The sequence below is a fragment of the Drosophila innubila genome, assembly GCF_004354385.1.
Source record: "Drosophila innubila isolate TH190305 chromosome 3R unlocalized genomic scaffold, UK_Dinn_1.0 2_E_3R, whole genome shotgun sequence".
Classification (NCBI taxonomy): domain Eukaryota; kingdom Metazoa; phylum Arthropoda; class Insecta; order Diptera; family Drosophilidae; genus Drosophila; species Drosophila innubila.
The window spans coordinates 15045506-15116418 of record NW_022995380.1 but is presented as its reverse complement, the minus strand read 5'-3'; the positions used below and the strand labels follow the sequence as shown (position 1 = coordinate 15116418).

At 38.6% G+C, this 70913-nt stretch overlaps 9 protein-coding genes across 9 annotated transcripts; 5 read left to right on the top strand and 4 right to left on the bottom strand.

The window, feature by feature from the left end:
* The first annotated feature begins 17974 nt into the window (after positions 1-17974).
* LOC117790527 lies at positions 17975-19012 on the top strand. The gene is made up of 2 exons (XM_034630003.1): positions 17975-18000; positions 18057-19012. The coding sequence occupies exons 1-2, from the start codon at positions 17990-17992 to the stop codon at positions 18928-18930; spliced, it is 885 nt and encodes a 294-aa protein (XP_034485894.1). The 5' UTR covers positions 17975-17989; the 3' UTR covers positions 18931-19012.
* An 8351-nt stretch (positions 19013-27363) lies between these two features.
* LOC117792674 (UDP-glucuronosyltransferase 2B15) lies at positions 27364-29009 on the bottom strand. The gene is made up of 2 exons (XM_034632892.1): positions 28763-29009; positions 27364-28703 (listed from the first exon to the last, which is right to left on the bottom strand). The coding sequence occupies exons 1-2, from the start codon at positions 29007-29009 to the stop codon at positions 27394-27396; spliced, it is 1557 nt and encodes a 518-aa protein (XP_034488783.1). The 3' UTR covers positions 27364-27393.
* Positions 29010-36434: 7425 nt separating this feature from the next.
* On the top strand, positions 36435-39000 carry LOC117792052 (probable aconitate hydratase, mitochondrial). Its single transcript, XM_034632007.1, has one exon. The coding sequence runs from the start codon at positions 36519-36521 to the stop codon at positions 38886-38888; it is 2370 nt and encodes a 789-aa protein (XP_034487898.1). The 5' UTR covers positions 36435-36518; the 3' UTR covers positions 38889-39000.
* A 9067-nt stretch (positions 39001-48067) lies between these two features.
* On the top strand, positions 48068-49945 carry LOC117792069 (UDP-glucuronosyltransferase 2B20-like). The gene is made up of 2 exons (XM_034632028.1): positions 48068-48340; positions 48473-49945. The coding sequence occupies exons 1-2, from the start codon at positions 48103-48105 to the stop codon at positions 49798-49800; spliced, it is 1566 nt and encodes a 521-aa protein (XP_034487919.1). The 5' UTR covers positions 48068-48102; the 3' UTR covers positions 49801-49945.
* Positions 49946-50530: 585 nt separating this feature from the next.
* On the top strand, positions 50531-52983 carry LOC117792701 (UDP-glucuronosyltransferase-like). Its single transcript, XM_034632930.1, has 4 exons — positions 50531-50922; positions 51363-51434; positions 51500-51687; positions 51746-52983. The coding sequence occupies exons 1-4, from the start codon at positions 50676-50678 to the stop codon at positions 52811-52813; spliced, it is 1575 nt and encodes a 524-aa protein (XP_034488821.1). The 5' UTR covers positions 50531-50675; the 3' UTR covers positions 52814-52983.
* A 2355-nt stretch (positions 52984-55338) lies between these two features.
* On the bottom strand, positions 55339-57127 carry LOC117792702 (UDP-glucuronosyltransferase 2A3-like). The gene is made up of 2 exons (XM_034632931.1): positions 56836-57127; positions 55339-56774 (listed from the first exon to the last, which is right to left on the bottom strand). The coding sequence occupies exons 1-2, from the start codon at positions 57077-57079 to the stop codon at positions 55444-55446; spliced, it is 1575 nt and encodes a 524-aa protein (XP_034488822.1). The 5' UTR covers positions 57080-57127; the 3' UTR covers positions 55339-55443.
* Positions 57128-57732: 605 nt separating this feature from the next.
* Positions 57733-59929, bottom strand: LOC117792698 (UDP-glucuronosyltransferase 2A2). Its single transcript, XM_034632928.1, has 2 exons — positions 59394-59929; positions 57733-59325 (listed from the first exon to the last, which is right to left on the bottom strand). Exons 1-2 carry the CDS (start codon positions 59653-59655, stop codon positions 57998-58000), a joined length of 1590 nt encoding a protein of 529 aa, XP_034488819.1. The 5' UTR covers positions 59656-59929; the 3' UTR covers positions 57733-57997.
* Positions 59930-60689: 760 nt separating this feature from the next.
* Positions 60690-63071, bottom strand: LOC117792699 (UDP-glucuronosyltransferase 2C1). The gene is made up of 3 exons (XM_034632929.1): positions 62776-63071; positions 62211-62651; positions 60690-61751 (listed from the first exon to the last, which is right to left on the bottom strand). The coding sequence occupies exons 1-3, from the start codon at positions 63023-63025 to the stop codon at positions 60853-60855; spliced, it is 1590 nt and encodes a 529-aa protein (XP_034488820.1). The 5' UTR covers positions 63026-63071; the 3' UTR covers positions 60690-60852.
* A 144-nt stretch (positions 63072-63215) lies between these two features.
* On the top strand, positions 63216-65030 carry LOC117792703 (UDP-glucuronosyltransferase 2B15). The gene is made up of 2 exons (XM_034632932.1): positions 63216-63488; positions 63548-65030. The coding sequence occupies exons 1-2, from the start codon at positions 63245-63247 to the stop codon at positions 64867-64869; spliced, it is 1566 nt and encodes a 521-aa protein (XP_034488823.1). The 5' UTR covers positions 63216-63244; the 3' UTR covers positions 64870-65030.
* The last annotated feature ends 5883 nt before the right edge of the window (positions 65031-70913 follow it).

The following is a 70913-nucleotide window of genomic DNA, read 5'->3' as shown; positions in this document are numbered from 1 at the left end:
GTGTGATTGCAAAAGTATGCTAACATAAAAGTCAACAACAAAAAGGAAAAAAAGAAAAGCAAAATATGAAACATGAAAGTATAACCCAACACATACAAAGCAAAAAGAAAACAAAATCTGTTGCTACAAATGTGGCAAGAGACGAAAAACAGCTTCGGCAGGGGAGTGGATCTGTAGGGGATGTGGGAATAAAAGTAAAAACGAAAATCTTGGCACTACACTACAAACTTACTTGACCCAAAACTACAAGAACAAATAACAAGGCAACAAATTCGACAGCAACAACATTTACAGCGGTCAGCTTCTAACTTCTAGGATATGTGTAAAAGGACTTTCATAGTATAGTATAGTATGTAGAGGCAATGCAAGCCTTCGGAGATAGGGAATGGGCATGGGCATGAGAGGGGAAGCTGTTCATATTTTATGCGCATAGCGGCACATGTTTAAATTAACATAAAGCGAAATTGAGCTGCCTGGGCGTTCCTTACGTTGACATTAGGCAGCATAAAATTCACACTCACACACACACACACACACTCACAGAGACACATCCATATTAAAAGATAGACTCAAAAATTCAGCACAAATGTTGAATTTTATATGACAGTGGCAGAAGAGAGGCAACAGCGTAGATTGCCCGATTTGCCAGACCAAAAAGGATTTTTACGCGGCCTTTTTACATATTTTTTGGGTCAGGCACATAACTGTGCATGGCATAATAATGATGCGTGCTCCATTTTGGCGGGAGTGGCAAAAGACCAAATGCCAGCCGGCGCTGCCGACCACAGCACAGGCGGTCAAATAAAAAAATAACTCTAAATAAAGTCGTAAGGTCAAATCAAAGCCCAAAATACAAACAGAAAAAAGAAAGTTAAAGGAAATCCGATTGGAAATGCATATATGTATGTATAACCAATAAATACTAACCACGGATTACAGCAGAATTTTTTAGAGGGATTCACTATTATATATTGTAATATATTTGAAAAACTTTTGAGAATAATGGTTGTATACCAAAAAGATCGTTGTTTTAAATTAAATTAATATTATTAGTAATTTTCGGAGAATTTTGCTAATAGTTTTAAAAATAGCTAAATTATTGAAACGTTAAATATACTTTATTGTACAATATATGCTATTGATATGGCTTAGATTCCACAGAACCTCTGATCGGCTTTAGTTTTATATAATTTATTTGAAGGCTATAGTGTAACTAGCCATACTTATAAGTCAAAGTCTTTGAAAATGTATCTTCTGATTAGGTGCGCTTGAGCGACGCACAAATTGTGTGCCCGACAATTTCCTAGATGGGGTAAAAAGGACAGCACATCAAATTTATGTGCGTCGCCCTTTGGCCTCAATAATGAGCACAAATTTTTGTCGATAATTCGGTTTTTCAGCATTTTCTGCTGAGGCTCCCATTTTGTGGCTGCGCTTCGCTGAACAGTCCCACTCATCTGTAATTCACTTGAACTGTCCTTCTCTCATTATATACTTGTATATTTATATATAAATATATGTATAGCTACGATTTATTATGAATCGCAAGAGAAATGAAATGCCAGCTCATTGGATTACCGTGCTGACTTTGATTTGCTTTAAGCTGTGTTCCAAATGCTGGCCAAAAGAAAGGAGAAAAACAAATGGCCATAAATGTTAATTGCATGCCAGCACCACACCACAGCTTAGCCTAACCGCCCTCGGGCTGACAGCTGTGCAGAATGAGTTTGACAATTATGTGACATACACACACACACACACACACTCGCACATGACAATAACTGCCCCGAAGCCAAGGCCAAAGAATTTTTGTGGCCATCATATTCATTAGAACCGCTTCAAAGTGCCAACGTGCAGAATATGTTCTGGACAACTCCTCAACATCTCCTCCTGACTGGCCACTGTTGATGCCGATGCCGATGCCGATGCTGCTCCTGCATGCAAAACGATGTTTTAATATGAAATTAGTTGAGTCCTTTGGTTTTTGGCTTCGTTGCGTGCCGATGCTCTACACTATGCAACTCTACACTCGTCGACTGTCGTTTGCTTCGCAAAAGTAAAACAAATACAAATTGCTTGCCATGTACTTATTTGGTCAACAAATGACAGGATATTCAAGCTTATACACATATTCACACACACACACACACACAGATACAAATATATACATATATACACATATATTTTTACTTATGTGGAAGCATTGCTGCAGACATACACACTGAAACTCTCACAGGGCCATAGAGAAAACATATAGCCAACATTAACACAACATTGCGACTGTTGACTTACGCAACAAGAAACAGTTACTGCCACAGACTGCCAACCAAATACCGTTACTCTAACCACTAACTCGTGCTTCTAACGACACAGGCAGATTCGGAACTCCTTTTCAGCTCAGCGCACTTAAGACAAAGTGCAAATAATGCGTACTCCATTGACTTTTGAACAAAACACTTACCACACAAATACGTTTCCAAAGTCAAGGAGGGGCAACCTAACAGGTTCGAAACCAAAACTAATTGCTGTGCTTCAAGCTTAAAACTGTTTTAACAGCGGAGATAATGAATTGGAGATTTGGCATGTGACTATAATATGTTACATTTATTTTAAGAATCAATGTAGAAATTAAATTATTTTTTAAAAATATATGTTGAATAACTTTGGTGGCTATCTTTGTTTTTGTTAATGTTTAAGTTATAAATCACGCATCTGAACCAAGTATCTTTACCACTTTTTCTTATATCTACTCCCATTAAGGGGGAAAAATAAAAAGACCTTTTATTTTTGAATGTATAACATAGAAAATTTAATTACTATCTGTCCAAAAAATTAAGATCTGTAATCATTTTATAACTAAAATATATGCACTGTTTCTCCCTCTCTTTGATTTAGTCCCTCGTTCTCAATCGACATGTTTGTAACCAAGCTTCTCACGTTTATTCATACTCTCTCTCTCTCGACCCCACATATACAAACACAAATACACACCACATGTCAAATGCCAGGCTGCTGAAAACTAATTAAACTTTCCAAAAGAGCCGAGACGTGTAATTAATCGACACAGAGAGAGCGAGAGCGAGTGGGAGTGGGAGTGGGAGAAAGTGTTCAAAGTGCTGGAATGAAATGTAACGAAAGCTTAAAGTTTAATTAAACTTTCGCATAAACAAAAAATACGTTGGCGATGACGATGACAACAATTATTAATCAATTTGTTATTGAATTAAATAAAACGCGTAAGAGTTTCTAGAAACAGAAAAAACCGATTTAATCATAGAACACGCCGTGTACCACCTGGCTTGGTTATACATATGTATGTGTGTATGTAGGTATGCATGTATGTGTGTATGTGTGTGCACAACCAAATGATGTGCCATTTGTTAACTTATTTGTGGGATTTCACAGCACTGCGCAGCAGATGAGCCAATCGCATTGTCATCGTCAGATCGGTTGGGGGAATGGGCGGCCGCATCGTCAGTAAATGACAAAAGCACTAAAAACAATATGGCGTCACTTCCGGCACGCATTAGCGGCATGGCGTACGCCATTGTTTTGGTAACGTTTCTGGCGTTGCCAACGTTGCAATCTCATGCTGTATACGACAGCTTAACGTGTCATTGTCATTGTTCTCATCGTTGTTTATTGTTGCTGTTTGCGGTTGTTTTCGTTGTTGTTGTTGTTGTTGTGTTTGGCAGTTAGGCAGTTAGACATCATCATCATTAACAGACGACGAGCGGTGTTGGGCGTTGGCATTGGCATTGGCTACAAAATGATTTGATCGATGTACTTACACCTTGCAGTGATATACACATCCATTTTAAATTCGATTGGTCCGAGTTTGGGGCCACAAATTAGATTAATGACCTGGGCGTTGTCGATGAGCTTGAGTCCGAGCCCCAGAAATGCCGAACACTCATTATGCGGTGCACGAGTTCGATTTGATGCTCATTTAGTTGTTTGTCTGCCACTGATTCTCTTTGGCTTTCTTTTGGTCACTTTGATTTCTCCGTTTCTGCCTCTGTCTCCGTCTCCGTCTCTCTATCTCTCTCACTCACTCGGCGCACCGCAATAATTGGAAAAGTTTTCATTTGAACGCCATCAACGACACCAACAAGAACAATGGGGCGTGTTACTACAACAACAGCAACAACAAAATTGCGGCTTTCGGAGCCAACAACAACAACAGCAATGAGAAAAGAGCAACGCTATCGTTGTCGACGTCGTCGTTGTCGTTGGCTAAAAGTCATCAAAAGGCTACTAAAGGTTGACGCAGCTCGTCCGGACAACTTTTTGCGGCCATCGCACGCTCATGGATTTGGCACGCAACGGAGCACGAAAATGAAAAGAAACGAAATCACTTTACAGCTCAGAGACAGACCCCCAAAAGGGACAGAGTCTGTGGCCAAAAAGAGGGAGAGAGAGAGAGAGAGAGAGAGAGTAGAAGAGCGGAGACATTTAGCCAGTCAGCAGCTGCTCAGTTGCATTTCTATGCACTATCTGCAAGAGGATAGTATGCATGTTATGACAGCAGGTGTAACATAAGTTCTTAATTCCACTCTATTATCTATGTTTATCTATGTTTATATATGTTTATATATGTTTATAATTATCTTTACATAAGATCTAAGCACAAGACTCAGAAGCTCATTCTCTACTATTTCTACTTTATCTAGTTCTAGATGTTTGGATAACTTTTAGTATAGCGTAAAATGCAGTTGGGAATACCCAATGCCATGCATTTTGCTGGTGTTCCTCAGGCAAGCAGTTTGCCTACAATGATTTAAGTTTTCATTATCGGGCCCCACTTCCCTCTACTCCCAGACTCTCCATCCATCTCACACTCCTCTATGAGCCAGACAATTGTCTGTTTTCGTGGCCATTGCATGTGTGCAGTTAAATGTGAAAAGTTCCATTTCAACTGGATTACATCGTTTATCCTAGAAAACAGGCACGCATGCTGAAAAGTGTGTGGGACAGAGATAAAAACGAAGAGGAGAGTGAGACAGAGCGAGATAATGAAACAGGCTTTCGATCGCTGACGACGCCATCAACCGCGTTGCAAATGCATTTTCGACGCGCTTCAAATCCGACTTCACCAAGCGACCAAGCGACCTACAACCAAGGAAACCAATGAAAATGTTTGCCCATATCCCACGAACGTTGGCCAGGTTGCACTTGCAACTTGGTAGTTGCCATACAGTATTTGGCATTGGGTGTGGGTGCAACTGGTTGGTCATATGGGTGGCTTTCTGTGGTATTTGTTATAGCAAATGCTAATGAAAACTTGCCCATTGCCAGTTGCCAGTTTCCAGTTTCCAGTTGCCCGTTGCCAAGCTGGGACTCGTCGACATTTCATGGTGAACAGAAAAAACCAAAATAAAGTTTGTCATTTGAATTTTTGTCTCTGTTGCCACATGCAGTGCACCATTTGTTGACCCGCACCATTGGTCCATAGCTAATTTGAGCAAAAGCCATGCCCAAATGATTCCATGCCGGCCACCAGCTGCTGATTAGCAACTTGGCCAACTTCTGACTTTGGATGCCTCTAGCAACGAGCTTTTGTATGTGAACATATCAGCAATGATCAAAAGTCGAGTCAGTTCGAAAATGCTCCTCTATCCATCTGCATATCTGCATAAGCACTTATGTAGATTCCAGAGGCCAAAAATGACAGAATCATCATCAAGAAATAATTGTCTACGTCAAAATATTTAGAGTAAATGAAAACAGCAGGTCTGTCGTTATCTTGCACAGCTATATTTAAAAAACATATTTACATAAATGTGTATGTATGTGAGTTGAAAATGTTCTTAAAATTAAAGAAAATAAGATTAAATGTCATGTGAAGCTAAAATTAATGAGAAATACAAAGGAAGCGAAATAGAGATCGACAAAATAAAAAATGGAGAGAAAAAGATATTTCAAACAATAAGAGAAAAAATTGTGATCAATACGTGTGCAAATATATATCTAAAATAACTATCTTTTGTGACCTAAATTAGGTTTTTTCTAGGACTGTACTTTCCATTTTTTTAACAATTAACTTTCCTCACAATTTTCACGTCTTATTTGCTTAATTTCTGCAGCATAAACAGTAAAAATGTGCTAAGTATGTTGCAGGTCATTTAATCTTATTTTGGTTTTTCCAGACAGTGAAGCAAGTCATAAGTGTTGCACCCACAAAACTCTTCTTCTTTGCTCTATGTTCAAGGTGCACATTTTGTGGCAATAAAGCAGCTCAACTGCTGAACTTCAGGGAGCTGCTGGATATTTGCTTATGCAACTTCAGCTCAAATGGTCATGGCAACGGCAAGGGGAGAGAACCTGCAATTTAGTTGAATTACCAAGTGAAACAATGGCGACTGTTAATTGGTTTCCTTTGTCCTCCGACATGTACCGGACCGGATTCCGAAGCTGGTGATGTTACTGTTACTATTACAGTTACTGCAGCTGGCAATAGCTGGCCAGGGGCCCCAAGCTACAACTGTGGCAGTCGCAATGTGGCACTGTGGCAGTTGCTGCTGTTTGCCAATTGCTGGAAGAATTTGAAATTGTCTTTGCCAAGGCAAATTTATTAAACAAACAAAGCCAAAGCCAAGACTTAAATAGCAGCAACAAAGATTGCAAGCAAGCCTTGAAACTAGTGAAGTGCAGTTACATCTACAGCTACAACAATTTGCATACTGCACACCAACTAAGCACAACTATCAGCTAAAAGCTTGTCCACTGCTAATGAATGACAGACCAGACCAAAGCAGACCAACTCTCATATCTTTATGACGTCGCCTAACTAAATGGCCAATCAGTGAATCTTAAGCTGACAAATGAATTGCTTGTCTCCATCCTGCACGCTCCTGAATCCCCTGCACAACACCAAGTAAATTCCCAGCTTCAACTTGTGATATCCAAGTTCATCAAAACAATCCAGCACTTTCAATCTAATAGCATGTAGAAATCGCAAGTTGTTTCATTTAAGGTTATCATTTAATACACTTTATTAAAGAATTAAAGACTTTCATATAAATTTTGGAAGTATATTGATTACACTTGGTAGCAACCACATTATAACAGTTCTACTACTGCTGCATCTCCTGTAATGAAAAAACCCGAATATAGCTAAAAACTTGTCATTATATTTAAAAAAAAAAATTTTTTATAAAATAAGGACATTAAGGGTATTAAAAGAGTAATAAAGTTTAAAATTCTTACTGTGCCAATCATTTAAATAGTTCGCCACTGCAAGAATATTTTTATAGCTTTACTCCTAATTGTGCTTTTATTTCAATTTCGTTTCACTTCTCTATACTGTTACTCATTTTCCCGCATTCGCTTTACGTATTCCCTTTTTCATTGACTATTGCCTGAAATATCACTTCCTCTTGAAGCATATTTTGCTAAGCAACTCTTACCATCAATTGCTTTGCTCTCTTTTGTTTTAATTTTTTTATTTTCAACTGTCTCACTTCTCGCGACACATTTGTTTTGCTTAAGTGTTTGATTTTGCATCGCACGATCTTTCTTTACTTTTCGCTTAAATTTTTGTAATCTAAATTCTTCTCTGTTCTGCTTTGAATTAATTTTCTCGCTATTCTCATTGTAAATTCTTTAGCTTTTCTACTTTCCCTGTTTTCTTATCCGACTATCCGACTTCGACAGCTACTTTCCTTGTAACTCTATTTCTCGTTTCTTACAGCAGGTTTATTATCACGTTAAGCTCCTAAAGCATATTTATCGTATTGATCTTCCTTGTCGCTTTAATTTTCCTTCTTTCTCAACACATGTACATAAATCGTTAAATTTAGTTTGTTTGTAACCTTCCTAAACTTTATTTATCCAGCGGATTCGCTTTTGTCATTGCCAACTTGCAGAGAGTCCATCTAAGACATATCAATAATGCAATTGATTTTAAACTGTTGTTAAATGCAGAAGACGACAAGTGGCAACAGGCTCGAATAAGTTGCAATTGTTAAAAGTTTTTGGCCGTTGAAAATATTTGCATATTATGGCGCTAGTCCTTAGGTCCAAAAACTTTTGGCTTTGTGCGAAAGCCATTTGTTCTATGCTGACTGCCAGCCATGGCTATAAGTCAATAAACGACGAGTGTTGAGCTGCAAAAGGGCAAAAGTTTTTTCGTTGGCTGGATTCAGGGCAGGAAGATCTAGGGAGCTGTATGAAAAATGAACTCAGCCGTCAAGGCTCCGCGGAGGCATAATTTGTCTGAGGAGGTTTATTGCAGCGCATAAATCGGCTGTGCGAGTTAACTGATGGATATTGTGATTGGAATTGGAGCTTTTGAATGAATGGCATTAATGACAGACCTCGATGCAGGCAGACATTGTAAATCAATTATGATTAAAGCTCATTATTGTTACAATGCACGCGCCCCAATACTTAATGCAAAATACAAACTTATTGGCAGGCAGAAGCCACAAACTTGTGCGGAAATTGCTTTGCTCTCTCGTCCTCAAACTCGCACTATGGTTTGTACAGATGTGTGTGTGTGTGTGTGTGTGTCTGTATATATGTGTGTACATATGCGTGAGGTTACGCCCACGTAATGACAATGATTTGCTTTACCATCGATTGTAAACGCTTACAGTTCAGTTTGTAATGATGCTGCCAGCTGCCTGTTTGCAATTTCAATGCGTTGTAACTACACACACATTTACACACACCAGCAGATACACACATAACATATAAGTAGTACACACACAACAGCATACAAACAACACTTGGAGCTTTGGGGCGTTTAGCCACAGAATGATGGATTGAGGGGGCAATGGAGTACAGATACGAGGATTTATAATTGAGAGAATAATTAGATGAGTGTACTGAGTACGTGTGTATCTATATGTGTGAATGTGTGTGAGAGTGCTTAGAGTTATTTGTATGCGTTTGCAGAATGTAATTGGGTTGTACTTAATGAAGAACTAAAGTCTTCAGAGTTGCAAATAAATTGTCTTAATACTGTGCGGCAACAGCTGCAAATGCTTAAGTGGTTTAAATTTAAAGCATTAAATTCGTTTAATATAGTATGACATTTACAGAAAAATATATAATATATTATATTCCATAGTAACAATCTGAACCGTATTTCTATATATCTAGAGTTTTATCTTTTTTGAGTACTAGAAGAAGCAACTCAATGAGTTTTTATAAAATAGTAGCATAGGGGTCATATGTATATCATAATCATATAGTATTTTGCAAATTGAATTATTATATTTACAGCTGTACGAAGTTAAACTCTTGTCTGACAACAATATTCGAAATATTTGTTGAATAAGAGTTAAAAGTGAACTTAAGTTGTGGGTGTGAAGGTTCTATTGAACATAATGACAACGTCAGCTTTCCTTAGGATTAGCGTGTATCTGTGAGAACGTCTGTGTATGTGTGTATGTGTCACGCACAACTTCTTTATTTCTGTTGTATTATTTAGCTTGCGTTTATTTCTTTTTCAATATTTGTTTTGTGTGGCAAAAGACAAACTCCAGCACAAACAAAACGCAACTGAGACTGACTTGCTGACAGTCGAAAGTCGGATGGCAAATGAATATGTGGCAGATACTCATAGCACAGTTTGTATTGTATACGTGTGTGTGAGTATGTGTGCGTGTATTAGTGCACTGTCTTGCGTTGTATATAAATGCCTACTTATAACGACATTTAATTTCAAGGCACGCGCGAACTGTACGAACTAGGGCCGAGGCAGTTGTGTCTGTAATATTGAATATTGTATCACACATACACATACACTCGCACTCACACACACACCCGTACTTGCTCAGAGGGCACCATTTGCACCTACACAAGTCTGCTTATTTAGTGTCAGCTCCTGCGCCGCATTGTTTGCTCATCGCCCGTCTCCACAGGCAGTGAATTTATTTGCAACACATGCAGCACAGTCGACGTCAACGACAACGACAACGGCAACGACGATGAAAACGCCATCAACCGAAAATTCGTGTCCTGTCTTTTCACCTTAATCCTGGCCCAGATTGGCTAACTACGCTGGTCGCTGGCTGCGCATAAATCTCGCACGCACCACATAATTATCCAGTCAACAGTCAACAGTCGCTAAATGGAATTGGCCTAGAACGCTTATGGTCAGTGCTTAGCGGTCGTATCAAGTCAAGTTACTTCACAGACTTTAATAAGTCCACATACACTTCATATATAATTGACGTTGTGGTTTCAATCTTTATTTAACTAATTATATCACATATACTTATAGGAAAATTACAGATTTCTATACCCTTCTTCTTCGCATGAAAAGCCTTTACACCTTAGTTATTAGAGCAGAAAATCATATAAACGCAAATGAAGTAAGTTTCATGCTTGCCAAATGCTTAAAAGCCTGCAAAAAGCAGGCAAACAAGGATGAAACAACAAACAAACAGTTAAAGAGCAATGGTTGAGTTTGACCGACGAGAATATACCCTGCAATAAGTTTTTAATATTCACAAAACTACTTATTGAAAAACTACCCTAACTTCTAAAACAGTTTTTAATTTATAAAATAAAACAAAGTCTTAAATACATTGGAAAAATTTTGTGCTAATTGGTCAAATATCCGTTATTTTAGAAAGATTAGCTGCCTTCTTTTTTGTTATTTGCGATTGATTAACAATTGTTTTTTAGCAATGCCCCTAATTAAGAGTTCCATTGCGCATTAAAGTAAAACACAATATATAAGTATGAAATACTCTTTAACATCGATAAGTTAACATTCTCGTTTCTAACTTTTATAAAATACAGAGTATAAAAACAACAACGATATAATGAAACAATGCAACTAAGGACTCTAAAAAAAACCACTACAATAACAACAATAAAAAAACACAAAAAACTACAAGAAAAAAAATGAAAAGCGTTGCGCGCAAGGTGAAGGTGGCAGAGTTGTTGCCATTTCCAATGCAAATATGCAAATTGTTGATTACAAAGTTTAGTTGCTGCTTTGCTATTGTTGTCGTTGCTGCTGATGCTGCAGCTCTTCATATAAAAATTTAAGTATCTTAGCATTTTAGCTGCAACTTTTCGCAACAAAATGGTAGTTGCCAGAAAAGCGAGTGAAATCCTTTAGTACAATGGGTAACTGTCCAAATTAGACTTTGAATATTTTGCATATTTAATTGAAATTGCGTTTCTTAAATAACTCACTGTCATTTGCACAACCTACTGACAGAAGCAGACAGACGGGACGAGACACAGAGAGAGAGAGAGAGAGAGAGAGAGAGAATTATAAAAAGACACACCTACCGTCAGCATTTGCCTTTTATTTGTGCATTTAACAACAGTTAGTCTTTGTGTGTCTGCATATTTATTTAGTTTTATAAGAGTTTATGCAAGTGCAGGTCTTACCCAAGGCTTTGTTTGTTTATCTTGGCCAACACACACAATTCAGCACAGCAACAACAATAGCTACTACAAAAAACCGAAACTCATTTGCAATTTGTTTAATCAACACTCAGCTTGTACGTTGCTGGCACAAATATACAAACACATATATGTGTACATATATATATAGAAATTACACATACGCCTTGTGCGCCATTGGCACAGCGCTTCAGATGCTGAGCCAGTCCCAAAAACTTTGTGCTCACTCGTACAGGCAAAGTCAAATAAACATGCTAATTAAAAGGCAGGCAATCCCCGAAATATCTAAGTTAAAACATTTGACCCAATTTTATACACACAGTCTAGTAAATTTAACCATATATATATCCCTCATTTATTCATCAGTTTCCGAGAATTATTTAAAAATTCAAATTTTATTTCTGCATTAAAAATAAATGAACTTATGACAATCAGAAACTACTCAAATAGATGGATTTGTCAATTTAAATCGTGACCAATTCGTTAAAAATGAGTTAGACTCTCAGCGTAGAGTTGAAGTTGAACTTCAATTGCTAATAACCATGTACAAACTTAAATGCTAGCTGAAGGCAATTTAAGTATGGTTCTTGTTTTCGTCTTTATTTTTAGGTTGTCTGATTGCCATCTAAATGCGGCTAATGAATGTCATTAATTCGCTGGGAAATGCAATGTTCCACCTGGGACTTGCAAGTCGATTGAAATCGGATTAATAAATGAGCGAGGTGCTGAAAAATTCAATTAGACACGACAGTGGCAGCAGTCAGCTGGCAGCTTAACTGCCAGCAATTTTTCAGGCTTTAATGCAATTACTTATTTGACCCCTTTACTCCGGCGGATACAGCCCGCTGACAAAACGGACACTTGGCTTAATGGGCAACGGAAGCAGCTGCAACGGCTCATTTTTAAGGCTGACATGTTGCGGTTATGCAGCTGCTGTGGCCAGTTTCGAAAGCTATTGATTTATGTCTGCTGCAGATCAATTGACATCTCAAGGGCCAAAGTGGACCACTTGTCGAATTGGCCAAGTGACACTCAAAAGAAGCACATCGTTTGTAAGTTCTTGAATTCACTGAAAATTGGTTACTTCGATGACAGATGCAGCAGCCATCTACTAAAAGACCCTCTGCTACTCAAAAGATACATTAAGTTTGAGTTCAAGTCCTCAGCATTTCACAGAAAGTCAGGCTATACTATGAAACTGTGCATTTATTGTTACAAGTGAGCAATCAATATACAAAACGAACACTTGTATTACAAGCTAATTACATTTTAACTCAGTTGTAGGAGTTTTTATAAAATATTTATGTGGATTATAGCTATAAAATGGCTTGTTCTTCTTGTTTTATTATAATAATATTCTAATCAAGTGCAAGTACTTAAAATGTAAAACTTTCTCAATCATATGTCATTACTGATACCAGCTGGATAATAAAACTACCCTCGGTCCCTCTCTGCTGAAGTTCAAAAAGTACTCGTCTAGGCACAGCTGCCTTCTGGCTGAACTACAATCAAGTGGGTTCAGTATTAAGAAATTATCAGGCCAAAAAGTTGGCCCGGCACACCAGGCAAAAAGGTAATTAGAGGCCATGCTAACTTGTTCAGCTCCCAAACGCCCCCTTGGAGTCTTAGCCGCAATGTGCAGAGGTAAAAATATGAAATACATTTTGTGCCATGCAAATACGAACTTTAATATATATATGTAGACACGTCTGTGAATATATTTTCTACTTTTCTGTGTCTGTGCGTGCAACAATTGCGGCTGCAACTTGGTCATACTGCAATCCACCGCCACACGCAATGCAACCACGGCAATAGCTTCTGGTTGGAATAAGTTCAAGGCGTCTTTCGATCTTTTTTCTGGCTTTAATTACAAAACACTTAGAACCAGTCAAGTGTGCGGCTATTGTTGTGCCAATTGTTGAAAATGTTGCTCTTGTTGCCATAAACCGTCAAGTTTAAGTGGTTCAAACTTTTGCCTGCCGCCACAAAACATGGCTTGAGCTATTTGAGTTAATGCATACCGTGGTATGAGGAAAGCGGTAAAAGCCAATAGACAAAAGGTCTAACGTATTGCCACAAAGCTGAAAATCTATTCCAGACAGGCCCATTATGCAGCAAATGCGTGTTAATGGCCTAGTTCAAACTTTTCCAGCTAATTATCGACAGTTTGCCGAAGCAGGTGAGCAGCTGAGCAGCTCTGGCTTCAGGTCTTCTTGTTGATTTGGTTATTTGGCTTAGTTTTCCCTCATGTGTCTGCAGTGCTCCAGTTACAAATTTCGTAAATACACAAAAAGTTACATGTCGATTTGGCTTCGAGTTCAGTCAAATAAATGCCAACCTTCAATAACACTTAAACATACATATTACACATACTTGTGACGCTTAAGGTATTTTAGCACCACACCATGCGGCATGCAGCTAATGCGGCTGAAACGTACAAACGGTAAAAGTTTTGTTTTAAATATACCCTAAAAATTACAAAAAAAAATAAATTTGTGTAAATATGATTTTGAAATTGCATGTGCTTAATAATGGATATTATTTGAATGCTATAAATATTAAATATATATATTAAATATTATTCCATTAAAAATATATTAAGTAAACAACTTCAAATGATCATCTATTTTGATTCTCACAGCTTAGAGATTATTAGCAAATATTTATTTGCATCTCATTAGTTTTTGTGATAATATCTTCATAAGTAAAAACTCCATTAGCAAACCACATCTATGAACCTTTCAATTCCGCTTCATTGCATTTCTCACATTTGGAGTTTCATCTTTTTTTTAATTTAAAACAATTTTAATTAAATTTCTTAATATCTTGCGTTGATTAGCTTGATTACCTTTAGAAGAACTAACAGTAATGTCGATATAACTGCTCATCATGCTCATCTTGAACGTGCTTCTTTCCACCGATGGCAATTGGCATCTACGAAACCACTAAATTTTTATAAAAGCCGCCAAAGTGCTGAGCAAATAGCCTGTCAGATATTTTAATTGAAAAATATTTACCCACACTAAAGTTTAGCGCGTGTTTGACAATTTGACGCGTCTCCTTTGCGACACAGGGACGGGTACACTGTCAGGAATTCAGAGGGCGATTGTCAAAGGGAACTCTATTTAATTAGTGACCAGGCAGCCTACTTTTGTCGCTGTGTAGACTACAATTAATATGCGAATGAAATCCGCTTAGACAAATACCAGCAGCAGCATCAATAGAGAGCAAGCTGAAAGAACGGCAATCAGGGCAACGGCGATAGCAAAGGGGCCAAAACTGCCAATCAAGTGAAAGAGACCATGAGTAGTACCCGCCCTGTACCCCCGCCCCCTCCCACCATTTCAGAGCCGCCTCTTACTGATTTGCGACATTTTGTTATTTTCGCTGATGTTGATGCTTGCGATGATGTTGCTGTTGTTTCTGTTGCTGTTGCTGCTGCTTTTTCTGTTTCTGTTTCTGGTGCTGGTGCTGATGCAAAGCTGACACTCGATTGAATGAACGAGGACATTCAAGTACACTAATTATGATCAAACGTTTCGCTGTTAAATGAGATTCTAACGGCTGCCGGCATTGTTGTGTATATACTCATATTAAAATCACATAATGAAGTGTCAGCGAAACTGACGACCCACTCTCTAATCAAAGATTAACGTCAAAACTTAAGATGCGAGTGTTCAATCAAAACCCTCGACTCTCAATCGGAGTATACCAAATCCCCTAACCTGCCACCACAGTCCCATTGTTGTTTGTGCTTTGTAAATTACTTGACACCGGGGGCCATCAAAAGGTAAGAAGCGTCTTAAAGTGGTCGCTGGTTGCCTTGACAGCTCGGTAATTAATGAAATGTAGGCACGTTTTTCTTTTCTCTTCGCTTGCTGTACGTGGGCAGCTCTTGTTGTTGTGCATAAACTAATTAAAGCCTCTTAATAAACTTAATGGAATTCCCGCACTCTGGCCCATGAGGAATAACGAGTCCTTCAATGTCTGCGAAGTCGATTGAGTTGTAATGCAACCTCAAGGATTATGCACTATAAATATCTTTCGACATTTCATTGATTCATTATAACAAACGGATTTCGAGATTTGTGTTCTTTGTGTGATTAAATTAAATGACAAAGACAACTTTGAGTTCTTTAAAGTATCACCTCAAATGTGCACTCACAAGTAGTAAGAACGTAATAACAAGACTTGTAAGTTTCAAGAATGTATTAGATTATGGGTTTCAGGAAAGTAATTAACACATTTTAAAGCAACATAACCAAGGTATTAGGTTGTACACGACTCACAAAGTATTAAGAATTTAATGAATTTTCGACTCTATTAATATTTATATTGTGCAAAAAATTCAAGTCAAACCCAATATAGTGTAATCCTTTGGGCGACTTTCGCATGCTCTGTCACTAGAAACATATCGTTTATTCTTTCTTTTAATTAAAATTTTAAAAACCAATTAAACGGAAGACAAGATTTAATAACCGCTACCAACGCCCGAGTTCGCAAAAAATGGGTTGAAATTTCATAAATTTTGCAGAATGTATGAAGCATTGTTGTACAAGCCAAAAATACAAAAAAAAAAAAAAGCAGAGCGTCCAAAATGGGAAACGAGGCGACATGGTTGCATTTTGTGGATGTGGAGCAGAAGACAAGGCAGCATTTTACCCAGAAATGTATGAGGAATGAAATTGTTGCGGCGACGTTAACACACACACTCACACACACTCAACAGACTCACACACAGCTACACACGCATGCAGAGCAACATCAATGTCAGGACAAACAAGAAGGCAGACAGGTTTCAGGGAATGAGGTGACTGGGAACCGGAAACTGGGAATAGGGGTTGTCAGTAACGTCGCTGAGTTGGCACCAGTTGAGCTTTCGCTTTGCCTTTTCCTGCAGTCACTCGACTGATTTAAAATGTTACCGTTATTTATACACGTAGCCAGGCTATATAAACAGCAGGAGCTTCTTCCTTATGCGTTATTCTATCTGTGTGTGTGTGTGTGTGCGTCGCCTTTCGCTCATATTCTCTCCTTCTGTATGTGTACAATTTTTTGCACATTTTTCATCGTTTACTGTGGACAGCGATGTTGTAGCTGCAGCTCGACAGAATCATGCAAGTGACTGACTACGACTTGGCAGCAGCAGCAGCAGCAGCATAACAGCAACAATAACAAAAACAGCAGCAACTGTAAGAACAACAACAGCGCAGCTGCGCCTTTTAAAATGGCTCGCTCCCTTCACATCTTCCCGAGCTTCCGAACACCCACCGCGCACTGTCAAAAGAGATTTTTTCAAATTAACTTTTCATATATTTCTGCTCAACCTTTTTTTGTCAGTTTGCAGCAACACATCATATAAACATACAGATATATATGAATTTTCTTATATACATATACATATACTTATAAGCATTTTATATACTTTACTATATTCGGATATATACTTATGGTGTTGACTTTTCTGGTGAATCATTCAGGTGTCGGAATAAATGTTTCATGAACGTTTGAGCTGAAAAAAATTATATATATTTTCATCTACAATACAATATATTCAAATAAAAGTAAACACCTGAAAATTACCAAATCGAAAATGCTCAACTAAAAGATACTCTCACTCTGTTAATAAGGCTCATATCGCAAAATCATATCATAAAATGGTCTCAAAACTCAATGTATCTCATTTTTGGAAACCAATTTGATAAATTGATTGATTGATCAATTAAAGGCTGTCGACTTTCTAAGAATTATATCAACTCAATACTCTTCCTGTCAATTTAATGAAAATACCTCACATCCATTCATTATAACTTTCCCTGTATAAAAAAAATATAGGATCATAATAGTTTTACCAAATGGCTCTCAAATATTCTAAGAGAGTTATAGCTATCTTTATACGAGAGCTGTTCTGTTTATCGTATTATGTTACAGAACAACTGCCAACTGACGATGCCAATGTCCTACCAAGTATCCTTCTTATCATATCACCCTCAAAGGATAACGAAACGAAGAATAAATACCGAAATGCAAAGTAAAAAAATCCATTTTTTCATATGATTCAACAAGCTTTGGTACTCAGTGGAAAATATGTAGGGAAAAACTAAAATAAAGCTGACATTTGTGTGTTGCGAGAAGTCAACATTGTGCTTTTGCAGTTAGTGTTGGAATTTTTGTTGCTGTCCCTCATGCATTTTGAAGCGCTTAACAAAATTCCTGCCATAAATATTTGATAATGCGCTTGGCATGCGGAAAAGTTTGGACCTTAGATTGTCTGGATGTTTCTGCCAAGTTGGTAAGTTATAGCAAATTATGAAAATTTATAAACTGCAAAATCCGTTCCAATTATCTAACTGTCTAACTGAATGAGATGCCTGTCAGAAATTTTATGTAAACTGAAGTTACAGTGACTGCTGCACTATAACTTTAAAGCAATGCATGTGTGAAATGTTTAATAAATAGTGATACGAGCATAGCGAGTCTTTAAATATATGGAGCTAAGATATTGACGTCTTAAAGATTATAATATAAAAACACATCACAATATCCATGAGTTTACATATTTAGTTGAATATAATCTTTTTTACATTTTACACATTTTATTTATATTGTAAGAATGTACTCCATGTAAGTTGTTCTCGGGCCTTTTAATAATTAAATAAACTCACTCAGATTCATCATAGAAACCGCTACTTTAAAACACCCCTGCAGCGAAGTGCTCAACTTATTCTGCATGGAAATCAACGTGTTTTGACCACTCCTTTGATACAACAGACAATTCACTACTCAAAATTTAAAGACAATGATGACGAAGGAAAATTCACTAAAATATCAGGCAGTGGTAATAAGAAAAAATTCGATGAAATAGACAATTTGCGTGATGAAGACGGCCACGGTGGAAGTGATGGCAAAAGAGGACGTGATAAGAAGGAAATGAAGAAACTCAAAGGTCCCGCTGGTCCGCCCAAAATTGAGCTGCGTATCATGCCCGCCCTCTATTCAAATATGGGTTATGATGAGAGGAACATGAAACTGGGCCGTGAGCTGTCACCACATCTGAGAATTTATAAGAAACAGCTGACTTCAGTGATGTCGATATTTCTGAGAATGAGTGGATTCGTATTGGCGTTAGGCATTTGGATAATTGGAGTGTCAGGCTTATGCTGCGATATCAGTGTCGATGCCTTGGCAGAGAAGATCGAAAAATGTGAATTCAGCAGGACATTATTTAATATTCTTAAGTTCTTTGTAGTTCTTCCATTTGCCTATCATATGGTGGCTGGAACTCGCCATTTGATCTGGTATTTAAATGTTTTTCTCAGCAAGCCACAGATTTATGCTACCGGCTATGTGGCTATTGCCTTGACCTTTTTATTAGCTGGCGGTTTGACAATCATTAGACCTGCAGAAAACGATGAGAAGCGGCCTTCCAAAGTTGATTATAACGCACAAATTGAAACGAATATCGAAAATCTGGTGAATGAAAAAGTTGAGCAGAATGATGACGAAGACATTCTTGACGATGAAGAGTATCTAGAAACGAATATTGAACATTAACAAACATTCCATATTGGGTGGAAAATTCTGGTAATGAGTGAAAATTCATGAATCCAATAAAGTTGTAATTATATAACAAAAATTATTTATTATGAAAGTAGAGATTACGCATTCTGAACATTGATCAGAATAGACTAAATAGTGAAACTGAGAGAAACTAAAGCATATTAAAAATAATATTCTATTTAAACAATTTGTGATGAGAGAAGGTAAGGATTTCTAGCTTTAATTTAAGGCATCCGAAATTTGCAACTTCATTGGCTTAGATTGTGCTGCAAAGTGGAAAATTAGTTTCAGTTTTTGCTTCATCCATGTGCTTCAAGTGGACTGGTCTTTGCATATTCCACACATACCATAAAGTACTACATATACAGTTGATGTTGTTGCTGTTGTCATTGTAGTTGTAGCAAATGTGATTCCCTTGTAATGGAATTACCTGGCTTCGACAAGACAGGACATCTCGCATGGCAGTGTCAGTCGTCAGTTGTGGTTTGAATGTGTCATAAATTTATGCGACGATTGGCTAAGCTTATTTGATTTGATAGCCTGCTGATGCTCGGATAGGTTCATGTATTACTTGCGGTTTCATTATTAGATTTACACTTATGCATTTTTTCGCCTCAAAGCGGCTAATTTAAATAAGCAGCGCTAAAAGCATTTTAAAATGCTCTCTTTTTTCTAACTGAAGGACTGTCGCTTTCATTTTCTTCAGTTCCCAAAATTTGATTTACAGCTTTCTCTTTCTGCGCAAATTTGCCTAAATAAAAACGCACCACTGAGTATCACATAAGTATGTATTGCGTTCTGCTCCGAAACATTTGAATTTAATAAAATTCATTTTTGTTGAGTATCTGTGATTTTTATTTGAGCAACGCTTTTCATACTCTCAAGAGGGTATGTGAAAAAAGTATAGTACACTTTATTTGCCCCTTGGTACAGAATATATTTAGGACAGAAACAGATGTACAGAATTTTACTCAAATATTTACTTCACGCTCAATTAAAAGCAAAATCTCAAAAGCATTCGTTAACTAATTTAAGCATTAAATAAGCCGCTCCACATAACAGTAACACTTTGGATTGATTCCAAACAAATATGAAGAGTAATTTTTTCAAAGTCCACATCAATTTTATCAAGCAGTTATTTTCTAGATTGACATTAATTTATATAGATTTTTCTTCAAAAATGTACACATATCGTTATAATAATAAAGTATATTAAAAAATGCAGTTAAAAAGTAAAACCCTTAAGAACCTAACAACACATACTCATGCATTCACACACCTTTCTTACATGCCAATTCCTTTCTCCCACTCCCCACTTTTCACTCTGTGAGTGAGTCAGAGTCAAACGAATGCTTTTCCTTTCAAGTAACTCAATATGCGTGTCTGTGTTTAATTAAGATTGAGTTTATGTGTGCGAATGTGAATGGGATTGTGAATATGTACGGGTATGCTCGTATTAAGCAGTGAGTGTATGCCTTTGTGTATGTGTCTGAGAGAGAGTATGAATAAATGTATGAGCGTATGCATTTAATTTAATTTTCATTTCAATTGATTCGATGACTTTACGTTTCATTTCACGTCTCAATGCGATTTCAATTACAATACTCACACTCACGCACACATGCAGACAAAGAACCAAGGACAAATACGCACCTAGCTTCGATTGAGGTTGTTTGTGAGTCAACCAAGTTGAATCTCAACTTGTTTACGGATTTGCATATTTATTCACCCAGTTCACAGACTCAACGGCATTAATCGAAAATCCAGACAACCAGACAACCAGACTGAAAAGACGACAGGTCTCCAGCTGTAAAAGAAACGAAAAATGACGAACGAGCTCAGTAATTAGCTGTCAACAGGGCAACTGAAGATGTTGGTCAAAAGGGTGTTCGATATAAAGGCAAACCTATTTGTTAAGATTTATTGTGAACAATTTTCCGCAACTTAACATTAAATTGCGAGCTCAATTTTTATTTAATTGACTTAATACCCTTATTTGTAGATTTACAATTTATTTTCAATATTTTATGCATTATTGCATTAATTTATTTATCATATCCTTAAATTTTAATTCTTTATCTTGGACAATCTGGAATTTATCCATCTGCTTCGGCTTTTTACTGACTACAAACTTTCTACCGTTTTTTACATGGCTTCTACTCAGGGCCAGGCTTAAAAGTTTACCCACAACTTTCTGTGCTAAGTCCGGACTCCGAACGTGGCAAGCCATAAAAAAGCAACCAACCAGTACCTAACCAGCTTTAAATCCAGCCACCCACAAAGCTAACCACCTTTTCAATTCCCCTCTGACACCAGATGCATTTAGCATTGCATAGTTTTAGGCTGACATTTAATTTTTACGCCATTGTTACGCATTTTTTTCTGTAGCATGCAACGTGATTTTTCATCCCCTTTTTGCATTCTAGAATTTTGGCTTCAACAATTCCATTTAGTTTTAGTTTTTTACTTTAAGCTTGGCTTCTTTTGGAAAGGACCTGCCTCGCCTAACACTGTCCCAGTTCTCTCTGTGTACTTTTTGGTAACAAATGCAACGGAAAACCTATTTCCTTTGTAGGATATGAGGAGGAAAAAGCTTGTTAGCGCCATTTGAGATTCATGTGTGTGTGTGAGTATTTGTGAAGTGCCATTTGCATGGCAAATTTTTGTGCAACCTTGAACTTGCTGCAACTAGCTAAAGGGGTTGCTGTAGGGTGGTGGGGTGGGGGAAAAACCTAGATAATTTCTACTCGGAGTCACGTTAAGCTAACAGGACTAATTTCGCTGCAGCTGACACAAATGAATACAGGGTCACACAATTCACAGTTCACAGTTGTTGCAAAATCACAATTAGAGCTTGCGACAAGCAGCGAGAAGCAGAAAGTTTCAGAGCAACTGAGAGGTAGGAAGAAATGGGAAAACCTAATTGCGCATACGACAGGTGGAACCATAAGTTTGTTCACGGCAGTTCGTAAGCCCAGCGAAATTTTAACAATTCAAAACATATAACATTTGTAATTGACAAGCCCTAAAAAAGCGTTAATAATTATACATATTTATGTGGCAGACGCAGAAGTTTGTGGCAGCGAACCTGTGGCCAATGCCTTGTCTCAGTTGTCAGTTGTAAAATTGAATTCAAGACCCGTTTCGTTTGGCTTTTGAAAGATTTATAACATGCCTCGACACTGGCCATGGCATGCCAATGTCCTCGTATCGATAAGCACAATGTCCGCTGGTCGCCCGACTTCTATATGTGTGCTCAGTGCTCAGTACTCAGTGCTATGCGCTGTGTGTCAGTGACAGTTACCGATACATATAACGAGCCACACACACACACACACCAGCGTATACACACAACGGCGGCGACAAACTTTTTAATCAAATTTTTTTAACGCAATTTCTTTTGCATACTTTTTGTTCCGCTCGCATACTGAGGCACGCTGCTGTTGCATATGCATGCTCAATTGTGTTTGTATTGGCAAAGGACATGCTTTGTGATTTATACACACATCACACACACACACACTGATACACTCAGACATAGAGTGGGTGCGCCTGTAAGCAAACAACAGCTTTTTTTGATTTATGAGCGCTTTGGGTGCCGCCGACGACAACAACAACGCACAAGAATGTAAAAACAAAAACAACAAAAAAGAAATGGAATCGAAGTAACAATAAAGCGACAGCAAAATATATTGAACCCAGAACTTTTAAGCAAGTTCAAACGTGCAAGTCAATAACAAAACCAAAAAAAAAAAAATGAAAAGAATGAATGCTAAATGCTTACATACATATACCAAGTCAACAGATTTCCCAAAAGCGCTAAAGCAAAACAAATTATAATTTTTAAGCATTCACTATGAGCATTTTTATATGGACTACTAAAACTGAAAAGTATACATTATTATGCAACGAACGCATAAAGGGTTTTTCTGGCTTAATTATTTTTTGTTTAATTTAATGTACACATGTTTGTTTTACTTTGGGTGGAGAGGGGAGTGGGTTTTAACAGAGTTGTCAATAGTATTAGTATACAAATATAATGAATTCTCCTTATAAATCAATAACTTTGAAATAAAAGTTAAAAGTATTTAACGTACGAGTGCGTAGTAAATATTTATCAATACGAACCCGCAATGTTGGGCCAGCTTACCGATGATCTGGACATATTTGCTATGGGGCTGTGAGTGAAAGTGGGAAGGGGGTTGTCTCTGCCCCTGCCTCTGGCTCTGGCAATGAAGCTGGCATGCTATTGGACATATGAAATTTTGATTGATGTCTCCCCGAACAGAGAGTGCACAATGGCTCTATCTGACTATCGATTGTCGCTGTCATAAAAACGCTAAAAAAAGAGAAACGAAAATTCAGAAGCGGGGATTATGCAAATCAAGACATGCTGCACACATCACATTGTTTCCCTATCGCCAGTGTATGTCCCGGCCACAGGACTTGTCAAAACTTGTTGTGCTTTTATTTGTTCATCCTTTTTTAAAGAAACTATGAGTATTCTTAGATGGAAAAAATATTGCCAGTGCATATTGCTTTCCGTTATTTGGCAGACGAGCACATGCGCCACTTGTGGCACTTGCAACAGCCGAGTTGATTTTTGCATATTTCAGATAGCGCCAGCATTAGTCTCCAGTGAGCTGGCACATGGAAGTGTAGTTATAGACTGATTGTTATAGTGGTGTATATTTGCACACACATTTATAAGCATTTATATAGAGGGAATAGTATTCTCCGAACATATGTAGTATTTTAAACTTTTGCTCAATAAGATTTGTTTGACGGTAAGTTCAGGGAATTTTTTAGCATCAGAAAAAATGATTTGATATTATACTCGATTCTCGTGGATCAAATGGGCTTATTGTATTTGTTGGTTTTGACATTTTTAATCATTTATGTTAAATGGAAAAATTGACTTGAAGAATTGAAGGTTTTCAATACAATCAACTCAATTAAAATATAATTATCCACATACAGTATCCATATTGTCAAGTATTTATTGATTTTAGTGCACATAAATGATGGGACTGCTGTACAATAAGCATTTCTGCCAATTTTCAAGTCATAAGCGCAGAGACAAGGCGAGATGGGGAAAACTTTAGTTTGCATTATATTTTCTGAGTTGCAAACGAGATTGCGCAGAGCATTATACACTTGGTCCCTTGTGTTATAGATGTAGGTTTACTTTGGTAGAGGTCTAAAATAATTGCCTGCACTTTAAGTGCGCCATTAGAACTAAATTACAGGCAACCAGGCAATCAGACAGCCAGACAGCCAGCCAGACAGCCAGCCAGTCAGCCAGCCAGCAAAGCAGCCAGGCCACCAACAGCTGCAGTTGCAGCAGCAGCTAACGGCGCGGTCTAATTACGCGCCAAAAATGGAAAATGTGTTAAGCGGGTGGTGGGCAGAGGGAGGAGTTTACCTGCCTGGCACCAATTGCTTCTCACTTCAGCCATGCGGGATGAGCTGAAGTGGCTGAAAAAGTAAAGTGCGCTAATGGCAATTAGAAGTTTACCGAGTGCAGTCAAAAATTGTAACGGCTGCCTTCCATAGCTGCATTATTGAACATTTTGCTAATTGCCGTATAATTATTGCAGCTAAAAAATTTAGCACTATTTTTAGCCGCAGCCCAACAGACACAGACCAAATTCCCAGAAGATTCCACTCTACAAGCAGACATAAGGGCATAATTTGTATAACAACTCGAAAATTGCGTATACGCAACATTTGAGCTATGCCTCTAACTGTAATTTTGAACCAAGCTAAAAAAAACAAGCAGACTAGCAAATATACAAATATGACTAGCACACTTTCTGGGGTTAAAGCTCATCTAAATATAATGGAATAATCATATAATTGAGATAAGCAATTTTTGCTTCATTACAAGTGTCTTTATTTTACTTTGGTCAATAAAAATTGCCTTAATATTATATAATTGGATACTTAATACATATTATGAAAATTTAGACTGTACCCAATACAATTCGACTGCAGTTCTATTTAAAAAATCTTTAAAATTAAAGTGTTAATCTTACTGAATCTCTAATCTAATCAGAAGAAAAATATTATAATATGTATTAAGATTTTTTTTGTCACTAAGCTAGTGCAAATTGTATAGTCAAATTGATTGAAAAAGAACTCAAGTCCTTAGCATTTGCTTACAATCAATCAAACTTCCAATTGAGACCCCAAATTAAGGTCGATTTGATGATCGCTCTATATGACTGCGATACGATAATTGAGTAACTGAATTCGAACCGCGACATCTAATGCTTCAAAAATGTGTCACGCCATAAAGTAGGCAACGCTGCTTATAATTATGCCTTAATTGAACCTTCGTCTTCGTCTTCGGCTGTGCTATTCGCGTCTTCGTCTTGGACTTCGTCCTTACTGTAACCGTCACGTAAGCAAGTTAATGATGCAATCGTTTACAAACCTTTGACACGACATTCCCAGGCTACGCCCGATTGCCCCCGGAAACTTAAATTGCAATCAGTTAAAGTTTTCGGCTCATTTTTCACGCGAGAAGACTTGGGCCAAAGTGAATGAGATATTATCTGAATGTGCATAATCTGGCACAAGTTCATTAAAACATTTGCATAGCGTACTTTCTGGTGCAGCAACTCGGTAATTCATAGCTTATAACTGGCAACTGGTAATTCAGAGCCATCTGTTTGGTCACGCCCACAAATTGTATTATATGAAATATTTTATTACAGTCGAAAAGTTGAATATATGCAATTTAGTGCGCATATTAACCCGTTGGCCGGCTGCTAAAGTTACCTTTTCAACTATTTAGCATAACGATGGAGGCTCATTATGAGGCCAGGTCGTCCAATGGGGCCATGTGTCCGACCATCCTGACGGCAACCAACTTTATTTGCGCAATGTATTTGGCTCGACCGATGCTGCTGCTGTTGAAAGCCTGCCCCGAAACTGGAACTGAGCGTAGGACCTGCTGCCAGGCACGTAAAATATGCGCAGTTGTACTCGGGCAGTGTATGCCAGAGATCACTTGACTATAAACGAGATTAAAAATTCAATTACGTTGGAGTTGGGAGCTGAAACTGAAGCTGCAGAGAGTGCACAGAAAAAAAAACAGAAAAAAATAGAATCAAGCCAGAAGTTGGCCGAACAAAAAAGACAAACACCCAGGATATGGACAGTCGAGCTGTTTTCAAGTCAAAGCGTACCATACGCGGTATAGGAAGCTGGACATAGGAGCAGGAGCAGGAGCAGCAGAAGCAGCAGTAGAAGTGGTCAGTGCTGGCGACGTTGTCGCAGCCAACGGAAGTTGACAACAATTTATGTGCCTGAAACGGATACAATTTACAAGCCGGGCGCGGCGTACGTGTAGCTAAAAAGCGGGAAAGAGGAAGAGACCAATGGAGAATGGAGGATGGAGGACATGGCTTGGTGATGGTGTGCAATGCCTGTGCAGGTGTGGCCATCGCTAACTTCAAACGGAATTTTGAGTGTGAGAACTTAGTGCAAAGTGGCCAGTGCCATTTTTTGACCACCCAGTTGTTAGGGACAACGCCCCCACTCGCTGAGAGACTGAAAGAGACAGTTAGAGAGAGAGAGAGAGGGAGAGATATGAAGAAAAAACGAGCAACACATTTGAATTTCGTTTCAAAGTTAAAGTTGATAAAAAGTCTGTGATTTAGGGGTATGTCCTTGCAACAACCGACACATGTAGCAATGCCAACCAAGCGAACAGACAAAAAGCGATATAAAAAGCTGGTCTGCAATTAAGACAAAGTTTTGACTTGTTAATTTCTGTGGACTTTGGTCAGCTAAAACGAACTATAAATGTGCGACAACAAAAAATATATTTTAGCACAGTCTATTCATTAAATATATTTCAATGCCATTTCGATTAATGTGACAAATGCTTACGACACTTTCCATAAGCGATTTGTTTCAATTGCTTTTGCTAGCAGTTGGATTTAACAACGATCGTTTTTAAGAGCTAAATTAAACTACAGTTCACTGCAAGGTAGCATATTCAAGTTATAGCGAATTTCAGGCATAAGTTACTTGACAGACAACAATTATGTACGAAGACATTTTTTGAACATAAATAAAAAATTTACAAATGTTATTTAGACTGTCATTTGAAACATAGGTATGTCGTTTTTTTTTTTTTCTTAAATTTTTTTATAATTTTCTACGTTATTTTCGTTGTGAATTCTCGATTTACAGGAAGGTGAAGCGCATTATATACATACCTAACATCGCAAAACGCAAACACTTCATATTAATCTTTGATAACTTTATGGGTTTAAAGTTGTTTCAAAATTGTTGATTAATATTCCATTATCTTATTATAATACTCAGAGCTAAACATTTACAGGCTATGTTGCTCCAATAAAAAATGCATAGTCTTAATACAAATTTCAATATAATAATATGAATAATAGATAACTAGAATAAGTTTACAAATTTGCATATTCAGTTTCTCTTCTGCTTGTCGAATCGCTTATGCTTAGACCCAAACGTAATGCAAAGAAGCCAATATGCCAGCTTAACTAGCAAGAGAATCGTTACAAGAGGCACACCTAGAAGAACCGCCAAGGTGTCCAAGCCGTGAAGTTGCACAAAGCTCAAATCCCTCGACGTTGCCCGCATGTGAGGCGTGCCTTTGTGACGGATCACATACTCTGTCCACCAAATGGCTCGATCTAGCGCAGCTTCTGGCTGATCCTTGTAACGCTCGGATATGAGTGCAGCGGCCTTGGCATAGCTGGGTGTGGTTAATAGAGTATGAATCGACTGCTCCAACTCTGACTGCTGTAGATTCTGCAGATCCAAGCCCAGGCAGAATCCCATCTCAGTGGCTCTTTTAACATTCATAAACTGATCATAGAAAACAGGCAAGCCCAGAATAGGTTTTCCAAAGTAGACGCTTTCAATGGTGCTTAGCAACCCTCCGTGACTGATAAAGAGCTTGACATTGGGATGAGCTAGAATATTAGGTTGAGGAAACCATTTGCTTATAAGCACGTTTGATGGCTTATTGGGCAACTGATCATTTTCAAATTTCCAGAGCACACGCTGCTTCAGTCCTCCGAATACTTTCAACAGCGTATTTCGCGTTTCTTCAGGCAAATCTTTGCTTTTCACATTGGATCCCAAGGAGAAATAGATGACACCTTCGCGAGAGGTCTCAATAAACTGCTTAATGTCCTCGGGTATTGGTATCGGCTTGTGGGAAATGTGAATTCCACCCACCTCGATCATGTTGGGCAGATAGGGACGCGCGTAACTCAGTGTGAAATGTTGACCCAGCAATATCAACTCGAAGCTATCCATGACTTCAGATAGAGTTTTCTTGGCATTGGGAAAGTACTTCGCATACTGTTCCTCCATGACTGGGGTGTGCACAATGTAGTAGACTATCTTCTCTGTCCATATTTCCCATCGGTTCAATAGACGCTCGTAGAATGTCATTATATTTGAGCGTGGCGAGGTGATATGCGGATTATAGGAGAGCGGGGATATATTACCCATGAGCTCATCAATAACATAATCATTTCCATAACTCGAGAAGCCCATAAGAGTTGCATTAAAATGTTGTGCCAACCCAAACAATGACTCTGTCTGCACCATCTCGGCCAGAAACAAGTCAAAGGTTTCCCCAGAATGTATTAGTTTCTGGACACCTTCATCAGATAGTATGCATTCAGAAACAAGGCTGAATGTCCAAGAGAATGCCTTATGACGTGCCCAAAACCCGGACGCTTTATAGATCTTAAGCATTTCTATAAAATATGTCAAAATGAATTCATCATTAATTTTAAATTAACTTCAATATACTTACTATCGGAGTATTCGTGGATCTTAGGTGCTGTAATAAATCGTATATTTTGTACCGGTTTTTCCTTAAAGGGGCTAATCACTGTCACTTGATGACCACGAGCCGCCAATTCTTTCAAGTATGTCTCCACAAAAATATACTGAGAGCGTCCAGGAAAGCCTAAAGTCGTCAAAATCTTGGCACCTTGAGTTCGCGGCGCATTGTTGAAAACGCCGACCAAGATCAGTAACAACAACGGCGTCAGTTTCATGATAGAAGAACGATCAAGCTACCCGTTTGATGTCACAAATTCAACTGAACTCACAGAAGTAAGCTTTTACAGAGAACAGCTGTGCGACTCTCTGCTGATCTCACGCTTTTGTTGATAACTAAGCTTTTGGATTCGACTATGGATGAAACTTGACAATCAGCATTGTGCTGACAACTACATATGATGTCATCTTTATTTTTCTTTCCACTTTAGTTTTTATATTATGTGGCAAGAGGTGCAAAAGAGAACAACATAATGTTGTTTTGTCTCAAAGTCTCAAATTGTTGTGCAATACATATTATAAATGGATTTATTTAATTAATTTTTTTTTTTTTAAACAGAACCTTCTTTTTAAAAAAGTGAGTCAATCAAGAATATAAATTTAATTTGCTTGAAATCTATCATGTTTTTAAAGAGCTTCTCAGAAACAGGACGAAAGTGCCAGGTAAATTCCCCAAAGTGAGTGCGTGAGAAGTGCAGGCCAAACAAGCAAAAAAGCGGAGCTGACAACTAAAAACAAAACGCAAAACAGGAAACAGGACGACACAAGCACCACACCACACCATACCACACCACTCCACACCACACCACACCACAACCAGGACAAGGATGGAGCAGTGCAAAGGTATGCAGCCATCTGAAAGTGGGTGGTTTTCAATGCGCGTGAAACTGGCCAAGCAAAATAACTGTAGCGCGCTCGACGATGCCTAAGAAAAGAAATTATTTGCTTAAGCGACGGTAAAGGACCTTGTCCGGGTTTCCTTTCGCCGGCAATGCTAACAAAAAAAAAAGCGAAGAAAAAAACAAAATATTAAACTTTTATGCTCTCAAAAATGTTAAGTGTATGTCCGGCGGGAAAAATTGTTACTGTTAATTTATAAATAAGGTCGAGCTGTTGTGGGCTGCTGATGGGACACCCACTCGACCGCCCAGTCTTCTAAACCCCTGCTAGTCGACTGGTCTATTTGTTTTCACTTAAATTTTATTTGCCTTCTTGCGCATATTTTCACTCCTTTTTTTATGAATCTTGTTTTTGCGGCTTGTTCCTGTCGTTGTTGTTGTTCTTTGCTTTTCTTTTGTCGCCTTTTGTACTCCTCTTTGCCTCGTTACTTAATTCAATTAAGTTGCCTGATTATTTTCACCAAAAATAGAAGTAAATATATACACATAAAAAGGAGTGGGCTTTCTTCTTTTTTGTGCTTTTTTTTCTTGCTTCAATTCGGCTTAAAATTTTCTTTCATTTTTTTTTTTTTTTTTTAAAGCAATGTGTAAGGCAAGAGCTCTACAAGTGCCTAAAAAGGGGTTTGCATTGTTCTTTATAACGTCAGCAGCTGTTGTTCGGTTGAGAATCCTTTCTTCTTTAACCAGGTGACCATAGCTCCAATCAGACCAAAACATTTTCTACTTTTCAGCTGATTTATTGGCAACCAGTTTCCAAAAATGATGAAATTTATTTACACTATCAATTGTTGCCCACTGTAGTAATATCCGAGTTTCTTCTTTGATTGCTTACAATTAAAACATCGTAATAGTCTATTATATAACTAATTTCGGGTGTTTGTTCAGACTTAGTTTATATTCCGGAATGCTTTTCGTCTATTATTAATCAGATTTATCGTGTCTCGCTCCTGCTTGTCCTTTGCACGGGCTAAGGAACAGCTGTGATGTTGACAACGTTTAAAGCTCAAATGCAATTTGCTTGCAACAAACATTTGGTGCACATTTCTGGCCAAACAAAAATGCAATGGGAACAGAAAGTTGATAAGGAAATACCCAAATGGCACTGAAACAATTTGCGCATAAGTGAAAATCATTTTTCATTTGTTTTCATTTCCGTTCTATGATGCATTTTGATTTTTGCATAGTTGCCACAAGATGGTCTTCTCAGTCCTCAATGTGCAAGTGTCCAAGCCAAGAGTGTGTGTCTGTATGTCTGTCTCCGTGTATGTGTGCTCAGTTGACGCTTGACAAAATGTTAAGTGACAGCTGCATGTTGCATGCTCTGCAGATCCAGGTGTAAGTGAAGCTGCATACTAACAAATCGTTCAGGCAAGACGAACGAGGCGAACTGCAGATACTGGTAAAATTCTGAAAATATCTTGCAAGTTTCTGAAATAGAAACAAAAAGGACGAAGGAAGAAGGCAACAACAACAAGAAAAACGAAATGTCAGAGAACGCTGACAATTGACTTTTATTGCTGTTGACAGGCGGGTGGATTGCATTGGACTTTGGGCACAGTGGTAGGGAGTGAATTGCAGGTTCAGATTCCCCAGTAGCGACTTTGTCAATTCCCAGATATTACGTTTTACTTAAAATTTCAGCAAATTACGCACCATTGTCTATGCCGAGAGTTCAGTTCGACTAGCACTTGGAATTGTTCAACATTTCCTTTTATTTTTTTTTTGGCTTTTTTGCCTTGTACGCATTGTCAATTTTGAAGCAGCGCTGCCATTGTCCGGATATGGACAAGCACCCGTGCACTTACGCCAATGACAATTGCATAAGCACAATTTCCGGTTTTCACAAAAATGTTTAGATCAAGAAGACGGCATGGGCGTTGGTAGAAAATACTACCAAATAACCAGAGTTGATAACAGGAAATATTTCTACTATGTCGATACTCTGTAAATACTCTTACTTCATTTGTTAACAATTTGTTTACGCCAATTATGTGATTACATAATATATGCATACCAAATGTTTGTCGAGTTTAAATTGTTATAGTTCTAAGATCCCGTACGTATTGTAAAAAATGACATAGTATTAGAATGTTGCACGTTACGTTTCGAAGGTGAGGTAAGAAGACATATACCAAAAAGAATTGTGTCAATATGGCAACAACAATAGCCGACTTGGTTGTTACAGGCAGTTGCTTGGCTTAAAGCAAGTATTTGATAAAGCTCAATTCCCCCATCATTGTTACTTGTCCATTTTGTTCCGCTCGACTGCATCCAATGGAAGTTGAGAAGCGTCTGGAATCAGGCCTGAAGTCGGTGAGTTCAACGGCGCTCAGCTACAGTTCAAGAATTTTTTACGCTCGTTCGTTTTGTGTTTACGTTATAATCCATCCGGGGAATAATTATTGTGTACATACTCGTATTATGATAGTGGCATAAAACCAAGGGTTTATCGTTGACTTGATGGACATAGGGCTCCATTCGACGAACTTCAAATGGAGCTGCCCGCCGCCTTGAGTCGAAACCAAAATGGAACATGGGCAATAAATTTGCGTATTTTTAAGTGCTGCTCACTGAAAGGTTATTTACGTTGGAAAATAACTACCAGAATGGAGCATTGGGGTTGGGATACTGCTTCACTCTATAAACAAGAGTAAATCGCTGGCTGAAGGTCTCACCGAAAAGTCTCTCAAGTATCTACTTTACAGCTTGCTTTAATGTCCGTAGATCAGCATGAAATATATTTTTGCTGCTCTTTAAGCCTGCAACTCATAATTTCTGTGCTACTAAATGGAGTCATTTTCTTGCACGCAGAGGTCCCGAGGGCAACAAGGGGATGGTAATATGGAAAACTGAAAAATTAAATCTAATTATGTGCGCCCAACAGCTCCAGCCACAACAGCAACCAGAGTCAGGCTGTGGAGCTATGGAAGGGGCAGGGACAGCTGCCCAGTTGGTCAACCTGGCCGACGTTGCTTTCTTTTTATCCAACTGACCCGCACAAATGCGTCTATTGACGGAAACAATGCGGATAAAAGCGGCGCAGCATGGATCCAAACAGGCCAACCAGGTAGATATGGTCCAGGTGCGCTAGTTAACCACGAGTTGGCTCCATTGCAACGTCATCGGAGCGCAGCGATGGCAGTAAGTGAGAAACAATAGAGCTTAGTGGATAGAAGGCAAAACAAAACCAAACAAAACAAATTTAAAACAAGAAGCTGCTGCTGAGGCTGAGTCTAAGCCCGGAGCAGGAGCAGGAGTAACAGTGGACCAGTTATAGCCTGCAGTTGGAAGCACTGGGGAAAAAATCCATATTTATACACAAAAGAGGGGCTCAGTTTCATTATGGTGATGTGGTTGGGTGGGTGTGGCTCAGTTACTCACGGCTCAATGGCGCTAGAACTCGTGTGCCGCAATTGCGGTAAAATATGTTTGCACAAAAGGAAATCGCCAAAGCCACGTGTGCGGGAAATGCTGAATTTGTCTGTTGGGCGCACTAAAACAAAGCTACACTCGTGGGTGTCCTGGTCAATTGCTTCGGTTCCACATATCCCAAACTACTTTCGGAGCATTCCAGAAATCTAGTTGTTGTTTTAGAAATATAAGTTGATTTTTGATACAATTTAGATTGAATTGTATACATTTATTAAGTTTCTATACCAAAACTATTTTCCAAGTATTTTCTAACATTGTTTTTTTAAAACCACAATTCATTCATTAAAATATAGTTTCAGTTTTAACCTTTAAATCCACTTGAAAAGAAGTAGGCTCGCAATCAAAAAATGTATTACAAAAAATTTATTGACTTTTCCATTTCTAGCCCTTTTTTTTCAAAATATGGAACGAAAATAGTTAATGCATTCAATTTCTAAGAAATAATTTGTTTTTTTTCTTAACATTTAAAGTTCACAATAAAATATAGTTAAAATTTGAAAATAAATCGAAGGTCCAATCATTAACTTGCTTTTGCTTTGAAATTAATTTTCCGCTTTCAGCTTTTTACTATTTATTTGCTCGGTTTAGTCTTTTGTGTTTCATATTGAATTTAATTAAATTTTGTTTGAGCGAGATATCGGCTTTTGGAATACATATAAGTGTATGCTTTCTCTTTTCGGGTATTAAGGCAATATGGCTGCCAGAGCGCCAGAAACTATGCTATATGTCCAACTATGGCGACACTTCCGTTGCCGTTGTCGTTGCCCTTCCTTGCTGCTTCTTGTCTCTTTTTGTCCATCTCATGCTTTTCGTTGTCCGCCTCGAAGTCGTCGTCATTGCTGTCGTCGTAGTCGACGTCGACATCGACGTCTGGACTGGACTGGACTTTTGGGAATATTATTGAAAAGTTTTACCGCAAGCTGTGCTGTGCTGTGCTGAGGCTGCAGCAGCATTGGCGTAGGGGCAGCAAAAACAAACGTATTGTTCGCTATGTGCTGCAAAAACGAGGATTAACATTTTTTTGTAGTCCAAAGTTTCAGTTTTGTTGCAACTTTGGCCACAGACACCGACAGCACAGTGCCACACCCAGCCGCATACTCAAACAGTCGCCCACCACAATCAACGGAGCAGTACATAAATTTTCTCGGTAATTTTCAGGCATTTTCCCATTGCAGATGCATTTACATTGCGCCCTATCCGACGAGAAGTACACGAACTAGAAATGTGCTTCGAACCATAAGATTCACACAAGTCCGTTAAGCATAATATACGTTTTATTAAAAATTTCCAAATTAAACTATTATCTGCATTGAAGATTTCGACGTATGTAAGGTTACGGATCCAAATGTTCCTCTTCTCTTCTTCCTTCTCCAATGGCTGCAAAAAAGTGTTCAAATTTATGGTTAAAAATTTATATTTAAAAAAAAACTTGAGAACACATTAGATCTACAATCTTTTTTTAAAAAAAAAACGACAAATATATTTAGGCTGATTGCATATTTTCATTTTCAAATTGGCACACATAACTGCCATTTTTGAAGTAATATATACACAGCCTTGACATTTTATACTCTTTAAAATACAAGCCCAAGAGTGAGTGTACTAAAGTCGTGGAAAACGAAAAAAGAATAATTATTTGTGACATGCAGTAGATTTAAAGCGTTTGCCGTAATCCGAATTCTATTTTCGACTGATCGTCTCTACAATTGGTATTTTAATGATATTTATATTAGTCCGATTTTACCATACGTATAGAGGACTTAAAGTACAATAAATATTATACGTTTGCAGTAACAATAAGTAAAAGTAATTTATACTATACTATAGATTGATTAAAGATATGTAGGCCATGTATGTCTTCACTCAATTGAGACTTTTCTATTGAACTTTAGTTGACCAAAGCATGTGCCTCCGCATATTCGCCTTACTCATTAATGTTTGGAATAAGAATAATATTTTGAAGAGGAAATATAGGGTATATTCTGGGTTTGTTTTTTTTTTTAAATTGGAAGCTGAACCGACACAATGACAAAATTCAATTGGACGAGGGTTAACTATGCAATTTTGTGTGTTCCGTTTTTGGGTACAAAATTGAATCCATCAATTATAGAAAATCATAGTCGACGTTGTGGCTAGTCCGAAGCTCAGTTTGTCATTTGAAATAAGTTTTGTAGGCGGAGGTGTGTGTGTGTGTGTGTGTGTGTGTGTGTGTGTGTGTGTGTGTGTGTAGGTATTTGCCAAGTAGTTGGCAATCAATTTTTGGCATTGTTACTGCCGCTGCCTACTTACAATGGGGTCAAGTCTCTTCTCCCCTCTGCACCTCTGGACGGCTGACCGTTGTCAACGGCATTGTGGCAAACAGGCACGTCGATTTCAATTGAATGTGGTGCGGCCAACTACCGGTCTGACTGACCATTGTCCGGCGTATAGTGTGTCCTGGTCCATCTATTATGACACTCGGTACACTGTTGCTAACACAATGGCAGGATGCAGAGCTACAGTTCGTTGTGCATCTCACTTGTAGTTGACACTTTGGTCTTCACTTCTTTCCGTTTACTCCCCCTTACCATCCACCACAAGGTAAATGACATGTTGTCCTTCTCTTTGCCACTTGTATTGAAGTTGTTCGTCAGTTAGCCTTTGGATTGGATGAATCTAGTCAGAATGTGTTATGCAGCACAGGTGCACAGACATACATAGTTCCGTATAAGTCGCTTGCTTCACTTTGTGGCAACATCAGTCAGGGTGACATGAATGTAGGCCTTAGTCTTCTCTTTTTTTATCTGCATCCATGGCTTGTATTGAAATTTTTAAGTCAAGCGACCCATTCAACTATCGATTTGTACATGGAAAAGTGTTTGCTCATTTGTACTTGTAGGTTTTCAAGCACTGTGTAGCTTGAAATTTATGTTTAATTACGATAAGACAATAAATTAACATGATTCAATCTGTGGTTAAGAAATTTTGTAAATACGAAATTATTTTATGCAGCTTTAAATTACGAATGGTTTGATTTGAAATAGATTCAAGATTTTAAAAATGATCATAAAGATCACTTAAGAAGTATGTATAATTATCAGGGATGAATTTCCTTTCTACAAAATGCTATCACTTCTTTCATTAGCTTTTTAGTATATTACGATTTAAGAGTACATAGCGTTATCCCACACTAACAGTTAGGTAATGAAATTCTTAACAACATTTACTAGATTTATACCAATAGCTCATTCGATCAAAGTAAGTCAAGCAATATGAGTTAACAAATCTCTGACATGCTTTTCTAACAACATCAAATCTTGCTACATAGTTTTATTTACGTTTATCATTGTGACAAAATTTGTGAAAGTTTTAAGTATCTAAATATTTTTATATATTTTGCCATAAGCTTTTAATACTATGTCTAAAAAAATTATTGCACAGACTGCCGAAAGGGTGCGAAAGCTATGCAGGAGAGCTATTGGACCGTTGATGAGTCAATGGCACGCTTCCATGAGTTCCAAGGCGTCGGGTGTGTCCATGACAAGACTCGAGTCCGGCAATCCCTTACCGTATAAGAAGCTGAGTGAGAAACTGGAATGCATAAGCTCTCGCTTAGATCGTCCGCTTACGTTATCGGAGAAAGTACTTTACTCGCATTTGGATGATCCTAGCGGACAGGAGATCGAGCGTGGCAAGTCCTATTTGCTGCTACGTCCCGACCGTGTCGCCATGCAAGATGCGACAGCTCAGATGGCCTTGATGCAGTTCATCTCCTCGGGGCTGAGCAAGGTGGCTGTGCCATCGACGGTTCATTGTGATCACTTAATCGAGGCACAAAAGTGCGGAGAGTTGGACCTGAAACGTGCCATCGATGATAACAAGGAAGTGTATGACTTTCTTGCCAGCGCCAGTGCCAAGTATGGCCTGGGTTTCTGGAAGCCCGGCAGTGGCATTATCCATCAGATTATACTAGAGAATTATGCCTTTCCAGGCCTTCTCATGATCGGCACCGACTCCCACACGCCCAACGGAGGTGGTCTTGGCGGACTTTGTGTTGGAGTGGGCGGCGCCGATGCTGTTGACGTGATGGCCGGCATGCCCTGGGAGTTGAAGTGCCCCAATGTGATTGGCGTTCATCTAACTGGCAAAATCAGTGGCTGGACCTCGGCCAAAGATGTTATTTTAAAGGTAGCTGAAATTCTGACTGTTAAAGGCGGCACAGGCGCCATAATTGAGTACCATGGCAAGGGTGTTGAATCCATCTCCTGTACGGGCATGGCCACCATTTGTAATATGGGTGCCGAAATCGGTGCAACAACCTCGTTGTTCCCCTTCAATGAGCGCATGGTCAAATATCTGTGTGCCACCGGCCGAGGGGCTATTGCCGATGAAGCACAGAAGTATACGAATATATTGACACCCGATAAGGGATGTAAGTACGATCAGTTGATTGAGATTGATTTGGACAAACTTGAGCCATTGGTAAATGGTCCATATACACCGGATTTGGCACATCCCATTAGCAAACTAGGTGAGAATTCGAAGAAAAATGGTTATCCCTTAGAAATCAAGGTCGGTCTGATTGGCTCCTGCACGAACTCCTCATACGAGGATATGGGACGCTGTGCCAGCATTGCCCAGGATGCCATTGATCACGGACTCAAGGCCACAATTCCCTTCAATGTAACTCCCGGCTCTGAACAAATTCGCGCTACAATTGAGCGTGACGGTATATTGGAAGTGTTCAATAAATTTGGTGGCACTGTGCTGGCAAATGCATGTGGTCCTTGCATTGGCCAGTGGGATCGTAAGGACGTGAAAATGGGCGAGAAGAACACTATTGTCACATCCTACAATAGAAACTTTACAGGTCGCAATGATGCAAATCCAGCTACACACTGCTTTGTGACAAGTCCTGAAATGGTAACCGCTCTTTCGATTGTCGGCTGCTTGGGCTTTAATCCAATGACGGACGAGCTAACCGACAGCAAGGGTAAGAAGTTCAAGCTCAAAGCACCCATGGGCGAGGAATTGCCTTCCAAAGGATTCGATCCCGGACAGGATACATACACTGCACCACCCAGTGATGGAGGAAGCGTTAAAGTCGCTGTTGATCCCAAGTCCAACCGTCTGCAGCTCTTGCAACCCTTTGATAAGTGGGACGGTAAGGATCTAACCGATCTCACCGTTCTTATCAAGGTGAAAGGAAAGTGCACAACTGATCACATTTCGGCAGCCGGTCCCTGGCTGAAATATCGGGGCCATTTGGACAATATCTCTAACAATTTGTTCATTGGCGCCACCAATGCCGAGAACAACGAGATGAACAAGATCAAGAACCAACGCAGCAATGACTGGGGAACTGTTCCCGAAGTGGCCCGCGACTACAAGGCAAACAAAGTTAAGTGGGTAGCTGTTGGGGAAGAGAACTACGGAGAGGGTTCTTCCCGTGAGCATGCTGCACTGGAACCACGCCACCTGGGTGGAGTAGCCATTATAGTAAAATCCTTTGCCCGTATACATGAGACCAATCTGAAGAAACAGGGTCTGCTTGCACTGACCTTTGACAATGCCGGCGACTATGACAAGATCCAACCAACCAGCAAAATATCGCTACTCAATCTAGCTAAAATGGCACCTGGACAACCCATCGATTGCGAGATAAAGAACGGTGGCAGCTCCGATAAAATCAAGTTGAATCACTCCTTTAACGCGGAACAGATTGAGTGGTTCAAAGCTGGAAGCGCCCTCAACCGGATGAAGGATTTGTTGACAACAAAAAATTAATTTAAAAGAATTTTTGATAGTTGAGAAGTTTTTGAGTGTTTGCAATTTGTTTGTGTCTAAAAATATATATATTGAAACGAAAGCTTTAGACTTGTTTTAAAATCGGCTTGTAAATATGGCCACAATTTGTAATTATTTAAAATAACTTCCAGCAATGGGAAAAAACAAACCGGAAATAGATTTTCATAAATTTAAACTGCAGATAAGGCATATAGGAAAGATTTCACTGTCTAGCTTTCCTATAACTCTGAAGCATATTTGGATTTCTGCAACACTAAGCGAAGAGTTGGACTAAAAAAAAATTTTGCTACTTTTAATTGATGTCAAAATGTCATTTAAAAAATGCTGTGAGATGCTGTTGCCCGGGTTAACAGCAACAATACATGTAAAATAAAAAAAAAAAAAGATAACGTAGTGCTCTGTTAAATTTACTTCACTCCAATTAATGGCATAACATTTTTGTGTTGCAATATTTGCACAGAACTCAAATACCTAACGTGCAAACTGCTAATCAGAGCTCATTTGCATACTAGACTGCCCGAAATCATAGCAATTTTTTGGTGTCTAACCCGAGAACGTTTAATTATTAACTTATTATGATGGTATGGAGTCAGCAGTCGCAAACTGGTTGCCAGTCAACTTGAGGTGCAATTTTTATAATGTTTCTTGAATTGCATTTAGTTTAGTGTAAAGCTCACACACAGAGAAAGTGTTGGTTTTCTATAGAGCAAATGTCTGACATGCATTTCAATTTGACTTAAAAATAACATAAATTTCTGAATACTTCTCAGCTTCAGATACTCGTTGTTGACCAACAATATTATTTTGTGTCATTTCCATGCTTTGCACTTAAGTGAATTTAATCTATTCCCATGATTGTTATCTCAGTGTGTATAAACATTGTAAATGTGTATGTGTACGTACTTGCATAAAAATATTATTATTTTTTGTAGAGATTTTCAATATTCTTTGATAGTTGATAGCTTTTGTCCATGCAAAATAATTTCATTTCATTTTACTACAATATGAATTGCTTTTCGAATACAGAGTTTGTTGCTTGAAAAAATAGTCAATATTTGAGTTAAAATCAGATATAGGAAATTTGATAGAAACTTATCTTATAGGAGGCTATGTCGAATTATTAATCAGAACTATTATTATTTTTTAGTTTTTTCTTTTGTTGACATACGAATGGATTTGTATTTAAGAATCATCAGAAGATAGTCATCAAGTTTCAACAATAATTTTGCTAAGCTGACAAACATCGAAAATTACACACTTGGTTGCAGCGATAAGCGTAAATCACGCAAATGACAAGTGGCAATAACATTGGTAGAGCGTAAAAGAAAACTAAAAACAACAAATAAAAATCCAAACGTTTCACATTTGGCTAAAGCACATAAATTGCATTTTGGCCACTGGCGAGGTAAACAGCCGCAAATGCCACAAAATGAGAGCGAGAAACATGAGCAGTAGAAAATGAGAGAAGGTCGCACGAGGGAAAAAACACACCAAAACTCAACAATAATCGAAAAATTATATCCACATACTGTGTTTGAGTCTGAATTTGGGGAGGGGTAAATCAAAGAAACAAATAAAATGGCCAAATACAAGCAGAAAATCCATAATACGCACACACATACAAACGAACAGTGTGTGTGGGGAGCTTGAAAGAACGTTTTGAACAGCTCGAATTAAGTTAAGCACTTTTATTTATTATTAAAAAAGTTTCAAGCTGCCAGTGTGCAAAACTGAACAGAAATCTGTGGGTAGAAAGAAATCAGCCAAATCTGCGCATAATGCAAAGAAAATCCCAAATTTATCGTATCACTTAGATGGAGTGTCATATGGGGAATGCCGGGGGCTCACTACTGGTCCCTTACACCCCCTCCTTAGCTCTCGCTCAAAGGGGTTAAAATGCGCATTATTGTGTGAGCATATCGCATGTGTTTGTGAGTGTATTTGCCGATGTGTTTGTGCATTCATAACATAACTGTTGATTATTGCGCCAACACGCACTCACTGTAAGTGAAGCAGCAGCAGGATCAGGAGCAGAAGCAGAAGCAGAAGCAGCAAAATCAGCCAAGGATGTTTGGTGCCAGGCGCACAGCGAGTATATGCAATTTTATTATATATTGAAAGCAGCGTCGATATCGTGCCAAAAGCAATTGAAAGCAGCAGAAATACCAACATATGAATTTTTTTGCGTTTTCTCTGTCACAGGATAAACATCCATAAGAAGCATATTTGTGGGTGGTACGACAGGCGTCGATAGAGAGACGGGTAATGGCTCTAAGTGGGCGCATCTCTAGCCTTGATGCAGCCATCTCCTTAGACTCCTGTACGCATATATGCGGCGCTGCATTAAATCGATGGCACAGTGCTAAATTGTGGCAGATTATTTATTAGCGTAATGGCTTTAAATTGCAATTGCTAGCAGATGGTCGAGTTTGGGTTATGTCAATTTAAATGCGCAGTTAAGTATACGTTAAATTTTTGGAAATTTTGAAAATATGTTATTAAGAACTTAGGAAAAATGACGATATCACAACTCAAGAGAAAATCTGAGCTTTGGCGAATTTTAAAAAATTGAAATTTGTATCACTTGTTATATAAAAGTGATTTTTTGTTACCTAAATTAAATTCACTTTTTGATCCCTAAGATATATAAAAATTTATTTTGTTAGTGAGATATTAGTTTTTTAACGAACTGGCATTACTATTTAAAAAGTCTTATACGATACTAATATTATACCCACATAATCTCTCCTTACACTCCATCTTTGGTGGGATCATTGCCTGGATACACACTCCATTCAATCTTAGCATCTTGCTCCATGCTGCTTGCCGCTTTACGTCTGGGCAATTTTAAAATCAAATCTCACAAATTCACAACTGGCAAAACGTCCAAATGAAGAAAGTATAAAAAAATGCAACGAAAGTGCTAACGCCAAGCAAAAATCTAATAAAAGAATAGCTCAAAATCGGTGTGTAAAAATCAAATAAACGCTGCAACTGCAATGCCAACCGAGTTTTTTCTTGTGAAAAGTTTGTTTTTAGCCTTGTTGCCAAGTTTGTGCGTTTTTAAATGGCAGAGCTGTTGGCGCAAAAACCATTGGAAACACATGTCCAGCAAACAGAGGACAGCAAAAGGATGAGCAGCTGGAACAGGAGTTGGAGCTGGGATGAGCATCGCAAATGTTTGTGTTTGGTTCTTTTCTTGGTTCTTTTGGCCATTACATTACATTAAGTTTGTTATCTCGCTGTGTGAATGTGTAAGGGGATTGCTTTCTATTCCTTTTTGCCTTTTGCTAGCTACATTCATACATATCAGCATTAAGTGCTTGCTTTATCCGTATCCGTATCTGTATCTGAATCTGTTTCTGTATCTGTAACTGCGTCTGTATCTGTGGCTCTCTGAACTGAAAAGACTGAGCAACGGCTGCCTCTAATGGCCAGCGATTCGTAATATTTTTAATATTTGCTCAATAAAATGTCTGTCGATTTTTGTCGTTACCACTTAAACTCATTACATTTATTTGTTTGTTTGCCAACTTGCTTTACCCCATAATCCGATTTGGTCAGCGTGAGAAACCAACCAGAACAAGTCATTGGTTGGCACATTCTATGTGCTCACTATTGAATACCCTGTAAATAGGTATGTGTAATAATAAATGATTTAAAGTAATAATTTCATCTGCTGACTTATAAATATATTTGTTTTTCATCAATTTTTTTTAAAGCTAACATGCTCTGCAAGAAGTTCTTAGTGTATTCAAGTATCTGTGGCATAACAATAACGCGAATCCACGCATTATTCTTCATATGGCATGTAATCCCTTTTATAGTTGCCGCAAATCCTGTTGCTGTTCCTCTATCTGCTGTTGTTTGCTGTATGACAAGTCATAAAGTTTAATTCAGTTTTAAGCTTTTGAACTGGAAAATTGCATGACCAGCCACGCTGAGATCTGTGGCGAGTGGAGTTCACTTACATTTTAGCAGCACACACACAATGTCGACTTGAGGCAAACGCGACCATTTCAACAATAATACCAACTGCAGCAACAACACCACTAGCTACCACAAATGTCAGTCAGGGCTGTCTCTGAATGACGTTTCATGCGCCATTTCAACAGGACGCATTGGACGACCCCGAGTCCCGTCGTCCCGTCATCCCGTCGTCCTGTGCAATGAAAATTGACAGCGCCTTTGTGGAAAACGCACAGCAATAGCCACAGGATGGCTACAGCAGAGGCACCAGGAGCTGGATCATAGAGGGAGATGACATCATAGCTGTTGGCTGCTCTAAAATTAACACACGTTTAATATGCAAGTCGTGCATAAATTTTCGTGCTGGCATTTTGAGTCCTCTTTCCCTGTGAATGCAGTTTGTGAATGCTTGTCCGAGAGCTTTATGCTTTTTAATTTACCGTCAAATGTCAGACCAACAAGGACGACAAGGACCACGACATTGCGGGCGACATGTCAGCGACACTGAAGCACCCGCGTTCACAGTCAACGCCAGAGTCCGAGGCAATCATGGGCAATGCTTTCTTTTTCCTCTCTCTCTCATTCTCTCTCTCTCTCTCTCGCTCTCTCTGGCTATATACGTGCATCTCTTTCTGTGGCCGCCTTTGTTGTTGCTGGCATACGTGCAATGGTCGACGGCAGCTCGTTATCATCATTATCATGGCCAGCATTAATGTTGATGCGCTTTAATTGGCAATTGAGTTGCAAGTAGCCGTCCCAGACCCAGAACCAGGCTCAGGCAGTAGGCCAAGACCATCTCCACTGCACTGGCAAATAGCCCGACAAGTGCCACCTAGCGTAAATTTTATAATTTCATTATAAATTGCCTTTACGGCCAACAAGCAATCGCAGCCTGCATTTTTTTAAGCCGCAAGTAGAGGACTTTTAGCCTGAACTTATTCTTGGCCATAACTCAAGTATGGTTATTTTAATAGAATTATAATAGGTATGATATTAAAATGAGTCATTTAAGCAAGGGTTACAGTAACTGACCAATAAATTAATCATTTGAGAATCCTTTTTTTCGTTTTTGTATATTTTAACTTATATTAATGTAGTTATTTGAAACTCAGACATTTAGAAATCAATTTCGGTTTATTAATCTATTGCTAAATTTTTATAAATTTATCACACTCTTTTTACCATTAACAATAACAGAAGCATTTTCTTATTTTATGTTTTGAAATACGGTCTCAACTAATCTTGTAAACAAGTGAATTTATGTGTTTTGCACAATTATGCATATAGGCAAAAACTATTAGCCAAGATTTGCATTTTGCTGAAGCCAATTCCGGACAAATCCAAAGGCTGCTGCCCATCCCCAACCCGTTGTGCTGGCCAATGCCTTCGGTTTGCCTGCCAAATTCCTTTTGGCAACCATAATCGACAACTGTTGCCAAGGAAAGTAGCATAAAGCAAATCGACATTGAGCATCCGGCATACAGCATCCAGCATCCAACATCAGCATCGTCAGTCTCTGTCGAAAGTAGAAACTCCGTTCGTGGCAGCATCTAATTAGATTATTTTGGCAGCCGTACAAAATGTTTCATTGGATTGGGTTGGCGCCATCACCGAATGGCAGTCAAAAATTCTTAAATTATTTAAAAACAAATTAGCGCCAATTTTTGAATGTTTGTCTGGGTGTGTGTATGTGTGCGTGCAGCAAAACATAAAAATGTCGTAAAAATTGTTACCAATTTCATGCACAACAGTTAAATAAAATTTAATTTGGCAGAAAAACGAAGTGAATGCGAGTTAAAAAGAGAGACAAGGCTCTGGTAGAGAAATAGTGGCAAAACGAAAAAAAAAAGTCCCAGCTAGTTTACTCAAAACGCAGAAGAAAGGAAGAGAGAGAGAGAGCCTGCCAGGATTGAATTAGAATTGGACTTTTGAGTGTAGACATAATTATGAAGATTTTAAGTTTATAACAACAACAACGACCAGTGCAAATAATAATACAAATGAAGGCCGTCAACATTCATTATTAATTTTAATATTTCAAAGTGCGCCAGAAACCAAAAAATGAAACAAGTGGGCGGTTACAGTCGAGCACGCTCGACAGTAGGATACCCTGGGCCTAGGTACTCTATACTGAAAGTTGATTTTCGACCGATTGTTCCCATGGCAGCTATATGATATATGGAACCGAACTCAACCAAATTTGGTTAAAATGTTCAAAACCAACTTAAAGGCATGCTCTAACAGTTCGGCTAAGATATCTCAAAAAGAAAAAAACTTTTTCACATTAAAAGTTGATTTTTGACCGATCGATCCTATGACAGCTATATGATAAAGTCGACCGATTTGAACGATCTTCGGCCAGGATGGAGAAAACCAAGTTAAATGCATATTCTATCAGTTTGATTAAGATATCTCAAAAACAAAAAACTTTTTCATACTAAAACTTCATTTTTGATGTATCGTTACTATGGCAGATATATGATATAGTGGTCCGATCCAAAAATAAAAACAAACTTGATCTGCCTATGGTATCCAGGAACCTAAATACCAAGTTTTGAAGACTTTAGCTCTCACAAACAGACGGACAGACAGACGGACATGGCTCAATCGACTCTGCTGTTGATCCTGATCAAGAATATATATACTTGGGTGTATGCCAGGCCCCCTTCTGCCTGTTACAAACATTTTGCCAAACACATTATTCCCTTTTTTGCCCATTTTTAATGGGCTCATTGTATGATAAAATAAAATAAAGTGAAAAAAAAAACAATAAAAAATATAGGCAACTTGGCACGCGCTTGATCTTAACATGGAACTTGCTTCTTATTTGCTCTTTTTGCTGTTGGCTGTTGTTGACCATCGGTTGCTTTTAGGCATAGGCACTGAGACAATTTTTGAAACTTTGGCAGCACGCCCGCAGGCTAATTTGATGGTTTCTGGTCCCTAACGCGGGACGCTAGGGACGCTGGGGAGCCTGCTCTAAGATACTTAATATGTCACTGTCACTTAACCCCAGTGTGTGCAACTGATGAGCCTTGACCTCAACCACTTAAAGTACTTGAATTTTGTGCTTTTCATTGTGTACATTTATTTTTAGATCAAAAATATTTTAGTTATAAAGTCCCAGAAATACCAAATTTTCTAATATACTAAACTGACAAGTTCAGCCTGCCTAAGAATGAACTTGAGATTAAAATAATTTATTAAAGCGAACGTAAGCTCATATAACTATTAGTAAAACTATACAGAGACCAACCTTGTAATATAAATAAAAAGATATAAATTTATGATATTAAACGAACTTGAACTAAATAACCATCAAAACAATGGTGACAAAATTTAACAGCGCAAAGTAATAAGTAAAAAACAACGGAAAATAACAATGAAAACCGCAAAGCGTCGTTTTTGTTTGTGAGTGTCGCATGCAGTCAGTGTGCGTATCTGTGTGAGTTTGTGTGTGTGTGTGTGTGTGTGTGTGTGTGTCTGCATATTTTGCCTGCCAATCAACTCAACAATCGCAATCAATTTGCAAGCTGGTGCTGCAGTCAATGGCCACCCGTTACGGGAACCAGAGCCCTGTGGCAGAGCTCCCAGCTAGAGGATGTTGTCATTGTGCAACTGCAACTGCAACTGCAACTGTCATTTTAAGCGCAATCTGGTGTGAGAGAACCTGTACATATGTTAGTGTGAGCGTGTGTGTGTGCACAATATATCAGTAAAAACCGAAAATAAAAAGTATCGTTGCCGCAATGCCTTTTTTAATTACGTTACTGCGCCATTAAGGACCGCAGTGTCTGGCCATGAATCACAATGAATAGGGAATGAGCTTAAGACTTGCGCCAAACGCTTCAAATACGACGCGACATTCAAAGCAGTCGACAAATTAAATCAATGTTGGCAAATGGGCAATTACATCTCTTACCCAATCATACAATACATATTTTATATGTAGGTGTGTACATTATTGGGTGCCCGTAAAGTTGGAAATATTATGTTTAAATCATATATGTACATAAAAAGCATCCCCCTCGAATTCACATACAAATTGTAAAGTATTGTTATGCTAAATTTATTTGCACTCACATACGAGTGCTTAGGGCGAGCCACTCATACATATTGTGGTGTTGCGAATCACTTTTGTTACTGTTGCTGTTGCCGCTCGTAACTTCATCAGGCGCACGATTGAAACGCGGCTTCCGCTTCCGCTTTCAAAATGGCTGCCCATGAGGCTGACGATGGTAACACTCGTTGCTGTTGCCTGCAAACAAATCAGCTTAAACTTCCGTTTCATTTCGCATTTTTGTCATTTCATATTCTTTTTCAACTTACCATACCACGCACCACAGTTCCAGCACCCTCACCTTTTGAAATATCTCAACATTTCTACTGTGCATTTAGGCGACTTTTGCGTGAATTTACTTTTCACTTTCAGCGCGCCAGCCAGAAAGTTTCTTGCATAGCTAACTTTTGGTTCAAATAATATATACATACATAAGTATATTCATATTTTTTTCGACTGCTTCTCAATGTCATTGGCAAGTGTGTCTTTTTGGCATTTCATTTCCTTTATTTTCGGGCGTTTGCACCTCGGAGCGATGCCACTCGATGAACGTATATAAAGGCTTCAATGGAACTGTGATTCTGTTTAATTTACTGCTCTGTTGCTTATTTAAATTCTATCCCTCGTCTGAATATACATTTTGTTTATTTTTGTTGGCATTCTATTTCGAAATCAATCAACAGACACGTGTATTGTTTGCGGCTGATGGCATTCAGCAACAACAATAAGTATTCGAATGTATTTACCATATGGACATATTGAGTTTTCAAATAGGGCTCCATAATGATAGCTGCCATAGAAATTAGCATCCTTTTATGGGGCTGCCAAGCGATGCGTAATTGAATGAGCCTTCGTTCATTTAAAATTACAAAATATGTACATTAAAAATAAACAATTTGTGAATATTTATGCTTTTCGGTATGGCTAACTGGTGTTACCCGACTTTGTCGATATTTTCATCAGCTATTTCTATACATAGATTGCATAAGAAATAGAAACATTGAGAGAGTTTTCTACTGACAAATTTTTGTGTTGAGGGAATTTTACTCTTTACATTGGACTTATCGCTTATCATATATTTCCCTAGCGAAACTAAATAAAAAGCCTCGTAAGGCGTTCTAGCGTCAGTTGTCAGACAGAACTGCAGCTGAACACAATAACAATATGAAATTGCTGTATTTTAGTGTTGTGTTATTGGCCAGTTTGAGCCATGTCTTCAGTTACTCTTATCTAATGGTATTGCCAACGGGAGCCAAGTCTCATTTTTATGTGGGGCAAGCTCTGGCTAAAGGATTGGTGGCAGCAGGACATGAGGTCACCTTTGCGTCGGCATTTCCACAAAAAAAACCTATTAAGAACTTACTGGATATTTCCCTGGTTAACATTATACCTGTAATGGATGGTAAGTGTCAATGAGTGTCACGTAATTGTTATCACTGAAACGCCGGCTGATATCGCACCAGTTATCAATTACGTGTGATCACTTTGAATTTCATTAATTTCACAATACAAAATAAATAAATATTTTTTTCAGTACACAAGTCTAGAATTTTGGAGAGTTCGAAGAAATCTATAATACAGCGAACTCCCCTTTTGCATGCCTTGGGTCTAAAGATGACAAAAACTTTGCTAGAGGAGCCATCGGTGGAGACTCTATTAAAAGAGAATCGCACCTACGATGCTGTCATCTGTGAGGTATTCATGAACGAGGCTCACTTTGGATTCGCCGAACATTTTCAAGCACCTCTGATTGGACTCGCTACCTTTGGTGCCTCGTCTTGGACTACTGATTTGGTCGGCACGCCCTCGCCGCCCTCGTATGTGCCACACTTTTTGCTGCCCCTTAGCGATCACATGAGCTTCTTCGAGCGTGCTCTCAACCTGCTGTTCACAGCCTATGATCTCGTCTATCAGAAGTTCTTTTACTTGCCACAGCAGGAGCAGCTCTATAAGAAACATTTCCCACACAACAAACAGAACTTTTATGACATGCGCACAAACACCGCGCTGGTACTGCTAAACAATCATGTTTCTCTTAGCTTCCCTCGTCCCTATGCACCTAACATGGTCGAGGTGGGGGGCATGCATGTCCAGCGGCAGCAAAGGACACTCCCTCAGGACATCGAAGGGTTCATTAAAGGGGCCAAACACGGCGTCATCTACTTTTCAATGGGATCAAACTTGAAAAGCGCGGATTTTCCACAGCAAAAGCGTGAAGCACTTATTTCTACCTTCCGCGGTCTCAAGCAACGCGTCCTGTGGAAATTCGAGGATTCCAATCTACCAGGCAAGCCGGAGAATGTGTTTATCTCGGACTGGTTCCCACAGGATGACATATTGGCGCATGAGAATGTCAAATTATTTATCACACACGGCGGCCTGCTGAGCACCACTGAGTCCATATATCATGGTAAACCCATTGTAGGCATTCCAATTTTTGGTGATCAGCATATGAATATGGCACGTGCCCAGCAGTCTGGCTTTGGAATCACAGTCCGATTTGACCAACTATCAACTGAAACTCTACGGAATGCTATACACAGAGTTATCAATGATCCCAGTTACACACGGCAAGCTCATGCCATGTCCGTGAGGTTCAGGGATCAGCACGAAACGCCCCTGGAACGGGCTGTCTACTGGGTGGAGCATGTGACCAGACAGAAGGGTGCCAAGTATTTGCGAAGTGCTGCTCAGGATTTAAGTTTCATAGAGTATCATAATCTAGATGTCTTAGCTATGATCTTTGGTGGCATAGGTTTCATTTTGTTTGCTATATTTTACCTTTTGGTGTCTCTATTTAAACTCATCAGATGCAAACTAAGTGAAGGTCAAGAAAAGCCAAAGAAGTTGAAACGTAATTAATTCTTATTATTTTATGTAATTAATTTAAGCTATTTTGATAAGGGTATTAGGGTATTAAACAGTCGATCATTCTCTATCGTGTCTTTCTCACGTGTTGTTGGTTTGAACAGTAAATACAGAACAGTAAATCTGTTTAGCCTCTCTTAAAAAAAGAGCAAATTTAAGAGAGCGACGTTCAATGAGCACTTAAGAGAATGAAATAGAAAATACTCATTGCTCAATCAGTTTTGTGTATTATAAATATAACAAAATATAGGCATGTATTTAATTGAAATTGTTGAATAAAGAATAATAGAAAACACATTGCAAAGAGATTGTTTGTGTTTCCCCCTTTTTATATTATATACTTTGACTAACAAGTGCCGGCAGAAAAGCAAAAGCCAAATGTTTATTTGGGCATACAATGCCGGCGATACACCGATTTACGAATGAGGACAAAGCAAAACTAAAAGAAATAGAAAACTTTGCGATGTCGCTGCAAACCGGTGTGGACACACACTACGCACGAGCATATGATTAAGTATTAATACTGACTCACGATAAGAAATATTATACCAAAAATGATCACTCGTAAAATAACACATTCATTATGACTTCACAATAGTTTGTGAAAAGTATACGTGTGTAGCGCAGATTTGCAGTCACTATAGCCTATCCTCAACTCCAATCAGCTGCCCGGTCGGTCAACGTGCTCCTTATACGAATATCATATAATTTCTGAATTTTTGCGAGAGTTTCGTCAGTTTGTATCGAGACGGTGACGCGTGTAGATCGCATATGGAATCGCTTAAAAATTAATAAATGTACAATCCGTATTTTAATAGAGATATTTTTAAAATTACTGTGATTGCTAGCAAAAAATAATAGATACTATAATGACACGCAATAAAACCTGTTTAAACGCTTTTTTGCTACTCGGCATATTGAGCTCTGTGACAGCCTTTAATTACCTTGTGGTGCTGCCAACTGGAGCTCGATCCCACTATAATGTGGGATCATCGCTGGCCAAGGGACTAGCGGCAGCTGGTCACCAGGTGACACTTATCTCACCTTTTGCTCTCAAGAAGCCCATTGAGAATATTATCGATGTTCCTGTTCCAGGCATATTGAAGGCCATGGGTGGTAGGTAATCGTAGCCATTAACAGTTCTAAGACAAGTAAACCGCATTAAAGTGATAAACTAAAAAAAAAACTATTGAATGCCTACAAATTATAACCTTTGAATTTAATCATATTGATATGGTATGGAACAATTGGCATTGAGTCATTGCAATACTAACATACGAGTAATTAGATAACAAGTGTTATAGGAATGCATAACGTATGGTAGCTTTTCAAAACAATCGATTGAAATTATAGATAGACATTTGTATGTGTCTTATCACAACGCTGATCAGCTTAGGTTAGTTACAGATAAAAACTAGCCGAATAAGTTCGAGTCAGTACATCAAATGAATTAAACATTAACATAATATAAATATATTGTTATTATATCTACTTATATATGTTATATCGTATGTATGTGTATGGTATTTATATCAAATTTATTCTAATCTTTTCAGGCGATATAGACAATCTGCTAACAAAGTCTGCACAACCCATTATACAACAGATTGTTGGATTTTATGATATGGGTAAGATTTCGCAATAAATGTTAGTTTACCATATTGTATATTTATAAAATTGACAATAATTTCAGGTATTCGCATTAGTGAAGCATTGCTTCAAGATCCGTCCGTACAGAAACTTATGCAATCAAATCAGACCTTCGATGCTGTGATCGACGAGGTGTTCCTCGATGAAGCCCTCTTTGGCCTGGCAGAGCACTTCAATGCTCCACTTATTGGCCTGGGCACCTTTGGGGCTATCAGCTGGAACACTGATATGGTAAACCAGACATCCTTTATCTATTGAATATACTAATATAGCAGTTAAATGGTCTTAGGTTGGATCGCCGTCCCCAGCCTCCTATGTGCCGCATGCTCTGCTGAAATTCTCCGATCATATGTCGTTTGTCGAACGAGTTATCAACTTGGCCTTCCTCACATACGAGTATCTATTCATGAAATTCTACTATTTGCCAAAGCAAGAGCTTGTCTACAACAAATACTTCCCCAATAACAAGAAGAGCTTCTATGAGGTGCGCAATAATGCGGCTCTTGTCCTCCTAAATCAACACGTCTCGCTGAGCTTTCCCCGTCCCTACTCGCCCAACATGATCGAAGTGGGCGGTATGCACATCCAACGCCAGCGCCAGCCTCTGCCAAAGGACATCGAGGAATTCATCAAAGGGGCCGAGCACGGAGTCATTTACTTTTCCATGGGCTCAAACTTGAAAAGTGCAGTTCTGCCCCAAGAGAAGCGTCAGGCTTTGATTGACACCTTTAGCAAGGTCAAGCAACGCGTGTTGTGGAAATTCGAGGATTCCAATCTACCGGGCAAGCCGGAGAATGTGTTTATCTCGGACTGGTTCCCACAGGATGACATATTAGCGCATGAGAATGTCAAGTTATTCATTACACACGGCGGTCTGCTGAGCACCACCGAATCAATTTACCATGGCACACCTTTTGTTGGAATTCCGATCTTCGGCGATCAGTTCCTCAATATGGCACGTGCTGAACAGAACGGCTATGGCAAAACAGTCAACTATGAAGACTTGACATCTGAGAGACTGCTGGCAGCAATTAAGACACTAACTGAGGATCCACAGGCACTCGAGTTGGTAAAAGACATGTCGGCTCGCTACAGAGATCAGCCACAGTTGCCACTGGAGCGTGCCGTCTATTGGGTGGAGCATGTGTCGAGGCACAAGGGCGCCAGATACTTAAGAAGCGCCTCCCAGGATCTTAATTTTGTGCAATACCATAACCTGGATGCCATGCTGATACTCTATGGTGGCATTCTGTTCGTGATCTATTGCTTATTATGGCTCATACGCCGAGTGTGGGGAGCACTTCAGAACTTTTTCATGGGACGGCAATCGTCTAAGCCAAAAGTGAAACGCAATTGAGTTAAGTTCGCGCTGAAACCTTAAGCTATACAAGAGAAGCTATAAACATATGTATGTGTATAAGAGTCACACTTTATGCTTTTAATTTTGCTCATAAAAATTGCGCACTTCTCGGTTCAATTTGCCGTTAGCACTGAACTTGTAAATAAAATGGAAAATACTTTGTATAGCTATCGAAGATTTTTATTCCACCCGCTGATCCCGTGCACTATGCCCTGTGTGTTTTCGTACTTTCCAGAACTTTACTTCCTTTTTTGGGCTCTTTTTCTCTGGCTTTATTTTTTTTGTTCTCCTAGTTGCGCATAGTTAACGCTTCAGTTGTAAAAATGCCCATCAGCGCGTTCAAATTTTTAGCAGGAAACCCACCAGAAGCAGATGAAGAACCAGTGGCATTGGCAGTGCCATGGTCACGCCCACGTCCAAACATCCATCCCACGCCCAATGCTTTTATTTTCTTCGTCGAGCTTTTTTCGACAGTTGTTGTTGCTGGCATGTTGAATGTTGGGAATAGGGGTGTTAACAGATGAGGGCGAGTGCGGGGTTATGCAAAAGGCGTGTAAAACTTTTAGCGCAACTTATTGCAACTGTTTTGGGCCATGGCCGCAGTGGAAAATCAGCGTCCGCGCCGGAAATGTTGGCGGCTGTAATGGTGGCCATATTATAAGAGCACAGCAAGAAATATATACATAAACGAATACAGAAAAAAGGATGATAGCATTATGAAAAAGTGCTATTCAAAAAGCAGACAGCACTTTTTTTTTGTGTTTGCAGTTGATGTTGTTGCTATTTTTGAATTAGCTGCAAGCTTGCAGTTGATCCTCTTTAGCATAGAGTACTTAAAGTTAAAATTCATCAAATAATCATTTACTCCTAATGGCATTTGTTGAATACCCAAAAAATATCTAAAGCAAACCAATCATAGTTTGTTAAATTATGTAAACACAAAACAAATATAAAGCTGGAAATCTTTAATGCCTATCAAAAAGTCTCATCAAGAACATAGTCGAAAATCTTAATAAATAGGATGTTTTATTTTCTTTCATTAATTTCGTTTTAAAATCAAGATAAATAATATTTCCGTAGCTTCAGATTATGGAGGTTAAAATTTATTTTAGTTTGAACTTAAAATGTTTAGAATCAAACACTTAAAATATTTTACATGGCATTACATTTCTTGTAAAAATATCTTGCAGTTTGTGTTGCCAAAAAAATCTCGTCTGACATTTTTTAAATCTGCTATAAATATAAATACAAACAACTCGGGTCGACAAGCAACTGCAAATACAACTTTAAATACCAGGAACTTGCCTCAGTGCAAGTCCTATCAGTCCTACTGTCAGGTAAGCAAACAAACTATGTAGAAATGCATTGAACCGACTGCTTTTCACATATTTTAACAGACAGAAAACAGAATTTCTGGCTTGAGCAACATTTTTTGGCACTTCTCAAATAGTTATTGGACTTTCTGACACTATATTAAAAATGTTTGCTTGACAAGCTTGCTGATTTAATCAAATTGCATATACTTTGCATGCTCACATTATTTTACCATAAACTTTAATTTTTATATCAATATTTAAAGTGAACTTCAGGTAATGCATATTGCTGATTATCAAACTAAATAATTATATAAGTTATAGAATTATATAAGTATCAAATTATTTGATAAACTTTGGAAAGTTTACATGAGTAATTTAAATGAAAATAACATTTTTATTGATAGCGAGTAATGGCCCCATTTCACTGAATACACATATTCTAATAATTCAATTACTTTACATATCTTAAGAGTTATGAGAAAATGTTTTAGACATGTTATGGTGTGCACAACGTCTCTTACTATCGAGCTATGTAATAATATTTAAAACTTTATTCTTATTTGCTTAATGGAATTTATCTAATATATAAATATATATATTTACTAGTGCTATTTTGAAAAATCTAAATGAGAATTACATGTTACTGATGCATTTTCAATAGCTAAATTATCAAAAAATGTTATGCTACTATGTGAAGGTCACTGAGGACCTAAGAACTATGCAATTGAGTCTTTAAGAAACACTAACGCTACGCTGACCAAATTAAATTACATGAAATCATTAACATTTGCATACTATCAACTGCAGATACAGATTTTTATGCAAAATACGTTTGCTAGCAACAACCAACATTCAACAACATCAACGGCAACGGCAACCAGTAGCGTATTCAGCTCATGAATTTTTGATTAAGCATTTGGCGATGCGGTCAAATAAACCCGCTTACATATAAGTATAACGGAAATGGCGCTGCAATTTAATATTATGCATACGCAACGTATGCAACTGATTGGATAGCGGTTAATACATATTTTTGCGCATATTCTTGTTACCCATACTATAATGAGCTGCATACCAATGAGCGATAATTACATACTACCAAGACCATATGATCATTACCGTGTAATTTGCATAGCCTTATTATTCAATATACTTCTGTTGAATCAATTTCGATGACCCTGGAAGTCGAAAAATAACTTCTTTATGTTCCTGCGATCAACGTTATAATAAAATTTTTATTAGTTCTTTGCTAAACGAATGAAAGAGCATTTGATTTACATGTATTATGAGAATTGAACAGTAGATTTTCGCTTACTGATTTTTAAGTTTATTTTTTCTAGGTGCACTTTTACTTCTAGTGCAGATCAATACTAGCTTTCTAAGCACCATTGAGATTATGAAGAGAATCAAAAATCCAACTCCTAGGAACATTCCGATCACATCCAAGCTATGATATGCTACAAAACTCAAATCCTGTGCTGAAACCCGCATGTGCTGTGCTCCTTTGTGCCGCAGAACATATTCTGTCCACCAGATGGCCGTCTCCTGTGGACTCATTGGCTGATCACGGTAACGAGCTGATATTTGTTGGGCTGTTGCCGAAAATTCGGGCTCGGAAAGCAGCCGTTCAATGGTACTTTTGAGCTCAGAGGATGACATCGTTTTATGATCGAGGCCCAGTCCGAAACCTGCTCGCTTGGCGCGTCCGACATTCAGGAATTGATCATAAAAGAATGGCAAGCCGAGCACAGGTTTGCCATGATGGATGCTCTCAATTGTGCTCAATAGGCCGCCATGTGTAATGAAGAGTTTTACCTTGGGATGGGCCAAGATGTCGGGTTGGGGAAACCACTTACTAAGAAAAACATTGTCCGGCTTTCCAGGCAATTGATCATCTTCAAACTTCCACAGCACACGCTGAGGGAGACTTGCAAAGGTTTTCAGCAGCATTTGCCTTCTCTCTTCTGGTAGATCCTTGGATTTAATGTTGGAACCCAAAGAAAAGTAGATGACACCAGCCGATCCGGCACCTTCAATAAATTCCTCAATATCCTTTGGCAGTGGTGCAGGTGTATGAGAAATATGCAGTCCTCCCACCTCGATCATATTTGGTACGTATGGACGGGGAAAACTCAGAGAAAAATGCTGATTCAGCATCACCAGTGAAAAGTTCTTGCTCAGCTCAACCAATGGCACTTTATGGGCGATATGAGGAAAGTATTGTTCATAGAGCTTTTCCTGAACTGGTCGATGTATCAACTTCCAATTAACCAATGCCACCGAGGTCTCAACAAAGTTATGCACACGTTCCCAATATGTCATTCGATCGCTCAAGCCCGCAGTGACAAGCGGTGTATAGGAGAGCGGAGAAGGATTACCCACTAACTCATCAATATTCCAATCCGTCCCAAATGTGGACAGTCCAATGATGGGTGCATTGAAGTGCGCCGCAAACCCGTACAAAGCATCCAAGCGTAAAGTCTCCACAATGATCAAGTCATAGTGATCCTTGCCAGGCTTTAGCAGCTCTTGCTGTACGTTGACATTGTTCAATACCGCCTTTGTAATGTCAATAAAGAACTTGTTCATAAAATTGTTTTCCTGCCATACATTTTTGTCCTCAGTCGCTTCTTTTAGTATCTCTAAAAAAAATCAAAATAGCAGCTGTATATTGTAAATTGCAGATAAAATTGTAGATCATACTTTCGTAAGACTGAAATACTTCCAGTACGGCGATATCACGGAAGTTTTTCACTGGCTTTTTCTGAGGAAAAGCGTTCACTGAAGTTATTTCGTGACCGCGCGAGGCAAGCGCCTTTAGATAAGGCACCACATTGATGTATTGCGAAGGACCCGGATAGGGGAATATGGATAGAATGCGGGCTCCTTCTAGATTTGGCAGTAACAAAACTATTGGTATAAGACAGCATAGCCGTAACGCGAACATTTCGAAAAACGTGTACTGCACTCGGACTCGGATTCTCGACTAAATTTTTAAAATGAAACCAGCCCACTTTACGGCATTATTGTTCAGATTAGACAGTCTGACAAACGTGCATGCGATAACAATTGCTCTCAGTAGCTTGTATGTAACTCAAAGTAGCTCACCGCACCCCGGTTTGATTTAATCAGCGTGTCTGCCGTATACATATGAAAGTCTTCTACATACATACTAATACATACTGGAAAATTTATTAAGTCAAACTGCCTTCCCCTCAGTATTTCATCACCCTGTCTCAACGTCAAGGTCTTTCAATAGCAGCGTTGCGATAGTGATGAAAAACTGCCAGTCATGAAAGCCTATAATGATTTGTCAAAAAATGCCAAGTTATTGTTGTTGCTGCTTTCATAATACCCTAAGTCATGATGAAATTGTAATACAATAAATAATACAATCTATCTCTAAATATTTAAATATAACAGATATCTTTATATTCCAAGATCCCATTTAGAAAGCCGGTATGCATGTATTATATACATTGTGTATATTTCTATCCTTCTGTGGCTACGGCCGATGGCATCTGCTAGTTGTAGCGATTCGATAACTAAAATTGTATTTGAAAGAATTAATCAAGCTTTAAATCGTATTTAAATAATATATCAATTTTTAAAAAGGGAATTTATTACATACAGATTTCAATGCATAGCAACTTCATAGTATTATATTAATTAGATATATATTATGTTTTTAATAAAATAATAGTTGTGCTTTTTTTGGAGTATTCACATTGCCCATTTCTTTAATATTTACGAGAATATTACATTTTCTTTATGTTTGGACCTTTTGTTAAATAAGCTTGAATTGCATAAAACGTGAGTATTAGAAAACCATTAATTAATTAAATTAACTGAACGATACATAGCTCTACTGAACTTTCTGTTTAGTATTTATCCTTAAACATTTTCCCAGCAGGTAGCGTAGTATTCTTAGTACGCTTATCAGGGCAAACATGAGTATCAAGCTAATCAGGAAAGCGACACCGCATAGAAAACCCCACGTGTCCAGACCATTTAGCTGCAGGAAGTTCAAGTCACGCGAAGCTGATCTCAGGTGTGGTGCACCCTCATGCCGTAGTACATACTCCGTCCACCAGATGGCGCGCTCAAGAGGGGTATCCTTCTGGTCCTTGTAGAGTTTTGACTTTAGCTGCACAGCCTGAGAATAACTATCATTATTGAGCAGCTCTAAAATCTGATCATGCAATGCAGTTGCATTTAAAATCCTTAGATCGAGAACCAGGCCATAGCCTGCTTGCTTTGCACGCTCCACATTTAAGTGCTGATCGTAGAAGACGGGCAGACCCAGCACCGGTTTGCCAAAGTAAATACTTTCGATAGTGCTTAATAGACCGCCATGTGTAATGAACAGCTTGACATTGGGATGGGCCAGCACGTCGGGCTGGGGAAACCATTTGCTAATGAGCACATTCTCTGGCTGATCCTCAAGTTGCTCCTGCTCAAACTTCCACAACACACGCTGCTTTAGGCTGCCAAAGGCCTGCAAAAGCACCTGACGTGTTGCCGCTGGCAAGTCGGAGCTCTTGATGTTTGAACCCATGGAAAAGTATATGACCCCATCCTTGGCATCCTCAACAAACTTGGCTATCTTAGCGGGCAGCGGCTGCGGATCTCGTTGCTTAAGGTGAAGGCCGCCCACCTCAATCATGTTGGGCAGGTAGGGACGTGGATAGCTAAGTGAAAAATGCTGGCCGAGCAGCATTAATGAGAAGCTGTCAAGCACCTGATCCATTGTTTTGCTTGCCTTGGGAAAATACAGTTTGAAGAGCTTTTCCTGGCTGGGAATATGTACAAGACGTTTGTGTAACCAAGCGACACATGCCTCCCAAACATTCCTCAGACGCTGTTCGTAGCTCATGTGCTCAGTGCGTGAGGACAATAGCATGGGATTAAAGGACAATGGTGATATGTTGCCCATTAGCTCATCAATGTGTCGATCTGTTCCATAGGACGAGATGCCAATGGTCAGAGCATTAAAGTGTTGCGCCAACCCAAAGAGCGCCTCAGTCTGAACCGTTTCCAAAATGACCAAATCAAAGGTTTCCTTCCTCTGTAGCAAGTCTTTGACAGCAACATCCTCAAGTAAATTCGCAGTGAGCATATTAAGAAACTCTGTAGTCATTGTAAGCATAGTCCACTGACTGGCTGGTTGAAAGTAGTCCGCACTGCCAAAAGCTATGTTGCGTTATTATTGCTATCTTATCTGCTTGTATTCGTAATTGATGTTTATACAGCTCACTTACCTGCCATCAGTTCATGTATTTTGGTTGCGCCAATTACCCTAAAGTTCGGCTCCAATTCGCTGTTGCCAAAAGTATTAATCACAGTCACATTGTGATCTCTGCGTGCCAGCTCCTTCAGATACTGTTCCGCAAATATATACTGCGATTTACCGGGAAATGGAAACACCGCCAAGATCTTTGCACTTTGCACCTCGACCCCAATATTAGCCAATAGATGACAGAGCAAAACACTCAGCAACCACCAAAAACGACGTAGTTCCATTTTACCGTTAGCAACCAAACTGGTTCACGTTTCGGCGTCAACTAAATCCACAAGCAACAAATTAATGAAATTTTGTGTAATTATTGCCAAAAAAAAGAACAATAAAAAACACTCTCTATTATCAACTGCTCAGTTTGTTGTTATTATCGATGCGCAAAAACCATTGAAGCCTAAAGCCGTTTTCGATAAACTACATTCTGAAATAACTGTTGGTTCCCTTTGATTTCCTAATCGCTGGGGTCTTTGTTATTTTTAGAACCGATTAAATATTTTGACGGGAGCGTCGTCAACGGCGCGTCTGACAACAAACTTATTTGTTTACTAATTTTAAGTTGTTATGCAAGCAAGAATATTCTCTTATTCCCGCTCTCATGCTCGCTCTCCATGTGTGCCTCTCACTCTGTTTTTACTCTCTCACGCTCGTGCTGTTCCCCTCTCTCGCACTTTGTGTCAATCATACTAAGCTCGGCGTCTACATATGTATGTATATACGAGTATATAACTGGTCTGCCCACAGCGTTAAATTGAGCGTTAAAAGCGTAAATTTGCTGATTTTTTAATTTTTACTCTCTGAGAATTAATTGCGTTACACTGCGCTACATAATATGGGTGAACGGTATAATAAGTGTATAAAAATATTAAAATTTTTAATTCGTTTTGCTAATAAATGGTATTAAAATACGTTTAAAATCTAATATTACTATAGAATTAATATTTTATATTATTATTATTTTATATTAATAGAATTAATTTTTATTTTTTACTATCCAAGCTTTAACGAACTTAAGATTATGTCACTTAGTTGCAAAAAAGACAGATATTAAATAAGAACAAGTTTTTTTAGGAGCAACAAAGTAATAAAAACAGAAAAAATGAAAGAGCTTATAATTAAAGAATTTATTAATATAATAAAATATTTCAAATAATAATTAAACATATAAATATTATTAGCTTTTTAACATGTATAGCTTTTACGTATAAAGCTGTTTTATCAAATACTGTAAATTTTTTCGAATTGATTAATGAAGATCGTGATAAGATTAGAATATCAGTAGAGCTTTGTATGTACAAAATGCATAGTAAATTTATATAGTACTTCCAGTATTCTAACAACTTCAAATAATTATTATTAAATTAGAATATATGTATCTACACAGATTAGATATCATACTTTTATTTTTATAGTATACACTTAACTCAGTCGCTTCTTATTTGCCTGTTTTCCACAAATGGCGTATTAAATACAAAAAATATTCCTGAATTTCTTTCAAGAAGCTGCCGAAATTTGTGAAGCGCGTAAGCAACGAGAGCAATGAGAAGACTAAGACGTACAATTATGAATAGAAGATTGTCCAAGCAATAGTAATCAATGAACTTCATGTTGAAGGGAGAGATTCGCATATGAGGCGCACCCTTGTAACGTAGAATATACTCGGTCCAGTAGACGGCAGTGTCCAGTGGATGCATTGGTTGATCGCGAAAGCGCTGTGATAACGCTTGGACATTATGACGGTACTGCGGCTGATCCAGCAGCTGTCTGATAGCTGACTCAAAGTCCTGCCTGGTCAGTGAAAGGATGTCCAGCAGCAGAGCCGCGCCTTCTAACTGCATACGCTCCACATTGCGGAACTGATCGAAGAATAGGGGCATTCCCAACACTGGCTTGGCATAGTAGACCGCCTCGATGATACTCAGCATGCCGCCATGGCTGATGAACAGTCGGACATTGGGATGCGCCAGTATGGCCTGCTGTGGCAGCCATTCGTTCATATAGATGTTAGCACTTGCATTGGGTCGCTGGTTTCCCTCGAATTTCCATATAATGCGTTGAGGCAATATCGCAAATGTGTCCAATATCAATGCCAAAGTTGCTGCTGACAAGTCGCTGCTCCGTAGTTCCGTTCCCAAGGTCATTAAAATGACACCCTGTGGCGCATCATCTAAAAACTGTGCCAACTCTGGTGGCAGTTGGGGTGTCAGCTTGGGCACATGCATGCCCCCCACCTCTATCAAACTGGGCACATTGGGTCGCGCGTCGAATAGACTAAAATGCTGGTTCAGCAATATTAGCGAAAAGCTCTGACGTATCTCAGTAATAGGCTATTTCCACGACCACTCACATTTGGCTCATTTGGTCACATTTGGATGTGGCTCATTTTTGGCTTTCCACGACCAAATGTGAAACTGTTAAGACACTCAAAGCAAAACAGCTGTTCGGCTTCTGTGCACAAATTACAAAAAGCAGACAATAACAACATTTTATTACTTATTATGATATTTTAATTTGCGCAAATTTAATGCCTACCGATTTTATTGATGAAAACAGCTGGTTTAGGTGATAATTGCTATTTTTTAAGAGTTTATCGATAAACATCGCGTGTTCGATAGAAAAATACTAAAATTCACGAGGTCGAATGACAAAATATCGGCTCATTCATTATGGATGAGCCAACATCATCATCCGGATTTTGTACTGAAATGAAGTCCACATTCGGGCCGGATGATGAAAATGGCGTCGGATGAGCCAAATGTGCTGTCGTGGAAATAGCCTATAAAACTCTGGGTAAGATGGCCAAAGAAATGCTCATGGACTGCCAGCAGGCCTGGCAAAAATATAAGTGTGTGTACCATCCATTCCTCAGCAATGAACATCCAGTTATACAATCGATCCAACAGCGTAATGCCACGCTTGAAGCTAGTGACACTAATAGGCTCAAATGTAGAGGTGGCCGTATAGCCCACCAATGAATTAATGTTCCAGTCCCCGCCACTTGTGGCCAGACCAATCAATTTGGCATTGAAATGTGCCGCCATTCCAAAGAGCGCGTCTGTATAGCTTGGCTCCATTATCATCAGATCGTAGCTCTTCTTTGATTGAAACAGCTGTTGAACCTCTGCATTGTCAAGAACATTGAGGCAGGTCTTTACCATATAGTTGCGTATGAAGTTCATCTCATCCCATTTAGTAAGGCCCCAGAACTCATTGGGTTTGAAATCTAGTTTTATTATTAAATATACCATTAAGAATATATAAATATTATCTGCTTAATTTAGTCGACTGTTTTGTATTTTCCAATACTTTCATTTCCAATTGGGTATCTCAATTTCAGTGTGACTTACCCAGCGCAATTTTATAACGATCGTTTATGTATATTGAGTGTAACTGTTCCACGATACTACAATGTGGAAATGCGTGTATCAAAGTCAATTGATGGCCACGGTCCAGCAAGGCTTGCAAATAAGGCGTCAGCAGACTACACTGCGAATTCATGTCGAATGGGAAGACAAACAAAATGTTCGCAGTCCATGTGGTACGGAGTTGTAGCAACAGTGTTGCAAGGCCAGCCACCCAAATTGGGTGCAACCTCATTTTAAATAATTTCCAGTTAACCGAATCGTTCCAATGAGAAGCACACACGGAATCCAACTAATGTTCAAGCAGCGCTCACCTTGCTCACCAACTGGCACATAGCATTGCAGAATGATAAGATTAGCACTCGGTTCTCTAATATTTGCCAGCTATCTAACATACCAAATTTTCTATGCTCAGTTCACGAATGAGCTGAGAAATGTACGGACGTTGTGCAACATGGTAGGGCGCAAAGCCAACGCTCTGCTGGTCCTGGGGCTGTGCTTACAGCTGACCTATGCGGCTAATATATTAGCCGTATTCACGTACACTTCACACTCGCCGTTTCTTCTGGTGGAACCATATATGCGAGCGCTTGTCCGTAATGGCCATCAGATAACCATAGTTTCATCAGTGAAGCCCTTGGAGGATATTGATGGTGCTCGACACATTCGTGTGCCAATGCTAGATCAGCTAATGGAAGGTAAGAGAATAATCATGCAAAGTCAGAGTGTATCGATAAAAGTATTCTATGTATTTCAGACTTGTTTAACTTTGATTTTGAGAGTTTTCCCTTAACGAAGTGGGGCGAAGCATCGGTGGTATCGCAAATCTTCCGCAATGCCTCGCATTACACTCTCAGCGATGCTGGGGTCCAGGCCCTGCTTCGGGATCCCAAGGTCCATTTCGATATGGTCATTTTGCCGGCTTCCCATACGGATGCACTTTACGGCCTTGCCCAGCATTTCAATGCGGCATTGGTGGGAATTTCGGCCTATGCCACCGCGTGGAATATTGACTATCTGGCCGGTAATAAGGCACCCAGTATTTACGAGCCCATGCTGCCAGAGGGATACTCGAATGGCCTCAGTTTGCTGGATAAGCTCAGAAATTGGGTTTACATTACAGAGGAATGGCTTGTGGAACGATTGGTTTATCTACCCCAACAGGTGTCCCTATATAAGCATTTTTTTAATCAGCCAGCCGAGTCCCTCTATGCTATCCGAAGAAATTTCTCCTTAATGCTGATTAATCATCATTTCAGTCTCGGACGCGCCAGATCTAATGTGCCCAATGTCATCGAGGTGGCGGGAATGCACATGAGTCAACCGAACGTTGAACTGGAACCATCACTGAAACGTTTCCTGGATGAGGCAGAACATGGCGTCATCTACTTCTCCATGGGATTGGAAATCATTAACAAATGGCTTCCTCAGCACATGTTGCAGGTATTGCAGGAAAGCTTTGATCAGCTTCAGTGGCATGTCGTTTGGAAATTTGAGCGGAATACGCTGCCCAAAAAATCGGAGAGAATTTATATAAGTCCTCTTTTGCCCCAGCGAGAGCTACTGACCCATCCCAATGTCAAGCTGTTCATCACACACGGCGGAATCCTAAGCATCATTGAGGCTGCCTACAGTGCTGTGCCAATGCTCTGCCTGCCGCTGTACTACGATCAATTTGGCAATGCTGAGCGGATGAAACACGCAGGCGTGGCCAAAACTCTGGATATACCCACAATGACAATTGAGTCGACAACACGGGCAATTAAGGAACTCATTGAGAATCCCATATTTGCGCACAATGCGAAAATTATGTCCATGCGACTGCACGATCAACCAATGAATCCACTCGAAACGGCCGTTTGGTGGACCGAATATGTCCTTCGTCACAAGGGAGCACCACATATGCGCCTCTCTGAGCAGGACATGTCCTTCATGCAGTACTACAGTCTGGACATTGCGTCGGTGCTCTTGGGTCGCATTGGACTGGCCGTGATAATAATTAGCTGTGTCGGTCTAAAGCTTATAAGACTATTGAAGCCCTTTCAAATAAGGCAGTACCATGTGCACATAGTAAACTAAAATAAGTTTATCTACACGTTTATAGTCACTAAGAAGTGCAATACAAAGAGTGTGATAAAGTAACGTAGGGAAACAGAAAGAGCGAGAAAGAGAGAGATTATAATCAGAGTTCAACTGTTTGCCTTGTCTTGATAATAGACCAATCCATAGATAAGTTACAACTAAAATAAAAATTAAAATAAAAATAGTTTTTACGGCACGCCGATGATTTGATACCCTTGCAGAGCTCAGTATTCAATATTCGAGTGTTCCTATGACAGCTATATGAATATATCGAAAATACGAACTTGTACCTAGTCTTAAAGCTGAGAGACTAGTTTGCATAAAAACAGAGAATATGACATACAGAGAAAAATTAGATGACGTACAAAGAAAGATCAAGACACGTTTTTGCAAGAAATTTATATTGTAAGGGTATAAAAAACCCTTTTTGTAACAATTTGTGTGTGTGAGAGTAGCTGATAAAACTGCTATAGAAAATGATTTTCTTATCAAACATGTTGAATACAACAATTCAATCACAAAACTTAAATGGAGATAAGATAAGTTTCGTTTAATCGATTTATTAAAATATTGGTATGATAATAATTAAATTAAAATTTAACAGTTGCCTATGTATCAAATAAAAAAATTAAGTCGAATTTTCAAAAAAGAGTTTTCTATTTCCTTAAACAGATTTTGTTTTGTTTTGCAACTTTATTCTTTATTATTTACTGAAGTCTGTAAGCACCATTGTCATTTGTTAAAAATTCAGTTTTATATATATAAGAAACAACTGATATGGAATATTTCAGTTTAATTCTAAAAAGCCTTTTCAATATTTCCATTAGTTCGAATTTAAAAGAAACTCTTGCTAAAGCTCTTTAATTTGAATACATAAGTACCAATTGTATGATTGTATCTAATTGGTTCATTGAAGTCATAGCAAAGAGAAAAAAAAAAGGGTGGACAACCTTCTAAGTACACTTGGCAACCAGTCACGTAATTAGAAAACTTTCCTTCATCGGGAGCCATTATCTGTCTATACCCAAAGCATAGTCCTTTCCCATAAGTATGACCGCACTCATTACGCATTTTACATCAATCAGCACGTGCCCAGCATGCTTTGAACTCTTTTCTAACCATTTTTTCAAGCAATGATTTTCTCACAGCTAAAAAGGATAGGAAAAAATTAAAAAGGGGGCTACATTAAAATGCACAGCTCAAGTTGGCAGCAAAAAAATGCGCACAATTGCGTTTACAATTGCTGGGTAAAATACCTCTGAAACGTGTTCGGGAAAAACACAGACCAGATCCTCTTGATGGTATAGAATTGGGCATTCAGGCATTATTTGGCTTCTTTCTCTGTCTATAATCTAGCCCTTTTGAATTTGAGTATTAGAAATACTCAGAAGCATTCATTATCATTTAATACTTTGATAAATAACCACTATATAAACAAAATGTACTGCAAATTCTATTTTATAAATAAATTTTTCTTTACACATTTGAAGTTTGCTTTATTGGATAAATAAGTAGCAAATTAAAAAAAAAGAAGAATTTTTTCAATTATTTCCTTAAATAAATCGTAAATGAGTTTGTCTCCAGAGCGAGAGCAGAAACGGAAAATGGTCACAACGTGTTGTCAATTTGATGTTTATTGCAGTTTTTTATTTGATTTTATGTTGCAGCATTTGAATTTATGTGCTGGCCATAAACTGTCACAATGTCTAATCCAAAAATTCTTGAGAAATTACGAAGTCGCGCGCTCCCATTGGATTGGGATACGAGCTGAGTCAGTTTTATTGGCCATTTGGCAGGCCAACAAACTTTTTGGTCAATGCTCAAGTGGATGGCTTTCATTGGCGCTTAACTAACTGAAATTAAGTAAACTTTCTTTTGACTTTCATAAGCCTTTTAATAAGCAATAATCCCACAGGCCTTTTCTAGATTTTGCGCACACACAAAAGACGCACACACCATCACACACACTGACATCATAAAAACTAATTAACATTCTAGCGGGCCATGAAAAACGTATGCAATAAATATCATCAATGGTAGCAAAGAACTTTATTAAAAGTACTTTTAATCAAATTCCATCGGGAAGCTTCTGTTGCTTCAGCTTTGCACTAGGGATAACATTTGAGGCCTTATTAACTTTATAACTCACATGAAAAGCGTGTTCGCAACTGCGTTGTAACTATTCTATGATTTTTTCTGCCTTATGGGCTTACAAAGGGTATTATTGCTTTCGGATCTATTTTGAGAAGCTGGATATAGATCAAGATAAATACATATATTGAAATGTTAATATAGATCAAAGCCTGCAATCCGTCTCTGAACCGAACCTTGCAGAACGAGTTCAGTATTGATTTTTAAGCAATAAATAAATTTTAAAAAATGATTTTGATTTGAAAAAAAAAAAAAAATTTGACAATAAAAATAAATTTTTTTTAAAAATTTTCACAAAGGCTCGAACTAAAAGTTTGGGTTCAGTTAATTAAATTATATAATTGATTTAAGAAATCATAGAAAACTCAGTGGTTCGTACAACTTTTGGGTGTCACAGCTCCCACCGGACATTATATAAAATATTAAAGGTTGACAAAGTTGACACAAATAGCAATTTAAATAAAAATTATTTGTTTTATGAATGAATCTTATTAGAGTATTTTCGATTCGGCAAGCTGAGCGCCCGCTTGCTAGCTTGTTTGTTGGGAAACTTGTGCGGAAGGCTTTTAATTAGCGTCTACCGCCTAAGTCCCAGTGCGCATTACGCATACGACGCGTTGGCTGCTGCTACAGACGTTGTCGGTGCTGTTGCTGGTGTGCCGTTGGCGCATTTGTCGCGTTGTCAGTGCCGCTGGGCGACTCGAGCACGATTTTAATTAATTAGACTTTTATGAGGCGTGCATGCAGCTAGGCGTCGGGTTAAAGCCCAGTTATTGTTTTTGGCTTAAAAGGCGACTTTGTCGTGTCCGCGATTTGAGCTTTACACCAGCAATGGATGTAGAACTCACATGCACACACACACACACACACACACACATGCAGACCTACATACACATATAAAAATTTAGTCTTATTTGTTGTTGGTCCACTGTCATTTTGGTACACATGTCCAAAAAGCTATGTTCGTTGTGTGGTAATGAAAATTGTGGTCGCATTATGCTCAGCATTTGGCATAATTGCAGTCAGGATATGCGTTTATGCTCAGAGATTACTTTTTGTGGCCGGCCGTTGACCATTGAAAACACCAACGGCAACAGCAAAGCACACATAATGTAATGTCAGTGAGCTGAATGCCCATAATAAAAGCCAGACGATGTCGCATTTGTATAAAGAAATAAAAACAATACCCACCATTCTTTCTGTGGATTGTCATCGTTTGGGCTCTTGGACTCTCATTTCATGTAGCCGAGCAAATTAATTTTCACTTCTTTTTTGTTTCATAACATATTTGAAGTTGCGCTGTTTTAAAGAACTTGTTTTTTCCGGTTGTGGTTACACATTTGCTGTTGTTAAGCTAACAATTTTTCAGCTTTCTACACTTGACTGTGAGCCTTACCAAAATTGGTGGCGCCAGAGCAGTAAACTTGAGTGAAATATGTTGGTGAATAGTCGCAAAAAGTAAAAGAGATTATGCAGAAATAAAATATGGCATATCCTATTGACGATTTGAACAAATAATTAATTTTGCAGCATGAACTTTTCATTTCACTTAGAATAATTTTAAGCATATCGCTTGTTGTTATAAAATCTTTTAGTTAGATTGTCTAGCTAAAATATAAGCACTTTATGTACATCAAAGAGTAAAGAAAAATAAAATCGATATAAGCATTCTTTTCAAATTCATAAAAATGCTTTTTAAATAATAATTAAAATGCACGTAAGAATTATGTGTTAAGGAAATAAAAAACTTTTGCTCACCATAAAGAAAGGGGAATAAAAATAAAAGAAATTATTGTTATGATTATTATGCATTATGCTGGCAGCAACAAAAGAAATGAAAACGCAACCCAAGCACCGGCTCAAAGCTATTGCATAGAGACAGAGTTATAAAAAAACACAACAACAACAACAACAACAGCAACAACGACAACAACAATGTGGCAAAGCAGTAATCCGCTTGTTAAAAATAAACGAAAATAAAACGTAGCACAACAAGGCGGAGCGACAGAGCCTAGAGCAGCAGCAAGAAGCAAGGAGGAAGGGAAGAAGAAAAAAGGAAGAAGGGAGTTAGAGAGTAAGGGTGGCAGCGCACAAAACATAATCATCATAAACCGGAAATATCCCGACGGCGAAACATCCGCACATAAATTTCTTAAATAGTCTACAATTTTTCGTTGCCGTTCGGCATTTGCCGTTTGCCGTTTGCCATTTGCCGTGTTGTTGCTTATTGTTTGTTATTGTTGATGCTGCCGATGTTGTTGCTTCGCGTGTAAATACATTTAAGTATCTGCTGGCCTCCTACGACGCGTCGCGACATCAGAATACAAACTCAAACGCAAAACTTGGCCAACTGCAATAAACACACAAATTAACCCCTAATACCAAGGCATGGACAGTCCGAGCATCAGCACCACCCAAATGACAAAGTGCCAGGCTGAATGTCCAGCCCTCTCAGCAGCTATTGTGGTTGTTGTAACTGTTATAATAACAACAACAACAAAAGCTTCAGCACAACTCACATAAATAATATATTACAGTTTTAATTTGTCTCTAATCCCAGCGGAGCACTGTGTGCCCGGGTTCATTGAGGCGCATTAAATGGAGTGAGTTGCCCTTTTCCTTTCCTCCTCCAGCCACAATTCCATTCATAAATAGCATGAATAACCGCAGTCGCATACATACTTAGCACTGTTTATTCTAGGATACTCATATTACACACAACAGCCACGCATAAATCAAAAAAGATATAAATAATTGCAGAGTCCGCTGACAACGCTTACAGGTATTTACCCAGTCAATAGGTAAACTGTAAGCATTGCCAGTTGCATACCTCGTACTTGGATTCAGGTTGAACTTAAGTTTAGACTGGACTTTGGATGCTTTCAACCTGACACGTTGATTACTAGTTAAATATTCTTGAGTGACTTTAATGACAGTTTTAGTTTCCCATTGAACTAAAATAAAATTTATTTAAATTCGTGTATTTTTTTCTTTACGAATTGTAAAGAAATAGTACTAATGTAAAACAGAAGCATAAAAATGTGAAATTATTACTCTACGATAGTTTCTCAATTCAATAGACTTCAACATTCCAGCAGAAGAGCTCAAGACTTTTTTATTACGTTCTTTATTAATTGGCACTTGGCTGTTTATAAGTTTATCTGTCATATAACAAGCTTAACTAAATTTTTTCTTTAACTCTTAACTTGTTCTTTAATTAATTTAAAAAATACCGCTCTAGTATTCTGTTCTTTGCCAACTGTGCGACACTTGCACTCATAGCTAACTCATTTTATTTGATTTCCTTTTGTTCACTGTCTCAGGCAGCTAGCAACAGACACACTGCGTATACGCAATCTACACAGTCACTTAGTGCACTATGCTAAAATTGCAGACGCGCTAAATGCGATTGCACTTGGCACGCACTCAACTCAACTCAACTTGACAGCTAGACTCTACCAATACCAAACAGCAACTACAGCAGCAACAATAACAACTACTATGGAAATATCTGGCAACAAAACTCAATAGCCTGGGGGCTGTATTGCCGTTGCCGTTGCCATTGCCGTTGCTATTGCGATTGCGATTGCCTGGTCGCTATTGCTTTCACGTCGCTTTTATTATTTCACGCCATTTCAACAGCCGTGAGGCAACAAGATTATTTATGCGTTTCTCACAGTAGACGAAGTCCCAGGCACGCTTTAAAATGCCCCGGACGTGGCTCGAGACACAAACACAGACATAGATCCGAATCCGTATCCGGTACGGGTGGATGAGGGCCAAAAGTGTGGCCAAACGCACTTTGTAGACGCGCGTGTTTGGACAGAAGTTAGCGTATTGCCAACCACATGCCGTAAGCTGCAAAAGGGAAATTGGTACGCTGGCACTTT

Bases quoted from the DNA above. Each gene is read 5' to 3' on its own strand.
- LOC117792698 (XM_034632928.1), bottom strand. From the start codon at position 59,655: ATGGAACTACGTCGTTTTTGGTGGTTGCTGAGTGTTTTGCTCTGTCAT. The intron at 59,326-59,393 runs GTAAGTGAGCTG...AACGCAACATAG, and splicing joins AATACATGAACTGATGGCAG to CTTTTGGCAGTGCGGACTAC.
- LOC117792701 (XM_034632930.1), top strand. From the start codon at position 50,676: ATGACACGCAATAAAACCTGTTTAAACGCTTTTTTGCTACTCGGCATA. The intron at 51,435-51,499 runs GTAAGATTTCGC...CAATAATTTCAG, and splicing joins TGTTGGATTTTATGATATGG to GTATTCGCATTAGTGAAGCA. The intron at 51,688-51,745 runs GTAAACCAGACA...AAATGGTCTTAG, and splicing joins TCAGCTGGAACACTGATATG to GTTGGATCGCCGTCCCCAGC.
- LOC117792702 (XM_034632931.1), bottom strand. From the start codon at position 57,079: ATGTTCGCGTTACGGCTATGCTGTCTTATACCAATAGTTTTGTTACTG. The intron at 56,775-56,835 runs GTATGATCTACA...GATTTTTTTTAG, and splicing joins AGTATTTCAGTCTTACGAAA to AGATACTAAAAGAAGCGACT.
- LOC117792699 (XM_034632929.1), bottom strand. From the start codon at position 63,025: ATGAGGTTGCACCCAATTTGGGTGGCTGGCCTTGCAACACTGTTGCTA. The intron at 62,652-62,775 runs GTAAGTCACACT...TAATAAAACTAG, and splicing joins TCGTTATAAAATTGCGCTGG to ATTTCAAACCCAATGAGTTC. The intron at 61,752-62,210 runs TTATAGGCTATT...GGAAATAGCCTA, and splicing joins TGGCCATCTTACCCAGAGTT to TTACTGAGATACGTCAGAGC.
- LOC117792674 (XM_034632892.1), bottom strand. From the start codon at position 29,009: ATGAAACTGACGCCGTTGTTGTTACTGATCTTGGTCGGCGTTTTCAAC. The intron at 28,704-28,762 runs GTAAGTATATTG...CATATTTTATAG, and splicing joins GATCCACGAATACTCCGATA to AAATGCTTAAGATCTATAAA.
- LOC117792703 (XM_034632932.1), top strand. From the start codon at position 63,245: ATGGTAGGGCGCAAAGCCAACGCTCTGCTGGTCCTGGGGCTGTGCTTA. The intron at 63,489-63,547 runs GTAAGAGAATAA...TATGTATTTCAG, and splicing joins GCTAGATCAGCTAATGGAAG to ACTTGTTTAACTTTGATTTT.
- LOC117792069 (XM_034632028.1), top strand. From the start codon at position 48,103: ATGAAATTGCTGTATTTTAGTGTTGTGTTATTGGCCAGTTTGAGCCAT. The intron at 48,341-48,472 runs GTAAGTGTCAAT...TATTTTTTTCAG, and splicing joins CATTATACCTGTAATGGATG to TACACAAGTCTAGAATTTTG.
- LOC117792052 (XM_034632007.1), top strand. From the start codon at position 36,519: ATGTCTAAAAAAATTATTGCACAGACTGCCGAAAGGGTGCGAAAGCTA.